This window comes from Pagrus pagrus, assembly GCF_965226575.1.
Source record: "Pagrus pagrus genome assembly, chromosome: 7".
NCBI classification, from domain to species: Eukaryota; Metazoa; Chordata; class Actinopteri; order Spariformes; family Sparidae; genus Pagrus; species Pagrus pagrus.
Window position 1 is genome coordinate 25631677 of NC_140191.1, and position 72089 is coordinate 25703765.

General features: G+C 41.3%; 2 protein-coding genes across 2 annotated transcripts; one reads left to right on the plus strand and one right to left on the minus strand.

The window, feature by feature from the left end:
* Nucleotides 1-14171: 14171 nt before the first annotated feature.
* tmem74 (transmembrane protein 74) lies at nucleotides 14172-17845 on the minus strand. Its single transcript, XM_084356989.1, has 2 exons — nucleotides 17727-17845; nucleotides 14172-17034 (listed from the first exon to the last, which is right to left on the minus strand). The coding sequence occupies exon 2, from the start codon at nucleotides 16965-16967 to the stop codon at nucleotides 16143-16145; it is 825 nt and encodes a 274-aa protein (XP_084213115.1). The 5' UTR covers nucleotides 16968-17034; nucleotides 17727-17845; the 3' UTR covers nucleotides 14172-16142.
* Nucleotides 17846-30457: 12612 nt separating this feature from the next.
* On the plus strand, nucleotides 30458-38475 carry trhra (thyrotropin-releasing hormone receptor a). Its single transcript, XM_084358058.1, has 2 exons — nucleotides 30458-31546; nucleotides 37940-38475. Exons 1-2 carry the CDS (start codon nucleotides 30740-30742, stop codon nucleotides 38381-38383), a joined length of 1251 nt encoding a protein of 416 aa, XP_084214184.1. The 5' UTR covers nucleotides 30458-30739; the 3' UTR covers nucleotides 38384-38475.
* The last annotated feature ends 33614 nt before the right edge of the window (nucleotides 38476-72089 follow it).

Consider the following 72089-nt stretch of genomic DNA (forward strand, 5'->3'; position numbering starts at 1 on the left):
GGTGAAGAGGAGAGAATGATGAGGAGGAAGTTGCCGGAGGAAGGAAAGGAGGAAGAGGAAGGCACTGAGAGGAGAGGGGGGGGGTAAGGGGTAGGCTCATGATAAGGGACACCATCGTCCAGGAGGGAGTGCTCTGCCTTTAAAGCAGCCGATGCTCTAAAAGTTGAGCTGGCATTCATTACCAGAATGACGTAGTCTGTCTGTACACCTTGTCTGTCCCCAGTCTGACCCTGAATTCACACTGGCTATTGCTTCCTCTTGTTGAAGGGGAACCAGAGGAGGAGCAGTCTTGAGCAGGCCTGTACGGTAGAAATTCTTCAACATACATGCGACATTTGGCTCTCCCCAAAAATTCCTCCAGATATCGGGAATGCCCCCCTCGGTGCTTCCAGCTCCCCACACACCAACCGTTCCTGACTCTCCTGTCCCCCCTTCCTCTTTCGCCGTGGAGCCTCGCGGAGGAGGCACTGTGTAATGCAATTTGGTTGATTAAAAGAAAACATTAAAGCACTACCTTATTGAATTTGACGGCACGTACGGATCCGGATCTCACCGGCCACTCTGTTTTATTGGCCGGGATAAAGGGGATCACGTCACTCCCCATCACCCCCCACCTCCGCGCCACCCTTCCCACCCGGCAGCCCCGCCTTCCTTCATCCCTTCCAGCGCGAGACAAACCTTGGCAGGAGGACGTCCTGGCAAGACAGAGATTTGTTTAGACCCCCCCTCTTCCTCTCTTTTTCCGACTCTCCGCCCTTTCTCGTTGCGCCTGTCTAACCTTGGCCACCACAACAGGGAGAGAGGGGGGGACAGAGTGACAGAGCGAGAGACACTACAAGGGGATGAAAAGAGAAAGAGAGAGAGAGAGACCCCTGGCATAAGTAAAGAGGAGTCATTTTGTTTGTGTCAATAAACAGGCTGATAGGTCATTAATCTCATGAGCAGATGGGTTAGAGGTAGTCACCTCACTCACTGTCTCTCCAAGATGACTCATCCGTTGTTCCGAACAGGTTCCAAGTCTCGTAGTCTATAATTTAGACTCAGACATGCCTTTTCAGGGGACTGAGGGACAGATGCGTTGGAGGGGGGAGGTAGCCTTCAGTGAATATCAAACACCTGCCAATCTCCACAGCGGAGGCCAAGTACACTCAGCTCGCCATATCCAGTCCATTTATTAGAGTTATGGTGATGGGGCTGGTCCGCTCGGTCGTGTACGGGCGCAACAAAACAACGTCTGAATGGAAGTCCTGTGTTTAGATGACATCATCTATGGCTGCTTCAATTACGCTGCAAGAAATGAATAACAACACACAAGGGATGACGTAATGTATCGGCACTGTGTTGAGCCACTGAATTTAGACTTTTAATCCATATTGGCCTCAGTGCATTGTTGACTCCGAGGAACTCATGACATCATCTTCAGTCTGTCGGCGGCGCGGTGACAAAAGAGAGAAACTTCTTTGTCCGCAGAAGAAGTGACAGCAGGATTACTGTGCAGAATTTAGAGTTGGAATTCACATTGAATCAAGTACATCCAACAAGTACTTTACCTTTACTCAATACACTGATCACATATTGCTGAGGAAAGGTAAAGTACTTGTTGAATGGCTGAACGGTGTCTGAAACCTCCACATGCACCTTTACAATGCCAGAACCGGAGAGGCAATGTCAGTCCAACAATCTGATGTCTTGTACAAACTAATTTGTTTTGTGCATACCCCAGCCTTGAAGCGTAACATTAATGTTAGGGTGTTTTCAGTAACGAGTAAGAGATGATCATGTGAATTTCAGTAATTACATTACAATTAAGCTCTGTTATGCTCTTTGACTTTGCCATTTTGGGGAGACAGCTTGTTGGCTTTCTTACCAGGTGTTGGATGGGAGGGTTAATATGAGTTTAGTCATAGAATTGGAGGGGGTGCGTCCAACAATTCTCGTTAAACTCGCAGCTGGGGCTTTTCCACACACATGCTTGGTTTGAGTTGGTTTGACTCAACACGTCAACCCAGCGTGGCAGGGATTTGCATTTCAAATACAACAGGACCAACGCTTGAAGGTGCGTCTATAACTGATGACATGATGAGCTTGTCTTGAGCAGTGGTCAATGGAGAAGCTGTAAAAAGTCTTCCTCCCTGCAGCATTATTGAAGAATATCCACAAACAAAGCTATGCTAATTCAGCACTAAACAGGTTTGATTTCCCATTAAATTCATCAAAGTTTTTATATACAGGAATTGTTGGGTTTTCACCAGCAGCAGGCTCAACACAACTCAGCATGGCTAAATGGGCTAAAGTCAAAAATCAACTAAAATTATCAACAGAATGTGAATAAAAAACAGTTTTCACATGATGATGTCTATGAATTGTGTTGCTGAAATTGCTACTGAAGTTAGCATGCGAACCAGCTAGCCCCAGCCGGTCCTGGTCCAATGCTTCCATGCTAGCAGTGTAAACACTATCCCTTCCCTGGTCCATGAGCTCCCAGTCTGAACTGCTAGCTGCACAGCTAACTGAGTTAACTACCTCAAGACAGCTACAATTAACAACAGTTGGCGGTTTTTCTTGATATACTGATTTGTTTTGATTAAGAATTTGACAGGTGGCCAATTCTTGCATAATGCACAGTTAAACAGATAATGGAAAAGCCCCAAAATGTCTTTTTTTTTTTTTACCTCCAAACACAGGATAATGTGTGGGGCTTTGGAGATGTTAGAAGGTACACTTGATGGAGTAACTGAAAGCAATTGCTGCTACTGTTGAGTAATAAGTGATGAAAGGCCATTCCTTTTTTTAAGTATGTAAATATTTTGAATTAGAGGGGCTCTGTGGAACTTCTGTGTTGTGCTGTAAGCCGATCTATAGTTTATGTTAGCGGACTCCACTTCTAAACTAACGTTAGCTACTGCCCTGTAAGCAGAGCAGAGAAAAGCACTGAAATAAGGTCCTCGAGAACATGACACAAATCCACAGTCCAGCAGCATTAAACAACTTAGGGCCGGATCTACTAAAGGTTTGCGTGTATTTAAACGTGTGCAAACTCCTTGCACACGCAAAAAAATGTACAAACTGATTTACTAACAGTGCGCAAAAAGGTTTGCGTTTGTCAAAGGTGCAAAAAAGCGCGTCTGCATCCAGTTAGTAGGTTTGCAGCAATGAATATGCAATATGGGGCGTTTACACGCAATTGTGCGTGTTCTGGGTGGAGAAAATGTAAATATATTAATTTAGCACACGCAAAGTGATTTATCAAACCTGAAAGCAATTTTGCTAATAGAAACTGTGTCTATATTTAACACGTCTCAAAGGGAGGTGCAAACGGTTTGTATGTGTAATTGCGCACACATGGCTGCGGTTATTGTTGCAAGAAGGAGACGCCGAAACAATGGAATCAATCTTCTGATGTCTTGGTATCTCCTTTTCACTTCATCCACTGTTCGCCTGTTTTTTCCAACAGCATTTACTTTTTCACCGATTTTCTCCCACACGGCGTTCCTTTGCGCGACCGTCAGATTTCTTTGCTGCAGCTCATTGAAATGTTCATTCGCTTCCTCTACCAACACTTCTAATTCCAAAGGGTCGAATTTCGCTTTCGCTCTCTCAAACTCGCCATGCTGAAAACCATGAAACACGCTAAACCCTCATTTAAATAGGTGTGTCTCCAACACGTTTGCGCCTGTTGTCATTTACGCATCACTCTTAGTAAATCGCCCGCAAACTGCGGTTCAACCCCACACGCAAATTTCTAGATTGCGCACGCAGATTAGTACAAGCAATTTGGGATCTTAGTAGATCTGGCCCTTAGAGGGGCATTATGAAAGATTTTTGTTGAAAACATTCAAAAATTAAATCAAATTATCGACAGGGTTATGAAGAAATAATAGTTTTGACACCATGACATCTGTGTATTGTGTTCCACAGATATCTACCGAGGTTAGCATGCTAACCAGCTAGCCCTGGCCTGTCTTGGTCCAAAGGTCCTGTGCTAGCGGTATAAATAGTAACACTTCCCCAGTACTTGGGGTCCTGACTGCCTTCACAGCTAACTGAGCTAACTAGCTAACGGCAGCATTTAGCGGTTTCTCTGTTGATATGCTGCCCTTTTATTGTTTTGATTATGAATTTGACAGGTGGCCAATTTTTACATATTGCACATTTAAACAGATTATATAGGCAAGGACGGTGTCATTTTTCAAGTCATGTTAGAGTTCTCTCACCTAGAAAAGTGACTAATACATGCAAATTGTTTTGTAGAGCCCCTTTAATGTTTGAAGTAATGTTCACAGACCTCTTTATGAGAAAGTGAGTCAAGTCATTATGCAAATCATCAATACCACATGAACAACACACAGGATTTACTGTGTTCTTCATAAACTAGGACAGAATTGCATTTCCTCTTATTGCTGCCCTTGTTACGTGAAATGAAGTGTAACAATGGCAGCATTTGAAGTTGAGGCATTCAGCTTTAAAAACAGCATGAAGACGAACAGCTGCGCCTGAGCAAACCCACATGTGCTGCATCGTGGAGGGGAAGGAGGTGAAACAGTATCAATTAGCAGAGAAGGAAAGCTTTATCAAAGCAAAATTCCAGTCACCAGCAGTACAGAGACACCCAGACAATGACACCCCTAGTCGACAAAATGTATTGGCTGCATGAAATCTTTAAGGTCAAGTAAACTGCAGGATTTCAATTCCTCTTCGTCACTTTTCCACCTGATTTTCCTCTGTATCACTGCAAGGTGGAGCATGAGTTAGGTGAATATAGGAAAGGGAAACATGAGAGGGGAGGAAAGTTCCAGAAAGAGGAGGAGGGTGAGTTGGTGGTGGTGGTGGTGGAGGAGGAAGAGGAGTAGAAAAGCAAATTTGAAGGTTCGGATGATGAGAATGCACTGCCTCGCATCGGTGTGCTGTGCCACTGGGAAACTTGAGATGTGAGCAGATACGATTGTGTGCTCGAGTTTCCCGCAAAGAGCCCCCTTCACTGCAGAGCATCGGGGGAGGAGGGGGAAGGAGGTGAGCAGGGTGGAGGTATTATTGCGTTAAGACATCAGATCCAGGGCATCATCATCTGTATATCAGTTGCATAACACTTTCGGTGCCAAGGCAAGGAAAACTTAAAGCGTGGAGGATGGTGGAGGAAGGAGAGAGGTGGACAAAACCGAGGAAGTGCAGTGAAGGGAAGGGTCAGAGTGAGTCAAGGAGAAAGTAGAAGATGTTTGGAGGTAGAGGAGTGTTTTATAAGCTCTCATCAGCTCCAGACTCCTGGTGCTTGGAGAAGGAAAAGGCCCAGATGAATTATTCAGCTTCTGGCTGGTTGATCTCCTCCGGGACTGACGTTCGTTCTCCTCCAACCTTAGAGCACCACTTGACGGTAAATGCTCACTGGGACAAACAAGAGGTCCTTAAAAAAGACCTGTGCACTTAACTCACACTACACCCCCTCCCCTCCAACTCACCCCCTCATCCCTGACCAAGATCAATACGCAGCCGGAGCCAGATGTTGCACAATATCACACTGGGGGGAGGTCTCTAAGAGGAAACCTCCAGAGGAAGTTGTGTGCCTGCATTTATAAATGCACTCATGGGCATGCCAATAGATTGCAGGGGAGTGAATACATTTGACCAGAGAGGGTAGAGTGGCTCGCTTCAAACTTCCACATCATGTTTTTTTAACCATGTACATATTTTACAGAACCACAGTGATTTACAGAGCTCAGCGCCGTAATATGGGGATTTCACACAGCCTATTCCCAGAGCATCAGACGCTCGATGCTGACAGGGCAATAAGTGCGATGCTGTGGGTTCAGACTGCAGGTCGCATTGTGAGGTCTGATGCTGCCATCTTCAGGTTGCCGTCAGCTATTGAAGTGGTACAATACTGTGTAGATGAAAACAAAGTACAGTGATTATTACTGCTGTATATGTAACTGATACGACTCTGAGGAGTCTGAGGCATGCAGATACTGGTACCGATACAAATGAATAAACGTGATCGATCATGAAGGTGAATGTTTTGTGCAATGAGAGAACAATGAGGCTTTCAGTTTAGTTTTTAGGATGTTCACTCTCGCCCTGAGCTTCTTACAGGCTGGAAAAGGTTTTTACTGTTCACAGATCTCTCAACAAAGTCTGTATTTACAGCGAAGTCACTTCTGTTCTTAAGTCCTGGGAGGGCAGAGGTGGCACATATTCACATTCTTTACTCAAGTACGGATACTTTTTCTTTACTACTTCTTTGATACCTGACAGTACAGTGACGAAGTATTAGTATTTTGTTACTTCCCACTCCACTAAACAGGCTTCCAGTAAGTTTAAGAATAATCTTTAAGATTCCTGTATTTGTCAATAAATGGATTTTTGGTGTAGCCTCTGACCACTTAGACAAACACAGACAGTGAAGCTACTTCCTGTAGTTCCAGACCCAAACTGTGGAGGTTTCTGTCTCTGAATCTGAGGACAGCAAAGTTTACTCAGGCTGTGCTCTTGTTACTTGTTATTATGTTTATTTAATTATTTTTGTTTTATTCTACTTTTATTTTTGTTTTATTTTGTAATTGTTTGTTATTTTATAATCATGCCTCCTCTTTTTAAATGTCTTAATATTTTAACAATTTTTTGGTGCAAAAGCATGTGCACCTGCATGTTGTGCATGAACAGTACAATGTATGTTTTCATTGTTTTTCTTCTCCTTATTATTGTTAGTATCATTATTATTGTTCTGTTGTCACCTATGTCAGTTTGTTGGTTGGTTTGTCAGCAGGATTACACAAAAACTACTGAACAGATTTCCATGAAAATTAAAAGGAGGATGCATCCTGGCCCAGGATAGACCCCATTAACTTTTGGTGTGGATCCAGATAAAGGGACAGATCCAGGAATCTTTTTCCTATTTTCTTTAACATCACTAGTATGATGTTTTTCCGACATTTTCATTAGCTTCTCAGGGAATAATGCATGGCTCTGGATGACAATAATCATGCATATTTCCGCGGCTGGTATCTTTGAGTGAGTACAAGTTGATGTGGATCCTAATAAAAATCTATCTTGTAGATTTAAATGTGTTTTATTTGACACCGGATTAGGCTTGATTGAATTAAATGGGACTGTTGGGCCTTGATGGAGGTATGCACTCTACTGAGTTATTATTCCTATCAATTTGCTGTTTTACAGCCCCCTTTGTTTTGAGTTTATTTTATATTTAGTAATATGCTGTTCCTGTTTGTGTGGTATTTTACAGGGGCGGAAAGTTTTTAAGCACTATTTGATTTGATCTATTGCTGAGCACAATTTGGAGGTATTTCTACTTCAGTAAAAATGAGTAAATGCATGTACATGTAGATTGGCTATGGAGTGTCCATAGTTTAACCTCTCTTTTCTGTATTTCTACTACATTTGAATATTTACTTATATGTATTTGTTTGAGTATTATAAATCCAGTAATTAATTAATAAAACATTCTGAAAGTCATCATTCAGCAAAATATACTGTTAGTACTGCATATTAAGTACCTTTATATTGTAATAATATTTCTATGCTCTCACTTACTTTTAGTAAAGTTTAAACTTTTATTTCATGGACTTAATGGTGTAATGTAAACACATTATAGCATTGCTGTTTTAAATAAGTAAATACGTCCGTGAATTTGTCCTCTACCACTGATCCTTTTTGTTTGGTTTGTTTCTTTTTATGCACCGTGTCCCTTCTCAATAACACAGTACACCCACAGCGATCGATCACTGAGTCTTATGGTGAGTAAAGCATACCGCTGAACTCCACTGGAAGGTAACGTGTCAACGCACACACAGTACATGACATGCATGCAATATGCCCATGTGTCCGAGTGTGTGTTTGGGCATGTGTGGGATTGTTTGCGTGTGTTATCATGTCAGCATCCTCCCTCTCCACATCCTGTCGGGCCTCTCCACCAGCCAGTATCATCTCGCAGCAGTCCAGTGTTCGCTGGTAACACAACACTGGAGGCTCTGCAGCGCCTGCTTTTGGTCTCAGCCTCAGACTCAACACCACTGCTCATCCACAGCCTATCCTCTGTTAGGATCTCAGAGCGGAGGGTGCTGGAAACCGCAGGCACGTGCTTACATGCAAATAAAAATGTTGGACAAGCAGTTCAAAATACATATTTGTGACTCATTGGTTGAGTTTAACCCCAGTGGTTGGAGACAAAAAGCTACAGTTTATGTCTAAAGACATGCTGGATAAATGGCAGACTGAAATGCCAAAGAACTCTGGTAGAAATCTAAATTAAATTACATTGGCAGTGGCATTTTTTCTCATTTCTTTATAACCATGGCATTCGTGTCTTGCAAAGGTCAGAATCAGGTGGGCAAGTATGACTCATTTAAACTTAGAAGGTCAGCTTTATGCTGTCTTTAGCCAAGCTGATGGCATTTCTCCAAGGAGTCTGTTGGTCAGTCTGCCCACCACTTTGGTCCACGCTGAAATATATTGGATGGATTGTACTGATATGTTGTAGAAACATTCATGATGCCCAGAGGGTGAGGCAAACAGATTTGGGTAATTCTCTGGCATTTACGCTGTGCCAACCAGACATGTGCATTTAGGGTGAATTGTTTGCACACTCCTGGATGGATTGTCATTTCCGGCAGACATCAGGAGGATCATACTAATCCTAACGACCCCTGACTTTAGACGTAGTGCCACCAGCTGTTTTTTTTTTTTTCTTTCCAGTGAAATATCTAATATATATTTTATACATACATTCATGGTTCAGAGATGCTGAATTCTAATTAATAAATGTAACCATGAGGTCAAAATTTCAATTTGTTTGTTTAATGACAAAAAACTTGTTGGACTAATGATATTCCCTCAGCCTCAGCAGTAAATTAAAATGATTAAGGAATTAATCAAATCATTATAATTATATTGGGCCCTGCTGACTTTATTAAAATGTGTAGACTGCTTGTGCACTCTCATACTAAAAACCAGTCACAGACACTAGATTTGGTGAAAGTTACCAATAAAGTGAAAAGTGAATGCAGCTGATTACAGACATGGTGGCAAATTACTAATGAAAGTGTGGAGCTACAACCAGCCATGGCAGGTGAGTGGGCTGTAAGGTATCTCTGTTGTGTATAGTTAGGAGGCCTGCAGTAGAGGCCTTGAAATGTCATTACACGGCACAGAACATCAGAGAGCGCTGTGAGACACGCAGATCCGCCCAGCTGGGTGATGTGAGGAGCATCGCGGTGAAAACTGTTAATCTCATCTGATTGGGGAGCGTTTCATCATCATGTTGGAAACTGATGCACAACACAGAGCTGTAACCGCTCAAATGTCCGCTGGCAAAGTCGAGGGAGAGTTCTGAAGTAGGTCTGTTCTCTGAGCTCTGAAATTGACAGTCTTTTGAAAGAAAGAAGCCACGACCCCGTTGAACTCTGAGTGGTAAGCAGACCTCAATATTTTAGTTGACATCTGAACACGATGAACAAAATCTTGCAAGGAAAAGATGGGCTTGCGTGCGCAAAACGCATGCACACATGAAACAATGTGTTCTGGAGCCCTTGGAGAGGGAAATCAGTGACGGCAATGCTGCACACTTTCCAAACTGCATCGCTGTGTCTAAGTATAGCTGTCCAAAGCTGTTGAGACTTAGTTTATGTATGTCTTCGGCTCCATTGTGGGTTTAACTCAGCCAACGAGGCTGCTGTCTTTGAAATGTAAAACACACAGACACACATAACATACTTTTGTGTTCTGGTATAAACGTGTCAGAATGCTCAGTGTGCCTCTCCACTGCGCTCTGTTGTTCAGATGTCGTAGGAGGAGACAAACAAGCTGCTTTCTTGGCTTGCTGATGTCTTTCTAAAGACCGCGCTCGATCCCTTATACTATTTACTGCAGCAAACTAGCAAGCGGTCATTATTTACTGTAATTAGAGGCAAATGCATAGGCATAATGGGGGGAAACAACCATACACGGGAGGCCACGCATGACAAATAACTGCATTAGCAATTTGATACAAATTAAATCAATGGAGCCCAGCAAGGCCGTGTGATTTACAACAGAAGGGGCTGAACAGCGAGGGGATCAAGAGGTGAACCGAGCTTGTGATTTGTTTGTGCAGCGAGTCTACATTACCCCAATCTGCTAAGCTGAGGAGGCATTCAGCTCATTGCAAGTATGGCTGTAATGTTATTGTTGAAGCAGCCACTGTGTAACCACAACACTGGCAGGGCCATGGCCTCTGCCATGTAAAACAGCCCATTTTGAAAATCCACTGTGGTGGATGATCGGAGAGGCTGAGACAGACGGACAGAGGAGGATGTAACCTGCATCGCCTTCCTGCAGCGGTTGAGTGGTTTTACTGTAAGATTGATCCAACCGATCACCTCATTTCCTCTCTCATCCACCATAGCAGCCAGAGTGCCGATAGTTTATCCGTCTGAGAAAGTGATTCCAAGGTGCCAAGTACAACACAGGAAATGGCTCTGCAGACGTTCCAGTGTCTGGTTATGGCAGGCCCGATTGCCGGCATTAGTGAGGTTGACCGGCGAGCGAGTGACAAAGCGATTCTGAGGACTGTTTCGCTGTCAGCCGCGCAGAACCGGGCTGACCAGAGACGTAAATCGATTGGACACGCAGCAGTACTTGCGGTCGTTCCTTGTAAGAATAGGGCTTTTTGTTCAATCTCACTAAGCAGAATAGGAAACTGCTGAACCTTGGAGGATTTCAGAACAGTGTGGCACAAGAGAAAGGAAAGGACAGGACAGAACTGATGAGGAGGAGGCATCTAATAATAAACTGAGCTGAAGAAACGCACAGAGGCAGAATAAACTTATGTTTCATGAGCTTTAATGTCAAGTGAAACCGGGGACAGGGCTTCGGATGGAGCCGAGCAAGGACGTTCTTGCAGGCTAAATGTAAAACAGCCCGGCTAAGTGCATCCTTAGCAATGAGCTTTGCCGACTACATTTACAATACAATGAGCTTTCCAAAAATCCAATATGCACATTGACTAAAAATATCCTGTCTGAGTAAAGCAGTGCAGGGAGCAACCAAGAATGAAGTCATATCCCTGAGGAGTTTGGCTTTAGTCTTTCCGTCCAAACGAATCAATCGAAGTGGAAATTACTTCTTTTTTTTTTTTTTTGGCCACACTATCCACAGATAGATGGAGGACAAGCTCGCCACAGATATGAATATATCTAATATGTATGACAAAGGAGAGGCAGTTCTTTCTGCTTTTAGCTGAAAGCCTGAGTGCCACATAGTTGCATGTACGCTGAGCACTATTAAAGGAATAGTTTGACATTTTCTTAGTTGCGGTTTGGTTGGGGCAACGTATAGAAGAAGTCTCCTCCTAAACACATGACTTGGTGTTTTTGTACAGATTAAACAAAGAAGATATAATGTGTTAATAAAGTTAAGGGGGATGCTGATTCCAGAAGGGTTTTTCCCCCCATTCTCCGTTTTCATCTGTTTTTCTTTAAAACAATGTCCTCAGTGTTACTTGGCATAAAAACAGGACTCTCCCAGATGACGCCGCAAATACAGGTTCATGTTAGGACCACCTGTGTAGATCGTTTCAACTTTTTTTCTGAGAAAATCGTGTTTTGTCCATCATTTGGGCACAGAGGAGGGCTCTAAATACCACAATAGTTGCTGTATACATCCAAAGTTGACCCAGAATTTAAAAGTGAATTGATGTATTATCTCATCTCTCAGCACGCTAACATCTTCATCTCAAACACATTCTCGTGTCACGCCTTTGTGTCACGTCCCTCGGCATACAGCGTCTGTGTTTAAAGCCTTTCCAACACGTGGTTAACATGAAACGGACGGGTGAGCTTTAGGTACAAAACTACTTGGTTAGGTTTAGGAAAAGATTATTGACGCCTGGATTCACAAGGGACATTAACCCCCGTCTCTTGACTGAAGGTCCTGTGTGTGGCCCACCACTTAAAGGGCAACTCCACCACTTTTATACATCAAAGTGTTTACAGGGCTTGAGGAGTACTACTGCATATGTGAGTTGCACTGTGGGTAATGTAGGCAACAGGGTTTGAAAAGGAAGAAGACGGCGCCTGAATTATCAGGAAAAACGACTAAATTAACATTAATGCCACCTCAGTCGGAAAAAATGATGGTACACGAGTTGCCGACTAAACATCATATGTTGCTGAAACATGGCGGACAAATGTAAACATTGACTTGATGGAAAGAAACTTTTTCATACCAAATTCATGTTTTGTATAGTCATTGTATTGTCTCCCTTGCTCTCCCTTGTCACTCAAATACTGGAAACATCTGTCAACATGTTTGTTAAAACGCTCCAGGCAATAAAATACAAAACATCTTCTTCCACCTTCCGACACGACGCACATGAACACAATGAAGCCGGAAGAACGACTTCACAACTTGGGAAATGGGACCGTCCCAGGAGCACCTGAATGCAGCATAATAAAGGCGACGTCTCTAGTTCTGCTGTATCGATTTTGATCATTTGTTTTCAAACTGTCCATAATGAGTCCAGAGCACTGCTGGACCAGTGGACTGCTCTTCTAAACTTGGCGCATACATTACCCACAGTGCAAAGTAGTAGTACTCCCCAAGACCTGTAAACACAAAAATGTGTTAAATGTGTAAAAGTTACCCTCTAACTCCAACCTCCATCTGTCTTGGGACTTTCTCGCTCCGTGTACAACATCAGGTGGATGGGTTAAACATTAAGTTAGTTTAAAGCCTGCTGCGTCTCATACAGAAACACTAAAAGGGCCTTCTGCATCTGTAAACTTTGGCTTTCACCCACTGTTAGCGGGACGGTAACAGAATTTTAAGTTCAGTGATTCAATGTCTGTTGAGTCATCCTCTATGAGAACAATGAATGGGACGTTTAGTTCAGGAACCAGGGCCGTCCAAAATAGTTCCTCCTACATGACAACAGTACAGTATGAGTGAGCTTTAGAGGCGTTAGTAGGCGAATTTTGTTATTTTCAAACAAAGCCATGTTAGATATTTCAAGGTAAGGTCAGCTGATGACTAGCTTCACAAATCTAAATGGGACAGATCTTTCTCTTCTAACTTTCAGCAAAAAAGCAAATGTCCCAAAATGTCAAGTTGTTCCTTTTACTTCTGCTCCATTTATAATATCTCAGTGTTATGTATCTCCCTCCTGCTCAGTCTGTCTGCAATCTCCACTGACTTTTCTTCCTCCCTGGGTGGCAAAGCCCGCCTTCTTTCCACACTTAATGTCTCCACAGAAACCGTTTGAATTGAAATGTTAAGGTCAGCAGCTCTTTAACCTAAGGTGAAACCCAACGCTTGCGCAAAGTCATATAAATACACACATCCTCGTGCACACACACACAGAGTATTAGCATTGACATGATGGAGGAGTGTAATAACACCTTTAGGAAATTCGCTGATGGCAGCAGCTCAGCTGCTCCTCGGCCTTACCTGAAGGGATCGTCTTACAGAGGAGCCAACCAAATATCAATAAGGGTGATTTAGCTGTACACTGCTCAAGGATAAAGAGCTTATGCATGAAACCTCTGGAAATACACTTGAGCTTGGCGTGTAAAATGCTGTCGCTTCAAGCAAATCCCTGATTAAATCCCCCAAACACGTTTAGTTGGCTGTATGAGGGGAAGCCTGGTGTCGGCTGCGAGGCACGGTGCCAACCACGGAGGAGGACATAAAGAAGGAAAAGCATAGAGAGGGGGGAGGAATAGTATATGACTGAAAACCTGCGTAGTGCATTACATGCTTGCAGATGAGTCTGTTTGAAGTCTGCAGTGTTAATGGCTTCCCTCCAGCATTTATGATCCTGTGTGTGTTACGAGAGTGACATTCTCACAGATGATGCCACCTCCGACACTGACTGAAAGCCCTGATGTGCTGCATGTGTAATGTACCTGATATGTGAATTAATTACTCAATACTATTGGACAGAATGTGCTGGCATCAGAAGCATTGTTGTTGGCCGCCTTTTAAGTGTTGAACAGATTTAATTTTACATGAATGTTCTGGTGAGAGCGAAAGGAAAGGAGGCGGTAAGAAACGAGTGTCCGGCGCTTGGGAACTTGTTTCGACAGCCAACAACGGCAGGAAGGCTCGCTGAATGACATATTACTCGAACATCTGTAACACCGGCTGTGGATTTACAGCTTCTGTGAAGAGAACAAGACAACATTGCCTCATATGGATCATTAATTTTTATTACCTTTCCTGGAAATCTCTTCATTTGGCATTTTACTGCCATTTCAGGAAGTAATGGCTGTTTTTCAGGGATGCACACACACACACTTGTCAGCTCAGTGGTCACAGAAAAAGAGAAGCTATAGCAACACAAACTTGCATCAGATGATTTCTGAATGAGAAAGCCGCCCGAATGCCTCATTACTAGACTCACGTGATCCAGTTGAAACGCACTCATCCATCGGTCTGTGCACTGACTGGCACTGGGAGTACATGTGTTTGCTGTGACAGTAAACACAGAAGCAATGCAACTTAATGAAAGCGCAGCAAGCGGCGTGTCCTCAAGCTGTTTACCATAGACTAATCAGCCTACGCATCTCATTAATAGAGCCTGACTCATGTCGTTTGGAATGTAAGCCTTGAAACAGGGTCACGCGGCCCAGAAAAAAAATGCAAGGACAAGAAACCAAGGTAACAGTGACACTGCATAAGAATCACCCGGCATGTGTCTCGCAGAATGCAACGGTTTGACTGTGTATATGAGTATATGCAAATATGAATGACTTCTAGTGGTTCATGCATGATTTATGGATGTTACATGGCACATCCCTACATGAAAAATGACTGTTTTTCAGGAGGAGCGCGTGGCATGTTTTATTCTCTTCTGCAGGCCTCTTCACACAGCATTAACAACCATCGGGGTGAAAGAGAGGGCTGAAGGTTGCTTCAACGTGGACTCAGCTGGGGCAGAAACTAGGAATCTTCCTCTACCAAGAGCAGGAAGTTGGTCTCTGACTCGCCTGGACGCCTGGGCATGAACATTTTTAGCAAGTCTGCACATGATAAACCTCTTTTCCCAAGCTTTAAATGTCATCTGCAAAATTTAAGTCTGCAAATCACCGCGATAACATCAAATATAACCTTTTAAAAAGAGCGATACCTCACTTTGGAAATGTAATTAGCTCTTTTGAAGTGGTGAAGGCTTAAGGTTTGGGAAGTAGGGCAACTCTTTCATGTGTGATTAGGGGCTCTTAAGTCCGTCCTCACGAAGAGAGTAAAGACAAAATCAAAGCAGACAGGTAAGGTAGAGGCTCATCAACCTTGAAATGTCACAGGCACTTGGCTGTGGTTGCCCAGGACCCTGTCCGCACGCTTCGAGCGAGAATTTACAGTGCTGAGAAGGAGAATAGCGAGTCTCCTGTGGCAAAGAGAGAGACCTGGAAGGTGAGGGAAGAGGAGCAGAGAGGAGGAAGCGAGAGCAGAGGAGGGTGTACGGTGTCAGCGCTGTCGACTGCAGTCAAATTGCTCACTACAATCAGACCGACGTGGATATTTGGCTCAGATGCATGAAGCCGGGCCTTACTGGCTTACCTCAGCACTGCACCAGAGAGAGACTGTCACTGGATATTACCATGTGGGCCACTGAGCTGATTCTCCCACATCACAGTGGACGGGGACAGCTTTACATCCCTCCGTACACCCACTCTCCTGCCCTGGGGACACACACTCCGCGTACTTCCTGAAATGTGTCTGTGCACAATTTCTCTGTTGGAAACATTCGCATTAAATATGAATAGCCTTAATAATAAATGGAGGCTCTCAGAGATTGCATCCCGGGTGCAAAAAAAAGAAAAATATGATCCAGTGTTTGTGACTCAAAGCTCTTAACATTCTCGGTTGCTCTCATGTTTTGGTGCCATTTTCAATCATTTGGGACCAATTTGATACCACATAATGCTTTTCAGGTCATTGCTCACTTTGCATTTAAGTGCTTTTCTTGTCCTTTCTGTCGCCTTGTGGATATACAATACAGTGTCTGAGCTATTTCTACAGTAGAAGACAAAAATGCTGCGGCAGACTTACACTCTGTGAATGTTTGAATACAGTTTCAGGCTACAATATGTTAGAGAATGTGTGAATGGCATTAATTCCTCAGTCATACACAAAAGGTTCATAAGCAGAGCAGCATCTTAAGTCAAAGTTTCCTCTATTTCCTCCTCCAGGGACAAGTGCGCAGAGGAGTGGCTGGGACTGGATCTAGTTTTCAGGCTGATGGAGCCGTACTGTTTGGCCGAGCGCTTGGAATAAGCGATGACCTTCCTCCTGTACATCTCCCCCTTCCACATGGAGATCATGAGCAGCGTGGAGAGCACCACGCCGCCCAGCGTGAGCAGGCACAGTCCCGCTATGACGCACCGGTCCAGGTGGGCACCTATGCGGGCGCTCTCCATCTCCAGCCTCTCCATCTCCCTCGCCGACACGCTGTCACGGTCCACCACCACATCCCGAGGCACGGCGTAGGAGATGATCACCAAGGAGATCCCGGTCACTAAGAACGTGACTGCACTGATAAAGCCGTAGTCTATAGAGCTCCCGGAGCCCTCCCCGAAGGACAGATCATCCTCGGACATGAAGGAAAGCTCCGGGAAAGTCTCGGAGCAAGGCTCGCCGTTGCGCACGGGTCTGTGAGTACTTTTACAACTATTATCCGGGCTGGCCAGACGCAGGTTAACATTCTCATCAATATACGTGAAAGAAGTCTCTAATTCCTCGTCGCAACAAACCCGGACTTTCTCCTCGCCGAGGGGACCGAGTTTACCCGTCCTTGGTGCTGCTGAATGACACCGGTCGTGGCAGCCGCGGGCCGGGTTACAGCAGCCCTCCCCGGGGAGCGCTCCTCCTGTTGATCCGCCCGACTTGCGGATGTGCAGCGCGCTGGAAACCCGGTCAAGGACGTCGGGATGATCGGGCTGTTTGCCTCCCTCGTCCGCGTGAAGCAGCTCCAGAGAAGCCATTCGTGTTTCACCTCCAGCTGGTTCACTCTGAGCCGTCCTCCCACGATGTTGACACCGCACAGCATCCCTAATAAGAGGGACACACACACACACACACACACACACACACACACACACACACACACACACCAGCTAAGTTAAATGGCGCATCTTAATTAGATTACACTCACAGCAAAGCGTGAAACCTAAGATCCACAATGCGCAAAAAATAAAAACCCCAAAAAACAATTTGCGTGCGTAATTTGGAACGGTGCGCAAAATGCACATGCCTTCTTACAGTATGCAGGCTAGACTGAAATGGACACCACTTTAAAGTTGATCGGATCGTTCAGGAGAAATCCGTGCAGCCCTCTTGAAAGGCGCTTACAGAGGCTGTGATTAGCCAAATGCCTCTGTATCCAATTAGAGAAACAATCCACGTATAAACCGAGATTAAGCGACACTCTGTTTTTTAAAAAAGGGGCACAGCCTACAGAGCAGGAGCTGAAACTAAACCGCGCATAAAATATACATAACCATAGTTGGTCTACTCGCAAGAGCATCTGAATGAAATCGTTCCACGAGACTGTCACTTCTCCGAGCTAAATCCATCCCACACTTCTATCATACGCGTCGGATCACTCCTGCACACTTTATCTGAATTCTGAGACGCTCCTCCGCATTGAGGGTGGACCGGTCGTGCACAATCCGGTTTTATTCCTCTCTAATCCCTCACAAAACCTCCTCAGACTGCACACACAAGCGGAAAAATACACTCACCGCGCTACTTCAGCATCCCTTCCGCCCTCTCCTCTTCATAGACACTAGAGTTCACGCAACGGGGACGGATTAGAGAAAAAAGCCTTATCAGTGTGGATGCTTTGACTGTAGTCCTCTCTGGGCTGCTCGGTGCTGCACTGAGGAGAGCTCTCTGTTAGTCCCTCCCACACACAGAGCCTCAGCTGCCCGCGCCGTGGCGCTGAAAGGAGCGCCGCTATCTGTGAGCCGATTGAGATCACTAGCAGCCAGTCAACACGCACGGGATGAGGATCTGAAGGGGCCGAGGCGAACACCGGGACCCGAGCATCGTATTTTACTGGCAATGCCCTTCCCGTAGGAAGCATTTTAGGAGGATGTGATGCTGCAGAAATCTCAGTGTACAACTATAAAGCTCCTCAAAGGTGAAGGACGGTTAGGAGATAAAGATATCACTATAGAGTTAGTCTCTAAAGGGGAGTTTACAGGAGCTCAGGTGCTATAAAGTGTCATAAGGTTGCAAATCAAGTCAGTACTGAATGCCATACATTTGACATACTGATGCCAGAAGAGTTCCATACTTATAATGTACAGTTAAAGGTGCAATGTGTAAAAATTGGAGACCTGTCAATTCATACTCCCAACAAATAGGGGGCAGCATTTCAACAGAGTAACCTCTAATTTTCGCCAAATGTAGCTGCCATTAGCCAGTTAGCTTGTTTAGCCATCTGCCCAGAGTTGGAGCTTGGAGCACCGCCGAGGTGTTGGCGAATGCTGTGAAAGCCAAAGAGGTGGGGGTGCGTTGGAGATGGGGGGACTATCACCTCTTAAAGGGGCAGTGTGTAGTTTTGGAGAAGAAATTCAAACTCAGAGATTAAATATTTACAATATTGATGACGTAATAATACAATCTCAGAAATATTTAGCTTTTCTGTGACTGAATAAACAAGCTGTTCTCAGAGGAAAATAAGGTCCCCAGAACACTGTTTGAAGCTAGAAAGGTGGCAGGGTCCGCCAAATATAAACAAAGTAAAACAGTATGAAATTGTGTTGTCCTTTAATGTCAGTTTGTTTATTCAGTCATTCAAAAAAAAGTTTGTTTATTTAGTTTGTTTAGACATTTAAAAAAAATAAGTTGATGGAGATCTCTTACCCAAAACTACATAATGCACCTTTAAAAGATGTAATGTAATAACAGGCCACCTGTCAAATTCATTCATTCTCTAAACAAATAGGTGGCAGCTATCAGCAGAGTAACCGCCAAGCTGCCACTAACTGTAGTATCAATTAGCTCAGTTAGCCGTGCAGCTAGCAGTCTGGACTGGGAGGTCGGTGCACCGGGGGAGTGTTGGTGTTTAGATTGCTAGCAAAGTAACATTGTGTGGGGCAGCTGGTTAGCGTGCTAACTCCACTTGCTACTGCTTTTTATAACACACATATAACATATAACACACCCGCCTACAGAAAAGAGACATACTGTTTACACTGTACAGTATATCTATATATAGAGTAGGGCTATTCTAGTGATGTCAGACCAAATAAACAAGAACTATACTCACAACTGAGGATCAGTGATGTGCATATTAACCTGGACTGTATATTGTAAGTTAATGGCCTCATCATATCAGAACAATATCCAGTGGTGCCATGCAAACAACATTGTTAAACTGCGTGTATCATGCACCATCTGTTCCCCTGTGCTCTCAGAAGATTACTGGTCACTATGTCAAAGCCATCCTAATCCATGTTTAATCTAGAGATCTAATAGGTCGTCTTAGCTCCGACCCCGCGTGCGCCTAAATCTGTCGGCTGCATCTTTGAAGATGACTGATAAACAATTAACGCTGCAAATGACTAAGATTTCGTGGAAAGTGACACTTTGTCAATTAAGTGCACTCCTCCATCAATGTTTTAAGTGCTTAATCCCCACTTTCGACTCGATATTTATTCGCTGACTTTTCCACCTTATTTAGCGCAACCAGGCAGGCAGCAGCTATAAATATAGTCGCCGCTTTTCCTGGAGTCCTGGTGGCTGGGGTGAACGGCTTTGGCTCATTTCCCAACAAGACTCCATTTAACAGATGAGTAAAGAGAGAGGGAGAGTGAGGGAGAGAGAGAGAGAGAGAGAGAGAGAATGATGTACTCCACCATTTTTGTTCCAGATATTAGATAGTCTGCAAAAAGGGGAGTCATAATGCTTTATGGTATGTTCTGGTCTGTGGACAACTTCAGCCGGTGTCGTGCAGAGAGACAGAGAGAGGAGAGCTGGAAGCCGACTGTGTGCTCGACTGAGGGGTAACAACAGCCAACTATCAGATGCTATCTGTCTGCAACAGTGCACCACTTTTCCTGCTGGCAAGGACACCAGGCTTGGAAGAGGAGGGGCAGCTGGGGAGTCGGTGCTTCTAATGGCCATAAATCCTCATAGTGCGTCTCCTGCCACGAGATCCCCACACAGAGAGTAAAGATTATGAGACGTGGAAGTAGCTCTGCTTTTCCTTTAGCTAGTAGCAGATGTCAGAAGGTGATGGAGGGGAGAAGTGGTGGTCCCTGCTGATACAGCAGCAGGAGTGTGAAGAAGAGCAGGACAGTACATGTGTGGGTGTGTGAATTATTAATTAGTTAACCCCAATTTAATATTGATGCTTCAACTGTATATGAACTATATAAGCTCACAAGACCATCAGTCAGAAGATGGGCTATTTCTGAATAGGTATTCTTATCTGCACGGGAGCTAACCCTTATCACATTTCATACCATTCCCTTCTTTCGAGGTTAAACACCCTTATTTCCATGATATTCCCTTATCTATCACTTTCCAACGAAGTCATCCTGACCTTAACACACTCCTTCTTTACACAATTATGTCTTGCCATCTTTCAGCAGTAATAAAAAAAAAATACCTGAGTATTTATTGATTATTCATACATCGATCAGGATTACCAATGTATTAATAAATTCAAACAGGTGAAACATTTCCAACAAGATCCAGATTTTTATTACCTATTTTGTCCACTGGGCGCCAGAGTTAACACAAAAGGAAAGTTTCTCGTAGCTGCTTTAAGTTAAGTTTAAGTTTTGCTTGTCATGTAAATGATTAAATACTGTGTGTTACATCCACTAACTTATGGACGTAAGTTAAAACAGGGCAACAGTGACACTAACACTGATATCCAGGGTGAAACCCCAACTCTTGATACTAGGTATTTGGACACATCTGTTTCTCACAGATCTTCATGGGAAGGATTGGCATGTCACCTGCACTCAAAACTGAACTTGGGAGTTTGCACTGCGTGCATTTTCAAAGCAGCTGTGAGGGGAATGCCCCAAGCTGCTCTCAATACTATAATTAGGAGCCAGTCTCCACACCCTGTACAACAAGTGACCTCAATCTACTGCAGAGGCAGTCCAGAGAGATTCTGACATTCAACCACAAAAGATAGCAAGTACATAAAGATACCAAAGCGCTGACAATATGACTGCAAAACCTCAGTCACTGGCAGTGGTGCCCTTCCAATGAAGGAAACGTGATGCAGTGCTGCAGGCTAGAAAAGGGTTTGTAACTGTTTCACCATAAATGCATCAGGACTTTTCTGTGAGCTGGTGCCTCACTTAATGCAGCGGTTGCCACCACATGCACAAATAGCCGATAAAAAAAAAGTGATTAATACATGTAAAATAATATAAATTGGCACAAAGAGCCTCTTTAAAGTTTTGGCTAGTTGGTTGAGTTGATTGCCGTTGATTAGATGGCTCTAATAATTAACACAGACTGTTGGATAGCTGGTGCAACCCAGTCCTGAACTCAAGATAAAAGACTCAAATGAATTAGTAAGACTCAGAATTTGAAAGTGGGACAATCATTTCAGCTTTCATAGTTAATTTAGGAGCTTTATTACATATTGAAAGAGATGAACATGTTGTGGGTCAAAGTAAACAATCTGTACAGGATGTTTCTGCACCACCAGCAGCCAGAAAGCATCCTAAGGTCTCCGACAGGGTAGTGGGTCACGACAGCAGGCTACTGTAGATTATTAATAAGCAGGTGTGTACAGTCCCCTGGGCTTGTTTGGGATGTCTGGCACGCAAACTCCTCCAGTAGCTCCTAAAAAGACTCCCAGAGAGGAGAGTGCATGCAGACAGCAGGATGACTGAGGGTTCAGTGTCGAGCCCCCCCCCCCACCTCTCTTTGACAGGCTGTGTGTGGCGGTGGCGTCAGACACTGTTATGAAATATTTAGCACTTGGACCTCCAAGTTAATTTACAGTGACTCTCCTAATTGAAGTGGTGTGGCTGGCCTCAACACAGACACTGTGGGATAATGGAAGGATAATAATGGCTTCTCAGTGCCTTGTATGTGTGTGTGCCCGTGTGGGTAAAGATTTATGCTTCACACAAAGATAACACTTTACAAAAAGGAAAAAAAAAGAAGCCTTTTGGTGATTAAGCGAGCCGACTCTGATAATTAATTCCACCATTTCATCGGCCCTTCTTCTCTTTATCGTCTCTTTATCATAATTAACGTGATGTTATCCCCTCACGCCACCGCTGCTTTTGCATCACAATGCTCTCAGTGGCTCTTGATGATGACTGTCTCTTCGTTTCTTTTGCCCCTCCGTCTCCATCAGGAGCGCTGATTATCTCTCGCAGCTATTCTGATGTGCACGGTTATAATGGCGCCCTAATTATAACACAACAAACATTTTGCTTTAGCCAGCGGTTCCCATTTGTTTTAACAAATGCACAGTCAAGTTCATTTTAGCTCTATGTATCCTTGTGTGGGCTGAATGGGAATCAAAGTCAGAGCAGCTGCTTAGTATGGCGCAGGCAAACATTTTTAGGCGGGATGGGATGAGTTTCACTCATTAGGTAGATGAGAAAGTCTTGAGTTCAAGCCAAAGACGTTATTTATTTTTCGGTGAAAACAGCGAGCCAAGCACTGAGTAGTTTGCTGGCACTGCTGCCACTGGTGCAGTTGGTGCAGTCTGAATTTCTGTTGGGATGTTTACCTTGAAACTTCAATTAGTAATAAAGGGACGTCTCTTTTAAAAGCTGCCGTGGATGAAAAATTTGCATGCATTATATCAACAAAGTCACTGTTGAGAATTGGTAATGTTAAGATATTCAAGTAAGATTTCTTTATTTTCTCTGGGAGACGTAAACAAAGAGTATTCTCCTCGCAGCTTTAAACGGCTGGCTCTCAGGATCAGAATCAGGTTTATTGCCAAGTGCCGAGGGATTTCACTTGTTTTGATGCATAAACAAAGTAAGTAGAAAAAACATAAAAAAAAGATTAAAAAAAGCAAGCATTGCAAGTTAAATAGAAGATTAATTATAGAATATGAAGGGGGGGGGGGGGTGCTGTACGGTTTTGTGCAAGTGCTTTGTTTCATGTCCTCCTGATCACTCTGCAAAAGAAGAAAATCCCTGGAGGTGAAATATCAGCCCAAAAGAAAGTGTGAAGGAATGCATTTACATAAATGCAAATGAATGTGGAGGCAAAGGGAGGAGAACCTTCATCACAAACCCGGAGCGTCGTGTTAAAGAGTTCAACAGCACAAAAACTAAAGAGGTATAAAATCCAAGATAGTTTGAAGTGGCTTATACTTATTTTTAGAACAAAAGGTTCAAATAAAGCTATCTGCAGCTACTGTGGTAGACGTGTGTTAAAACCTTTATGCATTTCAAATGTAAACACAGTCTCATACAGTAGACCTCAACATCCTACATGTTCAATAGCATCTTTATGAAATGAGCCATAGTCCAAATACTGTATGTACAGTAACTCCCCTCCTGTTTAATGTGTCAGTAGCAGTGTGTGACCATGAGGTGGCAGTGTAGACCTTCTGTCAATGATCACCATTTAGTCTTTATACTTTCATACTGGAATTTCATAATTTTTGTTTTACTCCTCATTTAATTGACAACTGTAGTCATATTTCTCTTACAATACTTTATTTATCTCTATGAGGAAAAGTGTTTTTTTTTGTTTGTTTCCTCATCTTATAAATCACAACACATTATTAAAGGTTAAAGCACCGTCAGTAATTAAAGTAGTCAGAATTTACTCCACCTTAACCAACTACGACAGTAACATGCTGCTACAGATAGGCTACAATAATCAAATGGAACATATTATTTACTCACAGGGCTGTTTAGACAGGTAATGAGTACTTTTATTTGTGATACTTTTAATACATTTTGTTGACAAAACTTTTGTAATTTCACCTAAAGGAATAGTGTTTTGTTTATCAGGCGACAGTTTGTCCTTTTACACAGGGTTTTTTGCCAGACTGATGCTTGGCTGGGAATTGTTTTGTTTACATTTTGTTGTTGCAGGGATTAATCAAATGTGTTAAATGCTTATCTTTAGAAGCACTGACGTATTTTGTTATCTTCAGCTTCTGAACCACGGCAGCTGTTTCTTCCTGATACCAATCTCGGCTAATTTTCTCCTAAAAAACTCTTGGCAGAAAAACAAATGAATGTTAATCCGAGAATGAACCATGCTATAATTAAGGGTGCTTTCACATTACAGGATCCCAGAGCCTCGATCTGAGTATACATCATCCCAAAATCCAGTTCGTTTGATTGGTGTGAACACAAGTGAACCATACTCGGCCACTGTGCAGCTTGAACCTGTACCAAAACGTGCAAGTGTACTGCTATGCGTTGATGATGTAAGTGTTCCCTTCTTCTTCTCTGCATATATTGGCAGATGGCAAACCAACTTGGTGCATACCACTATCTGCTGTATTAGACTGTGTACATACGCAAGTGTACTCGGGTACAGGTTGACATGTAAAAGCTGAGAGGGAAGGGGGGGTCGAACATACTCTGGCATGGTACAAAACAATCCTACATAATGTGAAAACACACCAAGATTTTGAATGCAGGACTTTTACATGTAATGTAGGTTCAGCCTTATGCAATAACTATATAATAATATTTTTTTGGCCACGTGGCAGCACCAGAAACAAGCTGGTCACAATATCTCATCAGCTTTTAAGTTGATAAGAAGAATTCATTAGAACACATTTGCCTTTTTACTCAACCAGCAGTTATGAAGCAACATTAAAATGTATCTGAAGTTGTGTTTCTGCCTAGCTGGTAAATGTAATTGCAATTTTTTCCCAGTTTTTACCTCTGTTTTTGGTTTCTCAGGGAAATATCTGGCTTTTTAGCTGCAACATGCTCCACTGTGTTCACCAGCCAGTCACTTGGAGCTTTTACCTGCCTGAAAAAAGTCACTATGAGAGCGATGAGAGAGAACCAAAGCAGTATGTGACAGTGAGCTGAAACTCACCTGAAAGCAGAGGGGAGCTGCAGATCCAGGGGATAATCCTCTGTAAGTTCCCCACTACAAGCGATCACTTTCACATGGTCATTTAATACATTTATGTTTATGTGTTTATTATATGTTTTTTTAAATATGTTTGTCATTTAAGATTTAAAAATGAAATATCAATTATAGCTGCTTTAAGTAAAGATCTGAATACTTCTTTCAGTGTGATGGAAACCATTCAATTAAATAACATCATTTAGTTTAATAATCTATAAATCAATGTTTTTTCTATTATGATCACAAAGTATAATGAGGCAGTATTCAATATAAGCTACTTCATTTGTAGATTTAGAGGCCTAACCTGTAACAAACATGCATTTCTGTCTCCAGTGTTATTGCATCAGTAATGAAGTAGCCAGCGTAACCATTCAAATGAATAGAATCAATATTCACTTTAAATTACTTGACATGCCTGTTTTTTCTGACACCTCTGGTGGATGCTTTCGACACACAGCAATTACGAAATTTGTTGCCCACCTGCGATTTTTTCACCTCTCGACCCCCCCTGCTGTGAGGAGTGATGATCTGTCATGGTGTCCCACCTGAACCGAACACTTCATTTAGCTCTGATAGTAATAGACACGGCGGGGATCGATGCAGAGGTGACAATGAATTAATACGACGCGGTAAATTACGTGCACACTGACATAAAATCTTTGGAGTGATACTGGGGTTCACAAAGAAAGGTTAGGAGACTCAGGAGCACTCAAAACCTTGAAAATACATTGTTGACTTCCTAAAAACACTGGTATTAACAGTCAGGTAATCATACTGTTGTGTGGATAATCTGCTCACAGTTTAAAAAGCAGCCTGAAGAAAGAGCCGTGCTTCCTTCCAGGCGTTATTTCCTGCGGACTGCTGAGCTCTCCTTGCTAAACCAGCCTCCTGGGAAGGTTGCACACAGTAACATAAACAGCTGCAGCACCTACTGTGCTGAGATCTGAGTAATTTTCATCCAATGCTCTCTCAATTTTTTCACTCGAGCCCATGCAGCTTCCCCGGGAATAACAATCACACTAATCTGGAGGAGTGTTTAGCGACTGTCTGAAACCTCAGCCAGTTTGTTTATCTTTTTGGGTACAGGACCTTAAACACCAGAGTGTGTGCGTGTTCGTGTGGTGGGTGCTATCGCTAAATACTTATTATATCCTGCAGATGGAGATGAGTGCAGACAGTAGAGGACTTCCTCTCCCTCTGCCACTGTGAGGCAGCTCCGTCAGAAGCACGAAATCTCCCTCAGCTCCTACATCTAATGTTACAGGTGTTTGCCCCTGGGGAAGGTAGCTGCTGCGATGCCACCCATGGGTGTTGTTCCCTGAGAACTCACCACTCTTTTTCTACATAGCGATGCTGTAATCTAACTGAACAGTGGGGGCCTTCATTTCCTTTCCTTGCCGATGAGGCGTGAGAAGTCATCTGGATGCAGGCAGACTACTGGAAGAGAGAGAGGTAGAGAGAAAAACAGAAACACTGAGGCAAAGAGACACAAAGGTAGAGGTAGAGAGGCACCCAATTTCCCTGCTACATTGAACACATGGTTCACATGCAAGTCAGCCAATTTAAATAGCAACAATCTGTATTACGGCACTAAATTTCAAACCAAGGGGGTACATAAAAAGTGACACAAAAGTGGCACAAATAGGCTGCAGTCATGTCTCCCATGATGCCGAGTCATGCTGTGAGCAGTATGAGCCACCACATGAAATGACACATCATCACGATATGGTGCTGAAATGTGATATTACAGTGACCTTGGTCCTTCTTATGACATTTGTGTCTCCTTCCATCACTGTAATAGTCCTGTAATAGGGTCACAGCGTGCCTGTAGGACTCAATAAGAGGTTGAGAGTGATTTTATTGTGTTTTATGGGTTTACTTTTTATCTCTTCTTATATCCTCAATATCCTGTGGCACCTGGCAGCTGAGCAACAGGGACCTTAACACTCTCAGTGGCAGCTTTTTGTTATCGCTCAGTTTATAAACAGTAATACTCCTGAAGGTACATGTAGTGTGTGTAATATACTGTATGTTCAAGTGTATTCAGATCATATATTAAAGTAAAGCAGTATGGTATTATCAAGCCAAATGAACTAAAAGTATTACTTCTAAAAGTGTTCAGATGCAGAGAATGTTACTGATGTGTTATAATACTTTATTGTTGTTATGGTTTCATTCATTTTTAAAGGGTAACTCAATGGTAAAGGTGTTTACAGGTCTTGGGGACTACATTACCCACAATGCATATGAGCCACTGAGTGACATCATTTATATCAGATTACATGCAGCTTCCTCTGGAGCCACAAAAGACTTTCAAACTTTTTCCACATACTCAGTAGCACTCCTTAAGACCTGTACGTACGCTTTAATGTGTAAAATTGATGGAGCTACCCTTTAAGGAGTATTTGAATATAGTTAAGATTCAGGCAGTTTAATCCATAACAATACATAATATTTTATATACGCATCATACATTTTGTGAGTTAATCTTATTCTGCAAGGTATGTAGTAACAATGTCTGCTGTCACATATATGTACTGGAGGAAAACATACAATGTTTCCCCTTTCACAATAGAGTGAAGGAGAAGTGTAAGGTAGCATTAAATGGAAATTAATCAAATAATTAATAAGCACCTCAAAATTTTGCTTGGGGAGTACTTGTGAAGATGGAATTAGTCACATTTATGTACATAGTTGTATTTCACCATTGGCGTTGACACATAAATTCTATATGAACCAATACACGAAGTTTAGAATCAGAATCGGAAGGAATAAATGGTATCAGAACATCTTTAACATGAACTGCTTATTATAAATCTTTATCGCCAATATTTGTTCTGTTTGAAAAAATTAAGGTGAAAAAGCCTGATTTATTTTATTTGTCTCATGTTTTTATAGATTAATGCCTTAATCTTTACTTTGTTTAACCTCTACCTCTGCATTTATATCCATCTAATATGTATTTTATTTTGGAGTAAATCATATATAATTATCACCTTTTATGACAATGTTATATCATTAGTGTGAATATGGTACTATATGGTACGATTATCTTGTGGTTCAGTCGAAACAAACTCATTCTGAGCTGCCAAACATTATTCAAATCTCCAGAACTATATTCTGAGCTCCAGCTTCCAAAGATACCAAAAAAATGTCACGCTGTCTTCTGGCAAAATGAATTGTTGCAGACATCAGCAATAACTCCAGCTGATGGAATGGCACAGTCATCAAAAACTTGGGTTTGAATATTTCACTCAGTGTGATATACAATAGCCTCAAGGAACAGTTGGAACTAGCTGATACTTCAACAGTAGATGATCTATTAAGGTTGTGTTGAGTGAGAACGGAATAGAGCGAACGGGATATAAAGAAGGCTTGTATATGACAGTTTCTAGATTAGTATGGGATAAAAAGGATCTACTTTTTATAATGTTGCGTAGTTGCACGACTGAACGACTGATTTCACCTGTTGATTTTTAAGGTTGTTGTCAAAGATAAAGCCAAGATTTCTATATTGGGATATGATGCACTTGGACAAGGAACAAGTATCTAGTATATCATGCGAATTAAAAATTTCTGAATTATTTATCTTGTAAATAAGGACATTTTCAAGTGTACACTATTACTCCTGTCATGAAGCATCATTAACTGATTATAACAAACCATAGTATTAACCATAATGTATAATGAGAGAATGAATACAGGGAATTCTCACAAGTTTTAAACTCACCTGATAATGATCTGTATTTGTGTAAGAAATGATTTAAAGGTATAGTCATTGATTCTGGGGAAAGACTGTTGATTTTTGAATTTGCGGCCAAACAAACACACCCATCCCACCAGAGCTCATTCAGAAACACCGCTCCCCAAATTCATGGACAGCTCTGTGAAACATGGCAACCATGGACCTATAACTACTGAACACAGCCCTCAAGGCAGAGCCCCATTCATTCCCATGAAAACTGCTCAGTGGCGCATGGAGACAAAATGCTCGACTTCCGCCCGGGGCTCTTTCACATAGCTTCGATATTGTGTGACATGGGGAGGGGGTGTTGTGGGAATGCCATAAAGTGAGCAGTTGGACTGGCCGGGAGGTAGTTCTGCCGTGTGTTATGAAGACGGAGAGATGACTGAAAAACAGCCAAAGCGATCAGAAGAACAAAAATTGAAAGAGAAGGAGAGTCGAAAGGGCTGAAGATGGATGTAGAGTTTGTTGTGTTCCCGCTTGACTTACTGATTTTGACAAAAAGTGTATTGGATTAGCATTAATGACTATACCTTTAAAGGTGCAGTATGCCAGAATTTTAGTTGATAATATTAAAAAATGTACAAATCATCAACAGACTGTGAAAATAACTTAATTTTTGATATATTGACCTCTATGACCTCGGGCGGCTGTAGCTCAGGAGGTAGAGCGGGTCGTCTAGTGATTGGAAGGTCACTGGTTCGAATCCCGGCTCCCTCTAGCTACATGTCGAAGTATCCTTGAGCAAGATACTGAACCCCAAATTGCTCGGCATCAATGTATGAATGTGTGTGAATGGGTGAATGTGGCATGTATTGTAAAGCGCTTTGAGCTGTCCGAGAGGACTGGAAAAGCGCTATAGAAATGCAGACCATTTATGTACTGTATTGCAATGATATCTACTGAAGTTAGCATGCTAACCAGCTAGTCCCATGTCCAAATCTCCTCTGCCAACACCAACACTTCCCTGGAGCTCGAGCTCCCAATCCAGACCACTAGTTGCATGGCTAACCGGGCCAACTAGCTAACAGCAGCTATAGTTAACGGTTACTCTGGTGAAATGCTCCCCCCGATGTATTTGAGAGGTGGTCAATTCTTACATATCGCACCTTTAATACAAATGGGTGTGTAATTGTGTCAATATAGCCTTAGAGTAGTATGATATGTATCATATGTATATATGAATAAATGCATATATAAAAATGCATGTAAAACAATAATTGCAGCATCTTTTATTTGTTTCGTAACGAATGTGTTATAAATCTTTTCTTTGTATGTTTATATACTGCTTATAAATGTTAAATTTATTTATTCAGTCATGAAAAAAACAATCAGTCAATGAAGATCCTTCTCTTCTGATTAAGATTCCTTCCCCAAAACTACATAATGCACCTTTAAAAGCGTTTCCTTTTGTACCTGCTCAAAACCCAGCTTGTATTCCTTTAAACATCTTATACAGCACATGAGTGTATAGTATGATGAAAAGATAAAGTTTGTGTGTCTTCATTCTGATGATGATGATGATGTGTGTGTGTGTGTGTGTGTGTGTGTGTGTGTGTGTGTGTGTGTGTGTGTGTGTGTGTGTGTGAGGCTGTGAGCAGCAGAGAGGCTCTGCAGGAAGCTCTCAGTCATGACTGTGTGAGCAGTGAGACAGGAGCAGGGCGCGGAGCTGCCTGCAACACCTCCTCTCTCTTCAAACTTCAACCAGCAGCAGAGGCTCAGTCGACTTTTTCTTAATTGTGTGTACGAGGAAAACATTTTGGAGTTTCATCTGATGGATTTGCATGATCGCAAACTGGATTTGGCGCAGGAGTTTGAGAGAATCTATGTGGATGAGATGAAGTTTTTGGAGGATCTGTGGTCGTTGGGCTGCTGCGATGATTTTGAGTGATTCTGTGCTGTGATTTCCCCTCAAAGCGCGCACAGCTCCAGCCCGCTCCTCCTGCTGTCATGGAGAACCTCACCATGGAGAACATGACTGTGGAGAACGACACGTCGCTGCAGGACAACCAGACCCTGGGTGTTTGGACTGACTACACAGTTGAATACAAGGTGGTCAGCGTGTTTTTGGTGTCCCTCATATGCGGGGTGGGGATCGTGGGGAACGTGATGATCATCCTGGTGGTGCTGACCACCAAACACATGCGGACTCCCACCAACTGTTACCTGGTGAGCCTGGCCGCGGCTGACCTGATGGTCCTGACCGCCGCCGGGCTGCCCAACATCACCGACGCCCTGCACGGACAGTGGGTGTTCGGGTACGCGGGCTGCTTGGGGATCACTTATTTCCAGTACCTGGGGATCAACGCGTCCTCCTGCTCCATCACCGCCTTCACCGTGGAGCGCTACATCGCCATCTGCCACCCCATCAAAGCGCAATTCCTGTGCACTTTATCCAGGGCCAAGAAGATCATCATGCTGGTGTGGGCGCTCACCTCCGTCTACTGCGTAATGTGGCTCTTTCTGTCAGACACCAAGAAGTTGGTGTACGACAACGTGGTGCTGCTCAGCTGCGCCTACAAGGTGTCCAGGAGTCACTACCTGCCCATCTACTTCACGGATTTCGCGGTGTTCTACGTGCTGCCTCTCATGCTGGCCACGGTTCTGTACGGACTGATCGCCCGGATACTTTTCCTCAACCCGCTGCCTTCACATCCGAAGGACAGCACCAAGAAGTGGAGGAAGGAGACGGGTCAGGGAGGGAGGATGATCGGAGCCAACTCCTCCAGCAGCACCACGGCTGCCTCCCGCAGACAGGTGGGGAAAGTGTTCATTCACATTATCACTGTGTAGTGATTGTGTCGGTGTGTGAGCAGAGGAGGAGGGAGGGGGTCCAGCTGCACCACAGGTGTCAGATGGGTAGATTCCCTCCGATCAGGAGAAATTTGAGAGATGCTTTCCAACCCTCTCATGCTCACTTGCTTTAAAAATGGTATGGGAGTCAGAGAGGAGCTCTTTGGACATCATGTCATGAAAAAAGGGGGGGGGAAATATATAGTTACTGAGGAAAGTGGTGTAACTATCAAGTCAGTACCACTGACTTCAAACACTGGGGCAAATTTACTAAAAGCAGAGCTGACCAATATTTTGGGGCTGATGCTGATATCCATGAAGGAAACAGTGGCGGACTCAGCATGTTTGAGGAGCAGGGTTGAGAAACATGAGAAGGGCACCGACTGTATGTGATGGGGCACCAGGTGCAGGAAGTCATCTGTATTTACAGTGAAGAGAGGGCACTGTCTCACGGTTCGTCCACTGGAGGGGCACCCTCAAGGGCACAATCCACAACCTCTGCAAGTCCACCAGTGCTAGGGAATACAATTATCCCAAGCATCTTTTTTTCTGCATTATATTCTCTTAAGGAGAAAAAGTTTTCATATCAATTCATATCAGAAAAGACATACACCAATACTGACACATCTGTTAACTTGTGTTTTACTTTTTTTATTGTTTGGTTCCCACAGAGCCCACTTCTATATCTGACATTTTTAATATTTGCAAAGTTTTTCCCTTTAATTACTCTGTTTTCCTTTTCTGCTTGTTAAACCCAATATATAGACAGGCAACAAAGTTAAAACACATCACTCAGCCAGAAAAAGATAAATGAGCATAAAGCACTCTTGTAACACCAGTTAAGGAAATATTTCATGTTTTATAAGTTATATGGGCTAATAATGAACAGATATATTCATTATTATATATACAGAAATGTACAGATTAAGAAATTAATTTTCTTATGTTATGATTTAGTTAACTCCCTGATAGAACAAACTGTTTTAAAACTACAACAACAGGAATTTTAATAGACTTGTGCTGCTTAAAAACACCACTCACAGATACAGACCATATAAAAACCAACTGCACTTAGCACAGTTGGAGTCTCTCAGCCAAATACTAAAGCCCAACCGATACTCGATTTTCGGGAGTAAATACTTCCAATATTGGACGATATACAGACATTTTTTTGCAATGATCCCTCAAATTTGGTTATCAAACACTTAAACTTTAATGTGTAAAATGACATCAGTGTACTGAAACATAAACTTCACTTGAAATATAATAATTATAAAATAACCCAAGTGTTTTTTTCTGCATTATAATCTACAAAAAACAAGGTTTTCGTATCAGCACATATCAGTATCCACCTGTTCTGAATCTTAACACGTCAAATACAGCAGCCTGGTCAGTGGCCCTCCACTTTTTAAGTTCGACGAATTTGTTTTGAAGTTATGTTACATAAGTGAGTTAACGTATGTGAATTATGTCTCTTGACGCGAGTGGCATATTATATTACGTGACTTGACTTATGTGACTTCGTTACATAAGTTAAGTGACTGAATGTAGTTATTTAAAATCAAAGTATCATCTATTCCTAAACCTAAATTGTAGTTTAGGAATAAAAAAAAGAAGAAGTGATTTTTGTCCCTAAACCTAACCAAACCGAGATTGTTTTGCAGTGTTACTAACAGCCCAAAAGTCATAATATGTTAGTCAGCGAGCTTTATTTTGAAAGTCTAACTGGACGTTGTATATTATGAATTATTGCTGATTGATCACAGAGCCATTAATGTGTTAGACTGATGCTATATGTCGAGCTAGAATGTCATCATTTGAAGCTTGAGGCCACTGATCAAGCTGTTGGGAGTGAGAACGTGATGTTGGATAACTTATATGCCGATACAGATCAATGATGGGTCAGTATCAGCTGATGATATCAGTCAGGCTCTACCAAACATCCAAAGAGAATGAATGTAATGTAATGATGTTCCTTCTGAAATGAGTCCTCAGTCAAAAATCATGTTTATAAGCTGTTTTCATGAAGTAGGGAAAGTAATGAAACAATGTTAACTATTTTTTCTGAGCTGATAAAGAGGACCTTGGGTCTGCAGGAGCTTGACATACATTATTCATATATACAATTTATGAAGAAAAATGCACTTTATATCAAAATTTGTTTGCACTCAGTTTAATATACAGTGCACTGAAGTGCTGCCAGCACTCATTCACTTTCATATTGAGTCTGGTGTGAAGTGAAGTGCAAAAACAGCCAGAACTCAGTCCCCCCCACACTTTTTTATCAGTGGAATAGAGCTGACCAGCCATTTCTCTGAAACATAAATTCACACAGCACCTCATACTGAGCTGACTTCAACTAACAAAAGTGAAAAGACAACAAGGTTTTTCAGGATCAAGCTTTATTTATACGGATGCATGCGCTCTTTTGTGGAGCTCATGTCGCAGCCACATCCATCCACCATCCAAGACTGTGTTTCATCCTCCTCTGACATCGTCTTCATCCCCTTAAAAGCTCATAACACCCTGTAAAGAGTTCCTACTTTGTTAACAAATAAACATAATCTGCTGACGGCACAGACACACAGTGCCAGACACACACAGGTAGATAGCTGAGCTAGACGTTTGTTTATCAGATCAGTGGAAGAAGCCTTCCTGGAATGACAGGGGGTGTGGTACCCTGAGGGGGCTCCACGCTCTATTGGATAGTCTAATCAGCCCCAACTCAAACAGGCTTTTTCTCCATCACTATATACTCGCTTGTGTTCTCTGCACACCCACAAACACACAATCACACGTGTTCCTGGTGGTCAGTTGTGCACACAAGGAACAATTCTTTCCATGAACCGTGTACCTTACTGAATTACCTAAAGGTCAAGAAGTAATGAGGCTCTCAGATTAAGTATTTCGCTCACTGATGACACTGCCAGCGCCCCTATCCAATCCAATTAGACTCACCTGGCTGCAGCTGAGGCGACACAGTATAAATATGGATAAGATTTAATTACATACACGTTTCACGTCAGGATCTGGTAATTATATTAACAAACCCAGACTTTGTTCAAATTGTGCATACAGATTTTATTAGTCCTCCTTCCTTGAAATAATCAACAGCACATGAATAAATAATGAATATTTTATGAGATGTGCAATCAAAAAGGTCTATGATGCTGTATTTGCATTAATCTTCAGGTTGTAATGTTGCTCTCTATGGAAAGAGTGTTTAATTACACAGAAAATGATTTTACTGCTACAGATTATATTCTTAAAGAAAACTATGTGCTAGGTATGTATAATTTGTATGATATTTCCACACAGAAATTCTTGTAATCTGGTATACAGTATATGTTTTCCGTTCTTGGCGTTGGGATTTTGTGTGTTGCGGCTTTGTTGATCTTCTTTTTTTTTAGTGTCAGTCAACCTGCCAGGAACTATGGGAAGTGTCCACAGAACTTCAGCGCTGATAGCATTTGGGCAGTAGCACATCCTATAAGTAGAACCGTCAGTTTTCATGAATTATTTATGAAAGCTCACACCTCACCGCTGACGACGGATAAAAGAGAGTTATTTCTACTCTACTCTCTTTTTTTGTTAGCTAGGTGGCTAAGCCAGCTCAATGTGGAAACAATGTTAAAGACTATGTTTTCGGGCTTTTTGGTGATGGTCTGCGACCGCACTGAAATGCCCCATCAGTGGGAAAAAAGGCTGAACCCTCGTCACTCGTCATCCACCTCATTGCTCGATGAACAGCAACAGGTGTTCAGCAGTACGACAGCTTCAGTTATTAAACCTCTGTTCAATCTTCTCCTGCACTCCATCTTCAACCATAATGCATCACCTCCACTACTCTGAGCAGGTACTGTACATCCAGCCTGGAGAATATGTAGGAGCTCTTACCCCAAGCTCTGGTTTAGGGTGTAGAAACATGCTGGTTTAGTGTGGACATGGTATTTGCTCAAAGCTTAGCTGCTGGCAGAATATACAGTGAATGACATCATATTGTCTGTGGTTTTAGTTGTCTTCTTGGTTTCAGGATTAGGATCTTATTAATTGCCAAGCAGTCAAACAGTTTCCTGTAACTGACATGATTTCACACAATTTTTATTACATTTGATACATTTTGTATTTTTTGGTTAATGTAACAGACTTTTTGTCCTCGTAACTAGGAGGAAAATGATGTCATCACCTCATCTTCCATTGTGTCACCTGCTGGAGATCACCCTAATGTTGTCACAGTCCTTCTGTTTCATCTTCCAGCTCTGACCAATCAATATGTTCAAGAATGCACACTAATAACTGTTTACCTTACCTTGTTAATTAACCTATTGTTAAGAAAAGATTGTGACAGTGGGGGTGTTTTTCTAGTTTTTTATTTAGCTTTTTAATACATTTCTCATTTGTGGTTTTGCTTTACTAGCATACTTGGGCCAATATGATCTGATTTGAACACTTTGTTGATCCTGAATGTATCCCACTGTGAAGGCAGGCAGTGAAACTAACCTCCTGCTGACTGTCGTTACAAGACATGAATGTTCATTACTGCCTTTTTTCCTGCATGTAAATGGCTTTTTGGACGCAAATAATCATCTGATGAAGCAACATGGGACATGCGTAATTCACTCCTTGTTGTTTTCAATGTAATTGTTAATAAAATAGTGTCAAATAGTATCCTGGTGTGTGCTGGATCATAGATTTTTTTGGCTCACCATGGTTTGCCCTGTACAGGCTGCACCCGGATGAGAAGTGAAATCTTCCATTTTTTGGATATTCAAGTTCTGCTTTGAAGTAAAACATCAAACTGAATATTCAGCAAAGGAGGGTTTCCCTCTTCTGAATTTGGTGACCAAAATTCCAGTCACACCATCAATATTTAAGCAGGAGCGTGGCTGCACCGAGTTAATCTCATTAAACACACTCACAAGTTGAGTTTTAGTTGGAGCGGCAGCTGTGTTCACAGACAAGATACAGCGTGTCGTGACGGTACTTTGTGCATCTATCACAGGCCCTAAGGTTATAGTCCGTTACATTTCAGTCCCTCTGATCTGTCGATCATTTCTGTTGCAGTTTGGTTTAATACTACGGGCCCCAGAATTCACTTGTTGAGTATCTACTTTGTCAGAAATGCAACAGAAGAACAACTGCTGAACTGCCATTCACAGTGCGCCAAACAAAAACTGATCCTGTGTTGAAAACAAATGCTTTGTAGAGACATTTTTGGTGAAAGATTGTTCTAAGCACTAGGCTCAGTGATAACTGAATGCAGACAGACCTCCTCCCAAATAAGTATACGTTTCCTGTGATAGCTTCACAATAAAATGTACTCTCCTCTTATGTCATTTGAATGATTTTAATGTGAAGCAACAGCAGTTTACAGCTGATCTCAAAAAATGTGACACCCACTTCACCGATGGTAAAATCTATAAACCAGCACAAAAATCACCAGTATAAGCCAGGATGTTCTGAACAGACATGTTACAACAACATTTGCATTTTGGAACGTAAACAGCAAACTTATCATCTACTCAGCACATTGCATAACGGGAGACCTGGGCCGTGTCTTTGGCTGCAGCACTTGCGGCAGTGTCTGCAGCAGAATACTGTACAGTTGTTTTTAGTCTGTGTTTTAACACTGATAACCATGGTTTTGCAGGGAACACTATGTTTTTACTCTGATATTAACACTGGAAGCCATTGTGTTATAAAGCACTAAAGACTTTGACTTTACATTTACAGCATATTTTTTTAAAAAGTATATTTTTTTATCATGAAAAAGACAAAAAAAGTTATGAATTGTGGGTGAATATCTGTAAAAAAAAAAAAAAAGTCTAGTGCTGGATTGCATATGTGCATCTCTTCCTGTGAATCCCTCGTGCGTGGGTAGATAGTTAGAATTTCAAATGTAAATGTCAGAATCTGCCACCAAGAATGTAAACTACAATATAACGAGGTAGTTACGGAGTGTAAATACTTTGAAAGCCTATTACTAAAAAAATGCTAATCATAAATGGTATAAAAAAAGGAATTTAATTTCATGAAAATCTTCAGGAATGTTAACTTAAAGAAAAGGCCGTATTTATTAAAGACATTTGACGTGTCAGAGTGGAAAAAGTGGAAAATAACAAAATTAGCTGCTTCAGCTTCAGGGTCCTGGTGTTGTGCATGCTGGCTCACTGTCACCCTGTCATGGATTACTGGGACAATTGAAAACAACAAAACCACTGTTAATGTTATTAGTCACAACTGTGTTTTTCCGGCTATGACAAGTAAAAAGGTCTGTGAAGGGGCCTCTAGACTATGTGCCTTGTGCTGTTTTCTGTGATTTTTTTCATTATTTAACACATGGTTGAATTTCATCAGGTGACAAAGATGCTGGCTGTGGTGGTGATCCTCTTCGCCTTACTCTGGATGCCCTACCGGACCTTAGTGGTGGTCAACTCCTTCCTGGACAAGGCCTATCTGGACACCTGGTTCCTGCTCTTCTGCCGCCTCTGCATCTACCTAAACAGCGCCATCAACCCGGTCATCTACAACGCCATGTCTCAGAAGTTCCGCGCTGCCTTCAAGAAGCTGTGTCACTGTGGCCCTCAGCGCATGGAGAAACCAGCGTCTTACAGTGTGGCGCTGACCTACAGCGTCATCAAGGAGACGTCCAATGGGGAGAGTCCCGACCACTTCACTACGGAAATGGATGATGAGCTAAACACACCGTCAGATCAGTACTTACCCACTAGCATCCTGCCAAGTGCCAAGAAAACGCCATTCAAGGAGCCTTCCCTGTCTGGGGGTGATGTCAAAGCCTGACTCAAAACAAACTCTTCACCTAAAAAGGATTCTGACAGCTGCAGTATGGATTCACCCATGGGACATAGTAGTAGTAGTTTTTCATTAAACATATCCAGACACTTCTAATTTCATTTCTCCAAGGTGTTTTCACTCAGAAAAGTTTCTTTTATTTCACAAGACCGTTTGCCAAAAGCTAAATTGGATGCTGTGGAATGAGCTGACCCAAAGGCCTTTTAGCATTTTGTACAAAATAAGTGAAGCGAGATTTAAGGACTCTTTCAAAATACAGTTTATTGATTCATTCATATACAGCAGTGATTATTCAGTTCTGCAGAGAAAGTAGGAAACACTATATTAACACAGAATGTGACTGAACTTATCCTTGTGATGAAATGCAGAGACACCTTAGAAATAAACTTCAGCTTAAACTGTTATAGGAAAAACGTACATGTGAGCAGTTAGTGTCATGTAGTTTATTCTCTGGTGAAGTGACTGGATTCTCTCTCCGCTCTAAAGGAGATGCTTGGAATAAATACTTCAGATTCAACAGTGGAAAGTTTAAGCAGTTGATTCTATAGGGCCGGGGGGTATGGCAAAACATTTCATCACAGTTTAAATTATTCAAGACATACACAGAGTCACTGTTTCTGTTGAGCTAAAGATCCCCTAGTTGGATGCACAATCAGAAAAGTGACCAAGAATTGTGTGTGCTGCAGTCAGAATAACTAATAATTTATACAAAAATAAACAGAAGATCTCTAAACGTTCTCTCAGTGTATCAGAGTGTGAAAATGTTTACAACCATGGAGCTTGCATATATGTTGGGTCAGTTACTTCATCAGTTAATATGTTAGCCTACTTGTTCCTATGGCTGGTTCTAATTACTGGTAAGAGTAAAAGCACTATGCCCTGCCAGCAGCCTGCTTTAACCTTCATTAGCCCATAGCGCCCACTTGGGATTTTGTCATCATCTTTGTGGCCATCAAGGCTTTAGTAGCCAAAAAGGTTTACGTAATAAAAGTGCTGGTCTCTCATCGAACTACCAAACAATACCAAAACAATAGCATGTGATGTGTTAAGCTAAGGCAAAGAACTTTTTTTCAGTAAGAAGTTGTGTTGGAGTTACAGTTTGAAATTCAGTAACTACAATTACATTAATTGGATACACATTTGAATACCGACTCAACCCAAGTAAATCCCTCCAACCTGTAGGCTGGCTGCTTGTTAAACCACAAATCATCAGTAAGAAAGCAAAGTAACATGTTTGGTGACTAATTACTCTCATTACTTTTGCAGTTGAGTAAGTAACGTTATCACTTTTAAAACAAGTCATATGTAATGTGTAAATGATCACAAGTTGTTGTAAAAGATGTTGTTTCTGTTTTGAGGCTGGGTTAATTGTATAATTTATCTACAATGGATCAACGTTTATTATTTTTGTATTAACGAAATGTCCTATCCATCATCCAGCCCTAGGACACCATGGCACACCAGCTCAGCGGTGTCCAGGTTTTACCTGCAGCAAGTCTTTCCTCTTTGTTTGCTTCCCGCCAGAAACCATGTAATTTAAATGAATCCAAATGCACAACACTGTGACATTTCAATCTCGCTACAAGAGAGAAAGCACAGATAGGGCATTACACAATCTTTCAAAAGGCCCATGTAAAGAAAAGGACACACATTACAAACATTCATTATACCTGCTGTGACAATTTTAAGACGCAAATGATTTCTGCAGGGAAAGCAGTCGGAACCTTGTGCTGCATACTGCTGCTTCAGGCAACAGGAAAGGAAGACAAGTGAAGTGACCTTGTGGTCTTTGGGGAACGCAAAATAAACTTTGCCATTCTGCATGCTTGAAAGGAGATAACTTGACAGTAAAAAAATATGTGCACACGTATGAATCTCTAAAGAAGCATATTTGATGGGTCTTTGAGCAAAAGATATTTCTCGTCTTTGCCTCAGGGTCCGTTGTGCAGTTAGGTTCCCTTCAGTGTAGTATTGTGCTCAATGAAGGACTTGTGATGTAAAATGAAGGAGTCGGTCAGTGTTTATTACAACCACATTGTCAGAATAAATGTTGGCAATGTCCTGTCGTCACGTTCAAATGATCCAGTGGTTTCACTCTTACAGATGTTAAAACGCTTTCTGGGACAGTGGTCTGTGGCTTTGCAGCCGAAATGTCAATATGGTGTGGATGACACTTACAAATGAGAATGTATTCCTGGTTTGCAGACACGTAAAATGCCAACATTTTATTTTTGGCGACATATACACTGAAACTCACAGGCATGGACACAGAGACATTCTATGGGCCAACGAATCCTAACTGGACAGTTCGGATCAATACATAGAAGATTATCCTTTGTGTTTTACAGCGCAGTGTTGCCCTAAGGCAACATAACTAATCCTTGGTGACTGGGAAGAATAAGAGTGACAAATCTGACCATTGATACATTATCACAGAGCCCCAAACCTCCAAAAAATAGGAATTTGGTTGCTTTTATGAAACACCATAATGTTTGCAGTAGGGAGTTAACAGTGAGAGCCACAGCTAAGCCTTATATTGCCTCGGGCACTGTGCAGACGACCACAGTGGACTCTGTAAAGGAGCCAGTGAAGGTCATCGGCCAGTATATAAGAACGTGGGAGAAATGTGTAACCCTCTGTCATGTGCAGACAGAGGGGCTGTTCGTCAAAGGGTCAGATAACTGTCGTGGCAGTAATTCACTGATATTGCCTGAGACTGCAGAGTGCAGCGCTTTTTCTGTGATTTATCTGCTCAGCAAAGACCACAGAGCAATCATGGAACGTGTAAATATATCGCAACAAAGTGCCAAACTTGAGCTGGTGCAGTCCACAGGATGTATATACCTCACCCTGCTACTAAAAGAAGAATTTTTCCGCTGTTAGTTTGAGCTGCGTATATGTATATAAAGTGAAGAGCACTCAGAGGGAATGAATACTGAGTGGACTTAATGAAAGGGACCTGCCTCAGACTGAGCAGCGGGCTTTTGTGGTGTCCATACTGTAAAGTTGCTTGAAATTGATTGTGCAGTGCTATGTGAAATTAATTCAGTATCGTGTTTTCAAATGTGTTCCAGCGAGTGCATTTTCAAAATAACAGCTTGTTTCGATCTGTTGTTCCCTCAGTGTGTTTTCTATCATTCCAAAGCAGTGGAAGCTAATACGCTCCAGAGTGGAATAGGTGAGAAAATATTAAAATAGAAAAAAATGTTGAAGCCTGTAGTTTGTAGCGTAAAGTACCTCTCGTCCATGCACTTTTATTAATTTCTGCCTTTGTTCTCAGTTGAACCCCATTTATGTTTTGGGAAAACACCAGACAGTTGTGAGGGAGGTGTTTTCACTTGTTTGCAGCATGAACGCAAGCTTTTGTGATGTGAACACACAGAAATGACAAAATCTGGTACCATCTGAGGCGATGCTTTGTGCACAATCCTGTCTCAAGGTAGCTTTTTTCTGCTGTTTGATGGTTTGTTTTGTATTTTGTATTGTTCTTTGTCTATAATAAACAGAGACAATAATTGCTTTTGCCTCGTGGATGCTGTATGATTACCACATTTTAATGTCTTGTAAGATTACATCTTTTTTTCCCCCTAACTCCCTGCACTTCCATCCCTGCTGATCTATTACCAGCAGCCATTGAAGAAGAAGCTGCCTCATCCAAGACCGCCGTGAATCAAACACAGATAGCTTCTGTATGAGCTACCGCCACGCCAACGACATCAATCAGAGGGGCGATGGCTTCATTTTGGAGTCACTCAGCCTGCTTTGAGACAAATTCATCTCACTGAAGCTATCAGAGGCCAACTGTACTCTGAACACAAACAATATGACACCCCCGCGCAATTTATCTTGAGCTACTGTAGGTAATGTCACTCTAAATATCTGAGTCATCAAAGCGCCTGCAATTTGGTTTAGTGATAATGCCTAACACTAGAATAGCTTACAGTAATTGCCCATGTGATGTTGTGGAGCTGCACTGAGCTTAATGTGCTGGGAGATAATGTCCTTGGATCACAGAGGCACTGATTGGTGACTGCTGTGGCATTTCATCAGCTGTGTGCATGGGGGCCGTAAATTTTAATGCAGCATGCTTTTACACCTTAAACTGCACTCACAACAGTTACTAACGCAGGTAATGTTGAGAGCTGGTGTGTGGCGCATTCAGAAAAGGAAGAAGGTGGTAATCTGGTTCTGCTGCATCAATTTTAATCATTTCCTTTGTAAACTGTCCATAATGAGTCCAACAGTGTTATAGGAGTGCAATGCGAGGCCAGTGGACTGCCTTTCAAAACCTAGTGCCTATATTACCCACAATGCAACTTAGCCACTGAGTGACATCACTGGAGCCAATTTATCAGATTACATGCAGCTTCCCCTGGAGCCACAAAAGGCTTTATACTAGTTTTTTAACATATGCAGCAGCACTACGACCTGTAAACACACTTAAATGTGTAAATTGGTGGAGTTACCCTTTAAACAAACATTGCAAAACCCTCTAGCAATATAAAGCTTTGGCTTTTCAATGTATTTGTCCAATGATTGCTTCAGTAAGTCACCAGTGAGGTTGTTTACAATAATGCAAACATCAAAATGTCAGCAAACATACATGTGCAACCTAATCACCAGAATAAATGTCAGTGATGTCCGTTTCTGCATGGATGTGTTGAAATGTACATTTCTTCATGTTGCAACTTTATGTTTCTTAAGGTCCAGTTTTCAATGTTATGTTGTGACATGCTGTGCCTGTGGTCTGGTTAGGTTTAGGCACAGCAACCACTTGGTTAGGGTTAGGGAAAAACATGTTTGGGCTTAAAATACCTGTTTTGCTTTCCTTAAAAATATCCTCTGGTGTCGAGCTTACCAGAGGTGTAAAAAGTACCAATAAAATCATACAAAGTACAAGTAAAAGTAAATAATACATAGTATATATATTTCATACTGAGCACTTTGGTTGAACCAACCGACCTGAATGATTATCAGATGGGATATTTCTCCGATTATCAGTGATTTATCCATGCTTTATGTATTTAAAAATGTGCTGCTTTGGCTCTGATACAGTATGCAATCTGCAGAGTAACTAGTAAATAAAGTTATCACATAAATCTAGTGGTGTGAAAGTGATATGACACGAATTGTAGAAATTTCAATATTGTATGTATGACACATACAAATGTGAATGTATCAATGGTTTGCAGAAATGTTCACTGCCGAAATTTTATTACTGGGCTGACATGTGGAGGCACCCAGGCCTGAGTTACACCCTATGGGATCTGTATCTTGATTCTTATATTTGATCCACAGACCTTCACTTTTACACCTGACATTAAGAAGAAGAAGAAGAAGAAGAAGAAGAAGAAGAAGAAAAAGAAGAAGAAGATGAAGGGGGAGGAGGAGGAATAACATTCCACATCATTCTCATAATTGGATCTTGATCTGCAAATTAGCTGTTCTGGGCTTAACAGAACTGATTACACACAAAAACTTTATGTTGTTGGTGCCATCAGGTGGAACAGCGGAGGCAATCCCTGAAATTGTCAAAGATGGCCAGCTATGATTGTTTGGGATCTGATGTGTGGTCTGCCATGACTCTTAGCCAAGAGGTGGCAAGAATGTATCACTCTCTGATTGCCTGATTGCTGTGACCATCTCAAGAGACAGAAATAGAAAGTTGTGGAGTGGAGTGGAGAATAGGGTCAGAATCAAACCACAACTGTTCTGTTATTTTCTGTTTCTATATTGATTTGAGTTCTGTTGTGATTAAAATCTCCACTTTGTTGTTGAGTGATGGTGATTCAATAGTAATTGGTGCTATCATTCAGAAAAGTATTTATCCTCAACCTCTTGTGTTTGACCTTTAAATCAAAGATAAATCAGATGTGGTTTGTATTTCACTCTGCACACAGACATGATTGCTCGTTAGAGAAACAGGAGTACAAGACTTTCCAGTGGGTAGAAATATCATGTGCAACATCTGGACTAATTAATTGCAATTACCAGAATAAGTGTTGGTAGCGTACATTTCTGCAAACAACAGATATGTTGAAACCTTTTCTATTTTATGTTGTGACAAAGCTGTGCTTGTGCTCTGGTTAGGTTTAAGCACAAAAAAACACTTGATTAGGGTCAGGTAAAGATCATATACCTGTTTTAGTTGTCACAAACATGGCCGACTATGCCACGACTTCCTCTAAAAAGTACAGGGTTTTTGTTGCCACAAAAACGTCTGGAAATTGTCTCAAGGTCTCATTAAAAATATCCAGTGGTAAAACACTTTCAAATATTGAAACAGCATTCTAGCTTGCATCCCCTCCACCTCCCGATATGACAGTCGGGTCAAAAACATGTAATGTGAATGTGATATGACACATTTTGTAGAAGAAGAGTTAATATTCTGTGTAGGCCTATGACACGTACAAATATGAACATATCAGTGGTTTGCAAATGGTGACTGCCAAACAGTTTATCTTGACGACTGAGCTGTTAACTGTTTATTTAATTCAAGGTTGCTGGAACAGAAGCGTTATACTTCAAAGCCATATCCAGGCACTAATTTCACAGTAGTGTTTAATTTCTAAACAATCCGCCCACAACATTTGGACAAATCTATCCAGTTATCCTGTGAAAACTGTGGTTCAAGTAAAGATTTACCTGCTAGAATGAACCTACTGGTTTGGCAAAGAGTACGAGATCCAAACGGGTAAAAATGAGACACTGAGCACGGCTGAAGGGGCTGAGAGGATGAGACATCAGAATGAAAGCCTCAGCAGAAGCAGCTGCACCAGTGAAATGGCCCTGGCTCGGTGAACCCTGTTTGCCTGCCGCTGCCTTCCAGCCCTATTGTGTTTGGAGGGCTGTACATTCTTATGCCCTTTTTGACGGAGAGGTACAAGAAGGGAAATGGCGCTCCTGCCATCAGCAGAATGCCAAAGTAATTTACATGAGAAAAGAATATCGTTGTGTTGATGAACATTTACAAATTCCAACAATTCTCTCTGACAGTGAATCATGGCGTTCATTTCGTCTCTACAGTTAATTTCCATGCTTGGCAATTTATTCAGCCATTCTCTGTAAAATTGGTCTTGGGTTGAGAGGATATTATGCCAGTTGAATGGGCTTTCACTCTGTGGATCTGTGTTTTACCATCTCTGTGTTGTAGAGAGCAACATAGCTGACAAACTGTAGCCTTTATCTTGAAACGCACTGTAAATCTAGCATTTTGTTTTTCCTTTATAAACCTGTTAACTGTAGCTATGTGTTAAACATATTGGATCGTGATGTGCATAAATATGAGGATAACTGAGAAAAGCTTGCTTCTGACATTTCTGTCAAACTCAGTCTGTCAATATTAATTTGTTTGTTAGCCCAGGAGCATTCATCAACACAACTCAAGCCAATTAAGGTGTAAATGCAGCCTTGAGATTGCTGTTTTAATGTGGCTGCTGAGCCAGCAAGCTCTGCAAGAAACACTCAACAAAAATCCCTTGTTGGGAAAGCATTTACGCTTCACTTCACCAGCACACAATCATTACTTTATGGGATGAGCTATTGAGCCCCTGTATGCAGGTGTAAAAACAAAGGAAACAACCGGAGTGTGATTGATCAGGTTTCTGAGCAGGTTGCGTGCTCATCATCTCACCCTCCGTCCTGCACTCTGTCCCTTAAGGCGTGTATTTGTTATTAGTCATGAGCATAAAATGATTTGGTACAGTCACAAAGAACCAGCCTGGTTAGAGGTTTATCATTGTCCTGAACAGCCTCAACTCAGTGAGACAGCAAGTGTTGAAGTACGACAGATTCAATATTGACAATGCCTGGGCTAAATATGCCAGTCAACCTTCAGCCCACTCATTCTTTTTACCTACAACTTGAGTGCAAATACAATCTGTCAGTACAATCAGCGCACAAAAGCTTCAGTTTAAAACTCAACTTACATCTTAATAACATGGGTGAAAATTATGGAAGCACATTGTGGTGAATAGAAGAGATAATTATGTTCCTATTCTGACATAAACTATTTCAGACATTTGAGCTATTTTCTCAGAAATCAATTCTATAGACAGGGGATGAGAGTCAACAATCTACTATTTCTCCAGAATCGCTCACCCTACCTTCAAAAGCGCAATTATTTCAGACTTCCAACACACACTGGGCATTTTAAAGAGTGAAATTTATTTGCACAAAAAGCAGCAGAAAAAAAGGCAAAACTCAGTAAACAAAATACAATAAGGTTGTGTGGACTGAGTGAGTTTATATTTTTATGCATGCGCATGAATAAGAGTGTGTGCAGGTTGCAGAAGCGGGTGGGATGAGTAGTTAAAATGATAAATGATACTGCAATATATGAGGTGAGGATAGATATAAAGAGTTCTTACATATATAGAACATATAGAAATGCTCGCCAGAACATGAGCTAACATTATGCCAGTTGATTCACTCTGTATGTTTTTAGCGATCTTTAATTAACACCAATTCCCATAAATCCACATCCCTTGAGGTTTATAGTGCATTCGTGGTGTTGGAATAATTACAACTCTGAAACCCTGAGAGCGTGAATATTTTGGTACACGACTGACTTTGGCACCATATATGCAGAAACATGGTGGATAAAATGAATGTTGCTGTCAACACAGAGTTACCTAGATTAGTTTAAAAACAATTTTTTTAGCATTAACCCTGATAACAGCAATAGGCTCAGCAGCAAATCTGGGACAAAATCATTTTGTCATATAAAGCTTCGAACTTCAAACAGCTTTTAACATGCTATGTAAATGCTGTGAGCATTAAAATACAGCACATCTTCTCTGTAGTGCCCATGCTGTTTGCACATCATGACTTCAAAGCTCATGAACACACCGTAATCAGAAGAATGACTTCCCAACACGGGAAAGGAGACCAGCTGAGAAGCATGAATGCACGGCTAAATGTCACCAGCTTGACAGCCAGTTCAGATATGTCTGTAGTAACAGCAGAGAGGTTACAGCTAAATTATATAAGAAGAGATGGATGGATGGCTGGATACTGTAAATATGGAGGAACGTTACAGCAAGAATGCTAACTTTATGTCTAATGAGAGATGGCTTCGACTGAAGATGAACTTTTTCGGCCTTTACTTTCCATTTTGCATAAACATAAACACTATTCTTCATTGTTTGTGTGATGTGATAATATTTGTATATAGATAAAAGCATTACTTTATGGCCTCACAAAAATGCTGATTCATATGAAATGAAACAGTCCATAGAGGTTTAAAGACATTGCTTAGATCTACAACCACTATAACTGACACAGCAGCCACTCACAGGGAGGTCAAACACATCAAGGTTACCGGGCAATTGCTGGTGTTCTCTCCCAAATCACTGAGCGCACCAATGCCAGTTACCATTTAACTGCTGCTGACTGAAAGGAAGAGACCTCATGGGACCTCAGGCTGACCCTGAGTCCTACACCCTGCACTTCACTCCCTTTGAATCTCATTGGAGTATCAGTTTTAGTCTATTACTGCAGAAATGGAATTCCAGAAATTGCTTTTTCTTCTCTTTTCATTTATTTATTTTTACTTTTTCTCACCTATTAGTCTCTTTAATCTACATTAAACATCCAGTTTCGTGAACAAAGTAAAAGACCAGAGCTTTACATTTTGTTTGGGTCGCAAATCAGAAATGCAGAGGATTTAATTACCAGATTTGAATGTAGATTACATGCAGAATGTCATGTATTATACACAGATTATGCATATTATTACCTTAAAACATAGGTTTCATATATGCTTTGTGTCTGTGTGAGTGTTTAAAAGACCTTAACATTTTAATAACCTCCATGAATTACCACGCTGTATGAATGTATTATGAATGAAATTTCTACAAAGCACCTTCAATTAAGTGTACCCTCCTGGATGATTTATGAACAGTTTTATGGACACTTTTTCTTTTCAAGTGCTATTACTAAAAACCCCATGTGTATTTTTTGATGTAAAGCAAGTCTTAAGAGTGCCATTATTCTGCACACCGAAGTGCAGAACAAAAGCTTTTAGTCTAAAGCATAATGCAGCAATAAAATGGGAAAATGTGCAAGGCAGAGCAGCAAGAGACCCGTCTTGTGTTCGGTAACTGAAGTTCCTGTAGAATAAGTTTGTGGATAAAAGGCACAATCACCTTTAGGGATTGTCAGTAAAACAGCTTTTGCAAAACAGCTCTGAGACTAAAAGCTGCAAAACCCTGATGGAGCATATTCAACAACCAAGTGATCCATGAAACATCCTGACTGTGAATAGGGAAAATAAGACCATGCAGCAGGCTAATGTTTCCATCACCTAAGCCTATCAAATTGTGAACAAAAAGACATAGACATCGGCATGAAAGAAGCCATGTAATCACGGCTTGTTTCTAAGGCTCCGCAGGACATCTGTTACAAGAGCAGAGCCTTTATGAAACATGTCAGTGGTCGATACGACCGGAGGGGAGGAGGGCTGAAAACAATTTGTGGCAGATGAGCTAAGGTAGGCTTTGTAGGGAAGGTTATCACAGGAGTGTCATTTATGCAACAATGAACACTAATCTATCACACTGGCACTGCAAGATGAAAATACAGAAAATGTGTATGATGTGACAGACAACAAACTTTTTTTTTAATCACTTTGTGTGAGCTCCATATAGAAAAGTAAACAGTCAATATTTAATGTACACTTTAAGGGAGAATTCCAATGCAATTTAGTGTTTTTCTCATTTAATATATTTTCCCTTTCCTTTTGCCAAAGCTGAGACCTAATTCATTCATATTCAATCCACAGATCACAGAATACAAATGTGAAACTACTTCACTCCATCACTGTGAAAAAGATGGTAACGTGCAAAGTTCCATCCCAAAACTAATATAGAGCTGTACCGCTCAGTCTCAGCGCTGCAGTAAAGAACTTACTTCTCTCACAACTCAATTTTCTCCCCAGAATTAAACTTTAAACCAATATCTTCCTCTGCAGTTGGTTGAGGACCCACTTTGTATCTATTACAATGTCTGCAAACTAGACAAAAACTGGAATCTGATTGTCTTAGATAGAATGTTATGCCTCAGTCTCAAGACAAAACAGGAACAGCTGTTTCTGTCAGACCAGCTTCTCTTTCTACTGCATCTTTTTAAAGCAATACTGTGATGAGAAAGTCTCCTTTATGTAAATGAATGTCTTTTGTGTGAGGAAGGTGAATTTGATTTCAGAAGTTTTTTTTTGTTATTCTGCACAAAAGATGTAGTTTGAAGACATTGTGAAGTAGCGTGAGATCATGGGAGTTGTATTCATCGTTTAACAACCACCATGGAAGAAATAGTGTTTTAAAGTTGTGTTTACATTATGTTAAGTCATGTTCACTGACTTCCTTCCTCACTCTCTGATGTATGATCCGATGTTTTCCTAGACGTTATAGAGACAGGTATTCAGGTTACCTTGAATAAATGTACTGATTTGTCTGGATTAGAGTGCTGCAGGAAGTCCTAAATCCAAAAACCCAGAAATAAGTTAGCATTATTGCATTTCCAGTTGCCTCGTCTCAAAATCAATGGCTTTTTCTGAATGGATTTTCGGTGATAAAGTCTAGAATGTTTACGTTTTGGTCTACGACATAAATTACGTCAGTGTTTACGTGTCTCAAAAAGGCGGTTGCTAACAAGCAGCATTAATCATCATTACATTGAGCACGGAGACTCATCTACTCACTAGTCTAGATCGATCAAATTATAGTAAAGTTTGTATAGTAGAGTGGAGTAGGAAGCTTAGTAGTGGTGAAGTCAAAGTCATGTGACTACATAATTCATTTATAGCCTGACAATAGCTTTTTACTTCTAGCAATTGCATTTACGCTTCAATAATCACAAAAGTGGCGTTAATTTTTAAAGCTTTTCTTGCAAAACATGGAAGTATCATAAACTAGTCTTTGCCACAGAGCTCATTTTCTGCAATAATCCACAATCCAATTGGAAAAATCCCATGGGCTTTCTGTCCAGGGAATCTCGGTGATGCTAACTTCCAGGTTAGCCTACAAAAATATGTGAGAGATGAGATAATGTACACACAACTCAACATTTTTAAACATTTTAATGCAGAGGTGTTACATATTATAACTTTAATAAAACTAACTAATGAGCTAGAAACTCAGTATACTAATGTGGTCAGAATGACAATGATGACTTTCAGGTATTAGTATGCTGTCATTTCATAGTTAGCACTAACCACAGTATACTGAACTACAACTGAGGAGAGTTATCCAAATAAGTGCAGCAGTTAAATCAGTGGTAATAATCCACCACCAAGGTAAATTCAGAGTGCTATAAAAACAATGAGTGTGCTCAAATTAAGACAGTAAGTTAAGTTAAACAACAGATGTGTGTCAGATCTATTGTTTCCTAACAGTGATGTCTTTCTCTTATAGGAGGCTACCTCAGGACAAGGAGGGCTTGTGTGTTTCCTCAGCTGGTGCTCCAGATTCTGTCCGTTACATGTGAAAAGTGTCATATGGATGCGTATTGAGCTTCAGGTCATTTGGCGCCTATCTGCGAGGATGCTCTTCTGTTGTACAGTTCAAACACCATGGACCTGCTTGCTTCTGACCATAATGATTTGTGGGTATTTACTTGTGATTGCAGCTGGCAGTGTGTATTCAGTGTATGTTGAGAGAGTCAGTGATTTGGATGGAAAATTACCGTCCTGTTTTTGGTACGAAGAAGAGAAGATGTTGATTATATAATATGATAATATATAATATAATAATATAATACTAACTTTTTGCACAAGTAATCAATATTACCGTCATTAACAACAGTGCAGGCAATATTATGAATGAGATTGTAGACTAATTACAGAAGTATGAATGCATCACTGAGATGAGATGTGATCAGATCATTCAAATATTTGCTGCTGGATAAAGTATCTTGCTTTCAAGCAAAACATAGATAAGCAACACAAAAACAATACACCTTTAACAAAAGAGAGCAGTGTACATTTTCTATTGACTTGATGGGAGCACTGCCAGGTGTGTGTGTGTGTGTGTGTGTGTGTGTGTGTGTGTGTGTGTGTGCACAGCACATCTCATTTGCAGCTCACATTCCCGTCATATCGCTGACAGGGGAGCAGCTAGGAGCCTTGCTGACCTTGGCCCTGTCTTTCTCCTTTTGACAGATGAAGGAAATGTTGCTGAGCAACAGCAGCTGTCCAATAGCTGTCCCTTCCAACCAGAACGTCTGGTTTCCCACTGTGCATTTCAGGAATTTAAATGACCATTCGTTTAACTTTTTAATTATGCCCGTCAGACGTCATTCATGTGGACAGTATTTTTGAGCTTGGCTCTGAATTTTGAGCTTTTCATGGACGGCGCAGCTTGGTGACGACTTACAATAAGGAGTACATCCAGTCTGAATTCTTTATGAACTGAAAGGTTAATCGACCTCTCAAAGCAGTTTCCTGTATTCAGAAGCTAACATTGAATGACAGATCGAGGTTTACACAGAAGGTTGTGCCAAATATGCATTCCCCATCAAATCTCTGCCGACTTCCCTTTATAGCTCATTCTCTTCTTCCTATTTTTAACACTCAGTGTATACGGTTCTGAACAAACACTGACAACCTTAAGTTTGGGACAGAAATTGTTGTTAAACGAAACTGTTTAAAAATGATTAAGGGGGTGGGGAAGAAAAGAGGGCGTGTTTTCTGATTTTACTCTCTGTTAAAGGGATTTATTTATTTATTCAGTCTTCCCTCATGAGATTTAGTAAAAGTTTATTTAGCAGCTATATTTTTTTCAAATGTGGTGCAGCTAGATTGATCAAATTATTCATTTTGTACCATTGTCTTATGTTTGCTATATATTTAGCCAAATAAATATTGTTAAAGGTAGTGGACTGGGATCGGACGACACAGCCTCCGAGGAAGACCGAGGCCAGTTTGATGACTGGGAATACAGTGCAGCAGTGGTTTACTTGCTGGTTTTGGCTCTTGGCACCCCAACGCTGAGTCAGCAAATAGGGCTACTAGCTGCACAGCTAACCGAGCTAACTAGCAAACAGCAGCTACATTTAGCAGCAGTTAGAGGTTACTCTCGCAACAATATACTGCATGCCCATCCGCAAACTGGCCAGTCGTTCTCAGAGGCTGCGTATGGCCCCGGTCTGGAGATGTTAATTGGTAGGTTGCTGGTTAGCAGGAGTTAGCAGTTACTTTAGCAACAAGTAAAGATATCTGTACAAAGTTGGGCAGAACAGCAGGAAGACATCAGAGGGAAAAACACAAAATACTTTCCTAATAAGATGTATGATTCAGTTTCACTCAAATTATTTTGACCTGAAGTTGTGTTTTTGTCAGCAAATTCTCATACCTAAACAACTGAATGGGTCGATTGCCAGTCACTCCCAAAATGACATATCCCACCGTTCCCAGAACAACATGATGGTTGCAACACACCAGCGACAGGTGTACTGGACCTTCATCGTTTGGTTAGGTTTAGGACAACGTCATAGTTTGGCTTAGATTGAACTACATTATTTGAAAAACTTCAGTTATGCATGTACCTACAGTATATTATGGCAGTTACATAATGTACGCGGTTGCTAACAAGCAGCATTAATCATCATTACATTGAGCACGGAGACTCATCTACTCACTAGTCTAGATCGATCAAATTATAGTAAAGTTTGTATAGTAGAGTGGAGTAGGAAGCTTAGTAGTGGTGAAGTCAAAGTCATGTGACTACATAATTCATTTATAGCCTGACAATAGCTTTTTACTTCTAGCAATTGCATTTACGCTTCAATAATCACAAAAGTGGCGTTAATTTTTAAAGCTTTTCTTGCAAAACATGGAAGTATCATAAACTAGTCTTTGCCACAGAGCTCATTTTCTGCAATAATCCACAATCCAATTGGAAAAATCCCATGGGCTTTCTGTCCAGGGAATCTCGGTGATGCTAACTTCCAGGTTAGCCTACAAAAATATGTGAGAGATGAGATAATGTACACACAACTCAACATTTTTAAACATTTTAATGCAGAGGTGTTACATATTATAACTTTAATAAAACTAACTAATGAGCTAGAAACTCAGTATACTAATGTGGTCAGAATGACAATGATGACTTTCAGGTATTAGTATGCTGTCATTTCATAGTTAGCACTAACCACAGTATACTGAACTACAACTGAGGAGAGTTATCCAAATAAGTGCAGCAGTTAAATCAGTGGTAATAATCCACCACCAAGGTAAATTCAGAGTGCTATAAAAACAATGAGTGTGCTCAAATTAAGACAGTAAGTTAAGTTAAACAACAGATGTGTGTCAGATCTATTGTTTCCTAACAGTGATGTCTTTCTCTTATAGGAGGCTGCAACAACACTTTAACAACACTTTAAGATGTTCGTAAGTTAAAATAATTGGCTGGTTTCACACTGGACACGAACAGCGGTTTTCTGGATGAAAGTCCTGTGCTTTGTTGATCCTATACCATCTGACCCCAACCTCCTCTCTATGTAGATTTGCTCGTTATACTACTTTGCCTGACTTCCTCATTTACTGCCATGATAATTACTAAGTCCACTAGAGGTCGCCTCTGGGTCATAATAAGCTGCTTTCACTGAGTCAATCTATAGGGTTTCTGATCAAGACAGGCTGGTTTTTGTACATCCATGGCAGTGTCATAAAAATCAAGAGAGCGTTTATTGGCTGCAAAATTGGTAAACGCCCCCAAGTGCAGGATGAGTCATGACATATTTAAGAATAATTTTACAGGAAAGTACAAACTCTAAAATATCACATAGAATACCAACAAAACATGTCTTTTTTGCCATTGTTGGGCCTTATACTCACCTTATATTTTAACTTAGTTGGAACTTTAATGCAGGAGAGGGTCTTTCTTTTCGATGAAATTGGATATAAGCTGCGGCCCCCCCTTCCCACCTCAGTAATGTTTGTACAGTCCATGAGGTATCAACTTGTTCATTAAAAATGTTCAAAACAACATGCACTCTTAATGATAACTTTAAAAAGCCTGAATAGAAGTATTGACAGCAGAGCACTGACCATGTGCAGGCTCACCTTAAGTGGACAGCAGGCTTCACACATGAGCACTGAGCTGAGGAAACAAAAAGAATGGAGCAGGTGAGCGCTGGAGAGCCTCTTTCATTTAGTCCACCAATAACAGCTGTATGAACGTTACCTTGGTCAGGCCTCTACACAGTCTCCCTCTATTAGATTCAAGGCCATACCAGGTTCAATAAAACATATTTGTGCATGCTGATATAACATCCCCCCACAGTAACCATGGACTCGGAGAGAAGCTTCATTTGTGATGTACTGACTCACTCATGGATGTTATCAGAGCTCAGCCTAAACTGCCGGGGTTTTTTTTTTGGCAAGTAGGTGGAACAAGAGGACATCTCATGTTCAGGGTTAATTTCAACAATAGTTTTGTTGTTTTTTGTTGTTTCCTTTCGTGGATCCAGCTGGATGAAACCACTCCCGACCTGGCAGCATGTCTATGCTGGCATTCTACTGAATACACTGTTTCGAGTAGGTATTTCATATATGTAAAGTCATCGTACTCTACTTTAGGATTCGGACGCTAGGAACTGTTATTTGAAGCTGTGCATTTTGTTTTCCAGATGAGGAAATTGTTTATGCCTGTTGCTGTCCTTGAGGGCACTGAGTTTGTGTCCTTGGTGTTCCTTTCTGGTAAGTTTAAGATTCTAAAATCTGGTGGGAATTTACATCCGACAGTTACAAATGTACAAACGGTGTTTGGGGTGGGTGCGGAGGAGAGGGAAAGACCGCTGACTGAGATTATTATGAGCAGCTGTCATGGCAGATTTGTGTTTATTTCTCTCTTTACCCCTTATGGCCTTAATAACTCGCAAGATTTGAAACTAGTCATTTGAAAAAAATTAAGTTGTAAGAGGGTCGGAAAAAGTTGCCAAGTCTGATGGGAAAGGTGCCAAATTGGCAACACTGTGTTCATATTAAATATTTTGGCAGTTAAAAAAAAAGACCTATGGCTGTAGCCCAATGGGCAGGCCCTAAACACACCCCTGGCCAGTCCTTTAAAGACTCAGTCTTTCTCCACCAGTTTATTCTTGATAGGGTTAATTAAGAGAAAACAGTTAAATAAATGAATAAAATATAAAAAATACAAATTATTTAGTTGATTGGAGGGGCATGGACTCAAAAAACTCAAAAGAGTAGGACTTAAACACTGGAGAATGGGGCTGGCAAATTATATTACTACCACTGCCATTTAAACTATTTATAATAATATGTATTAACTGGGTTCAGGCACAAAGCAAAGTGAAGTTTTGCCTCGCATCATTTACACATCTTTGACCACTGGAATGTGAGAGCAGTCACTGTGGTATCTGCCCTAAACAACCAATAAAGGTACTGTACATACATTAGCTGTGAGCTAACTAGCATTTAACTAATATTGGCAGTTTGTCTTTGAGTGTGTTTGTGTTCAGCTCGGCCTCAGAATTCACCAAGAATTCTGCTCTTTCTGTTTATTCCTTCGAGTCTGTCTTCTTTGTCTCATCATCTTTGTATGTTGATGAAGCAGGTTCATAAAGCCCCAGGATACTTTCCACCAAGTTGCGCCCCCTGTCTCATCGTATCTTGTCACAGACTTGTATCACTGTGGCTCTAGAATGCACCTGAATTTGGTCTGGACACACAGTAGGAGTCTTTGCTCCCACAGGAAAAATCAATGTTCATTCTAATCTGTGAACGCTTATCGTCAGAATCTGATTCCTATCCTAACACTTAATAGACGACTTCAGTTACCTTTTCAGTACGTGTTTATTGTGACCTTACAGTTCTGATGAGTTGACCTCCATCTGCTATAATAATTTGTTATAGCCTACTACAGTACTTTCACAAGGTTACACCATCATCAAAAACCTTTAAAAGTGTACATGACCACAGCGCTGACACTCATCTGTCAAAATTACTTTCCTCCACACAAAAACAAGACATACCGTCTCCGGAATCTCCACCAGCCTGCAGGTTAGTTATTTCTTTATCAAAAAGGTCAGAGAGTGGAGCCGGGCTCATGTCTGGACACGCTGAATCCCCACCATCACAGACTAAACCAGACAGGATTCCTCAGGACACCTAACCACCATACACTGAACTGATAGATAATTGCATGGATGTGTGCAGGGGCATCTCATCCAAAGTAAAACAAACAGTATTGACAAACTGGTTTGTCTGGCTCACTTCAAATCAAATCTTAAAAGTGTTGCCTCAAGGAACTGCCGTGCAGCCGTCAAAGGCCAGCACTCACTGGTCCTGCAGGGTTTGTCATTGTATGTGAAGTGTATATGATTACACAAGCCTGGTCTGCTTTTGTGTTGTCATAGCCCTCTCTATAGCTCACCTAAGGAGAGATCAAGCAGCAGACAGATTAAAGTCAATATAAAGAAAACACACTGAGCTTTGAATAAGACCGAACTTATTAAACACTAACATTGCATTTAGTTCGACCTTCACAGTAACTAAGGGGAGTTCCAGGCCAGGATAGTTAAGTCAAAATTTTGAACATGACCTCCGGCTGAAAATCTTTAAATAATTTATTGCAGTCTCTTCAGAAAATGCATTTTCAGGCTTTTTGCCATGACTGAGATCGATAACCTTATAAAACGGAAGAGTTGGCACGCTGTTGGCTGTGGAGGGATTCCCTGCCTCTGTGGACAAGATCTCGTCTTTGTCTGCAGTGAAAAATAAAGTAAAATAAAATGGTGGTTGATTTGTGAGCCTTGTTTCAGATGACCCATTTCAGTTGGCCAGCAGCTTTTGTAATTGCCATCCATGGCAATTTCAGCTGAGTGGAGAACTGGCCTGTCTAAGTGGGTTTGCTCATAAATCACTAAAAGTATTTTGTCTCAGTGTGTATACATACTGTTAATGCATACTGTATAATATCTGTCCGTCAACGTTATGAGTCTGGCTTTCAATATTCATTAACTACTTGTGATTTATAAAGATCTGACAGACTTGAATATCTCAAAATGATGGAAAGAGTAAACTAGTGGATCATTGAAGCAGGGTTATGTAAATATTTTATCTTAAAATAACAGCTTCACAATCATTTTAATGCCACAGTGAATTGCAGAAGGTTAAATGGTGTCTTTGTCTCAGGCACTCCACACCCTATTGCTCGTTTATGCACTATGTATCTTCAGTGAGTGGGTAGGATCATGATGTGTTACACTTTACAGCAGTACATCACACACCGCCAACTCGCACTGATTTGGTGAAACTGGAGAACGGAGAAAATGTTCTCTGGTGTTCTCTCTGATGTCTCCCTGCTGCTCTGCCTCAACTCTGTGATTTACGGAGTTTCCTGAAAGCAACCTGTAACTGCTGCTAATTGTACATAATCTTGCTTTAAGTGTAAATTACGAGTCAAAATCTTTTATATATAACAGCAAAAATGATGATAAATAATGTTTAGTTTAACTAAAGTTTAACAACTTCAATGAAACATTTTAGAGTCTTTCAGCTTATTGTTTTGGGTTTATGTTAAGCAACCTTAACTGTTTTGGTTGACTGCTAAATAAATAAGCTCGAGGCAAGATGGTCTCTAGTCGTAATGATGTTGTCATGAGTCACCAGTAATCACCTGAAAATAAAAATTGTTGTATTTTCGTTATCTTAAAATGAGTCTTTTACATCTACAGAGGGAGCTGGTCCTCTTCCACACCATGTACACCATGTTGCACTACTGTACTGTACTGTACTTTTCTACAGTAGCCCAGAATGGACAAACCACCTACTGACTCTAAAGAGGTCCTTTAATGTTTTTAGCGCCCACCCCCCATAGGGGAGCGTCAGATGAGGGGTGTTCAGTTGGTTGTAATCTGCAACCACATCACTAGGTGCCACTAAATCCTGCACACTGGACCTTTAAGTAACTGGAGATATTAAAAGCATGAAGAAATGCAGAGTATATTATTGAAATATCATTATGTGTAGTAAATTGTGACTCACACCAGCCCACTTTTCAAACTAATGTTACGCCCTTGATCTGAGGTGAGTCTTCCTCTGGCTGTCCTGTCAGTACCCAGACTTTCAATTCAGAAAACAGGATGAGATGGGACTTTTTTTTTCTCTATGCAGTGATTAAATTAGATGAATCTTGCATAGGGCAATCTCATCAGTAGTAAGGTCGGTCTGATCATTTGTAAACAGCAGACATAACATCTAGTTATCAGTTGTAATGGGTCTTATAAAATATACTTTACTCATAATGTGCCTAATAATGTGATGCAACATTTCTTCATGACATTGAAATAATTGCAGCCAATTGTTTGAATGGCATTCATGCATTCAGGATGGGCCGAATACAGAATCGTGTTCCACATTGCCTTGTTTAAATGGCAGAATATGGCCCTGCCATTTCATTTTGCGTAAATGACCTCTTTTTCAATTACATCAGAGCTGTAATTATCCAAGGGGGAGCATGAAGAAAGGTCACACAACCGTGAGGCTCCTGACTTGATTTTCCAGATCACAATGCTTCACTGTAGCTGGCGCCAAGCAACTTTTGTGTTGTTTCTTTTCACCATTTTGCTAATTCAGAAGGTAATTTATGTAATGACACTCATTGCCAAGGCAACACCCAAGGAGCAGTTAGCAAACCGGTGTGTTTTTTGTGAAAAACATGAACATGAGTTTCCCACCTCACCTGTAACCAAAACCAAGACAAGACTCTGAAGCACACAAAAGTCAGCAATGACTTCAGCAACCTCACACAGGAGCTGAACAACTGCCCACACATTGACATGCTCGTGATACAAGAAAAAATCAGAGGAATTTTTCTTCTAGGGAATGTGTTCCACATTTCATGGCATTACATTGAACAATTGTTGGACGAGGCTGGAGGACCAACAATGCCATCCCCTGAAGTATGCACCTGATGTGGCTGGAAATATCTTACTACCTACTTCTCATTTACACTGTTGTAAACGAGAACCCTTCCTAGATGATCCTCCGAAGTGAAATAAAGGTTATAGATGATTAAATCAGTTCATGTCCTCGTCCTGTCATCTTCCTCACTTTGATTCAGCATCTGAGATTTTATGTTAATGTCTTCCTGCAAGACACTGACAGCGTTTACAGGAAGGTTCTCTGTTTGATAAATGAAGCTTTCACGCCTTTTTACCAAACTTCATCCAAAATGATTAAGAGCTTTCCAGACTAGCAAAACGCAATCCTTTCAATTTCTGGATTCAGCCACTGCATCGCTGCTTCTCTGCCTGTTCCAGCTTCCCAGAGGAGCAGCCTGTCAGCTGTGCAGCACTGGCTCTTTTTCAGCATCGAGAGGGAGTGCTGGGAAGCAACACCACTTAATTGGCTTTTATGACAAGAAAGTTACTTGGTGCCATAGTAATCAGGGCTTTTAGAACAAATGTGGAAACTACACAGCCAAATTGAGGCTACACTGGTTAAGTCTCGGTCTGCCTTATTATCAACTCCAGTGGAGGACAGCATGTTACAAGCAACAGCCCTATACTGCTTTCCTTATCTGTGTAGTGTTGGGAAGTACCCAACCTTAGTACCTTATCACCTGTGAGACAATACATTTATCACAAGAGGAAAACCATTTCACACATGAGGATTTGGGGACTCGCATGGGAGAATATTTTTACATGAAATATACAAGGTCATTTAATCCTCACTTTACAACAGAGGGTTGCGTAAAAAAATTGAAGTTCATAAACTCTTTCATGCAACACAAATTACAGAAGATCTATACAGTTATTCATATACAAATATACATAAACACGTAATGCATCTTTGAATTTGCATCGTGGTAATTGTAAACAGCAGCAAAATGATCGTGATGATAATGTGGTCTGCATCATCGCATCAAAAGTTCAACATCAGGAGAACACTACTGATCTGCTTTGACTGTGTGTGAGCACCAAGCATCAATGTTATAAACACAGAGTCCACCTCCACTTGTCCCGCTGTAGTCCTGCACTCAGCCTTAAATCCAAGATGGATTAGCATTTGGCTCTTGCTCCAACTCTCTTCCTCCCTGGGGTGGTCAGGCTGGTCAAGATGGTCGAAAGACGCCGCGGACTGTAATGGTCTCGATGTACGATGCTCTTAATCCAAAACACAGGCTTTCTTCTCTAATGCTGCCATAAGCAATGTGTGTTTCAGCAATAAATCCAGTTGAAAACACAAAAATGTAGTATCATTTGAAGGAGCTACCGGCCACATATTCCTGCACTGCTGCTGCAATATGTAAGACACCACATAGAAACCCATCACATACAATTGTGAAGAAAAAAAAACATGTAGTTAACTATATTAACATGTGGTGACCACGAAAGGTAATTTGATTTTTTAATTATGATTGAAATTTACTCAATTAAAAGTAATACATTCTAACATTAACAAGGTATGTAGCAAGTAGTCTTCAATGTCACTTTAAAAGGAGATTGTAGAATTTAATGATGCTGTGCTGCATCAGAGTATGTTTACAAACCTTCCTATATTTGTTCATAGATGGGTTCATAATGAGATTCATTTCAAGTTTTCCCACTGCAACACTCAAGCATGCTCTTGTCATACATTAGTATAATGCAGACTGATGCGAACACAAACAGGACTTACTATTTTTAACTAACTGGGTAATTTAAAAGACAAGGATTGTGAAATTAACATAAATTATGCAAAGCTGTATTGTTTCAGGTTCTGTAGCACCCAGTAAGGACTTATAGTGTCTGTGTACTGTACAGACAGTATGTATCCATTAAACTAAAAAAAGCAATGAGATTGATTCTTGGACATGTCTCTGAAGACAGACGATTTGTGCTTTGACAATAAATCAGAACAAATTTCCAATCAACCTTATGAGTCACTAGAGAGGAAAAATCTGTACTGAAACAAAGCAGAAACAAATGAGATAGAGCCTGAAGCACATTTTAGTTTAATGGATCTGTTCAATTCATTTAGATTAAAATTAATTCTTATTTAATGTTTCCCCACAACATATTAATTAGCTAACGTGACTTGAATGAATGTTTCTCTCCTCCTGCAAATAAATCTGGTCTGAGGAAGACATGCAGTGGTTAGTAGTCAGTGCAGGCAGAGCAGCTGGGCAGCAGGTGGAGATGATTGACAGCTTGGATTCCTTCTTCTTTTTAAATTTTAACTCATCAGGTTCGATTTTCATGTTCTTTTGTTTTTTCGCTGATCAGGCAAGCAATTCAAACTGATACTCCACTCTGAACAGACGGAAGGTCTCCATCTATTTTTTCCGATCTAGTATTATAATTTAAGGGCTGTTAAATAATAATAGACAAGAGTTGTGGCTGCATGGATGGAGGCAGTTCATTGAGAAAACCCATTTCAGGCTTGCACGCCCGCTATTGTCAAACATTTCATCAGCATGAGGGCTAGAAAAGCACTCACTTAACCTTTTTTGAATACCATTCACTTAACAGACACCTGTGGCTTAATACAGATTGCCCTTTTGGATTCAATACTTCCTGTTGTGACTAGAGAAACACTCCTCCCTGGAGAGCTGGGAACACAACTGCACAGTAAGGTCAGCGGATAAGTCCATACTGCATGCTCAGAAAAGCTACAAACGAAATGTTGTGCAATTCGGAGGATTAGCTTGTGAGTAGGTAGCATCACTAACGAGACGTCAGGATTTATAAGCTTGATTCTACGATCTGACCAACTAGTCTTCCGTGACAAACAGAGGAGAAACGTAACTCGGGGGCGATGCCACTCTGTTTTAATACAGAGAGCAACATGTAAAGGTGGAATCTGGCTTGACAGCCAGGATAAGAAAAACCCCCCAAACTCTCAGGCTTACACTGTGCGCTCCACCTGAGTGTTCATGCCCAGAGCAGCTTACACTTACCTCACCCATCCGTTCACCTCAGTGGCTCTAGTGGCGCTCGAGGGGCGAGGTGAGTTATTTTTGGTTCGGGGTGAGACTGTCTGTACACACTGATCCTTTGTGACCTCATCCATTCAATCCTCTATCACTTATTGACTGCAGTCCATACCTAATTATTTTATTGATCGCATTTGACGCATTATAGATTGTCAGTGTAATAACCCTGTCACTTTTGATTAACAAACTGACAACCCCAAGGTTAAGATCATACCATCCCTCTTTGCAGACAGTGTGAGCAGCCAGGCCAGGGCTGCATTTGTGTTTGGAGGTGTGACGCAAATGGACAGCAAAGCTCCATGTCAAAATCTCTGTCCTTTAAGGCTCATTAAACCCTGCTGGTGCATGGCCACCTACAGGCAGCCCTGCAGACCGGAGGGGCAGCAGACAGCCACGCAGGGGAGGCTAGCAGGTGGAAAGACGAGTAAGCACGCAAGCAAGCATGAGCGCGGTGCAGCAGGCTCCTGACAGGGAACATTAACATTACCTTGTTCTGCATGCTGCCTACACGCCCGATTAATGAGGACAGGCCCGCTGGATGGCTGAGTGAGGGGAGCATAAGTAGACACCGAGAGAGGGAATAAAAAGAGACAGATATTAGGGACAGAGGTAGAGACAGTGAGGCAGAGAGAAGACTTTGGAGATAGCAGACAGAAAATCAATTATCGGGCTTAGACACACTGATCCGACTTTCGAAGCTCTTCACTTCAGAAGTTTGAATGCGCTCAGTTCTTTTCTAGACAAAGTTTTCCATCCATGATATCATAGATTCATTAGAGATTCAGCATGACGATTCACATCTGGATAAAGAATGTTCCTTGTGATGCAGCTTTTAGTCCTGCTTTGTATCCATGCCAGCCACAGTGATTAAGTGTCCGCATAATTACATGTCACCTCGTTACATGATTTAATTCTTCACAAAACAATGTCTCATTAAGAGCCTCATTGTTAATGCATCAAGTTAAAAACAACAAATAAGCCTGTTGAGCAAAACAATTTATGTACGCATTATGATATGTTGCCACCAAGGAGTCGAGTAGAGAGGGGTGAGAGATTACATTCATTATTCGTTTCAATTTTCATTGTTGAGGCTCAGCCACACCAGAAACCCAATGGGTAAAGTTTTAACCCATTGTTTGATGTCTGACAATATTTGGTTCAATACTCTTGGTCATGTTGTGTCTAGGTTTAGTGAACTACTGGAGCTGTTGAGCTAACATGTTAGTATGCCAGGGCTTGCGCAACAAAGCTCAATCACCCCTGACATGGTGTTCTCAGCAGTGTATATCATAGATGTCAATAAAGTCAGCAGACACTTTAGATTTAACTAGATTTTAGTCCCAAAGTCATCACTCACCGCTGAGTAAAGACACTGAAGAATAACAAAAAGATCAGAAGTCTCTGGGTGCTGACTTTAGTCAGAGGCTAAACAAAGACACACAATCATTAGCTGTGCCTGCTGGCGCTCGTTGCTGCCTGTTGCAGCTGATGTAAAGTAAAGTATTCTGGCTCTTTAGGGCAAACAACCCTACAAAATTAGCTTTTTTATGTGTGAACACAGAAAGATTGTTAGCCTTAGACAGCTGCTGGCTGGTATCACCCACTTTGAGCTTCATACTGGCTCAGACACCTATTGGTGAGGTCACAGTGGCTCTGCCCAGTATTTTTTTTTCCACAGTCAACGATTATGACCTGTAGCAATGACAGGAACATTGCAAGGGATTGCCGGTTCATGTGGCTTTTTGGTCAGTTTCTCTTGTGTTTAATACTAGAATTAACAAAGAGTAAGAATACTGTATCTAGACGGATGGTGTAAGACAGCTAATAGGCTACAATAGCTTCCTCCATTTTTGATTTCCCATTTCAAGGTCTCTGCTTTCCAGACAGCTCACTATTGGTCAACCTAAGCTGAATAAAACATTTGCATTTATTTTGACCCCATGATCGAGTGAATCCACCGATCATTGTTTTAGCTTACTTCCTGTCCATTTTGCAGTTAGTAATCCCCTCCCTCCTCTGTACGTCACCACGTGAACACGGAATGGTAAACATCAGACATAGAAGTAAGCAGGCGGACAGCCTCTCTATGGATCTATTATCTGTCCTGATTGGATGAAATTGGCTGGGAAAACTAGAACCAGTAGCCAAGTGCAGTGCGTTAAGTTTAAGACAAAGACTTAACATGGCAATCAGCAGGAAATACTTTCACATCCAGAGCAGCTCTTATTCAATCCTTCTTATAGATACAACACAGTGCCAAGCCTGCCAGTGAGGCTCTTCAGCTGTGTACAGTGGTGGTAAGTTTCGATGGGAGGTGGGTTGTCTGCTAAGCCTCAGTTTAGGCCAAACTGAATGGTGTGACAGGAGAAATGTCAGCCACTGCTAAACCCCAGTGAGCTTGGTATCTTGCTGGTAGGACGCAGCAAAATATAGATTTCTACTTGCTGCCATGAGGACAGCAAACAATGGTCAAGTGTTCACACCCCCAAAGCTTGGAATAAATGGAAAGAGTCTGATCAATACGTGACCATCCACAGAGAAAAGACTTTTTGTAGAAATTTCAAAATAATAGCTTCAAACAGCATCTGCAGGGCACTCTAAAGCACAGCCAAGTATATAGATGGAATCTCAAGGGCCTTTCACTGCTGTATGCTATTACTGTATAAAGCACCCATTACGTAGCAAGCATCCACATCTTCAGTGAGGGTTTTCAAAGGAAATTTGACATCTACATTTTAGATGACAGGTAGCACATACGCAGCTACACACAGTTCAGCTGTTTGCTATCTCCGTTTCACTAATGCAAACACGTTAACAGGCATTTGCCATTTTTGCTGTAAATGAGCTGTCAGCCTCTTTCACCCGAGCTTGAGAAGACGTGGGCTTATCACAATAGTGCATGACAGAATAAAATGTTAATGGAGGGCAGGCCATGCACAGGGAGGCTGTGATCAGCCTCTTGACGCTCCCTCATCAGCCGGAGCTGTCACGGTTTAGGCGACGGTGTCGACAGAAATGTGCCCGGCTGACCTATTGTTTTTCTGATGGCTTTCTATTTCTGAAGGATTATGAAGCTCACTGATAACAGCAACAACAACTTTGTTTGTGTACTAATGGATACACCTCAGGGAGCAGTAGTTGAATTGTAGTATGTTGTTGTTAATAAGCAGGTAATTTCTAATAGAATATTGCTTATTCAGAAGATATAAGTATTATAATTTTTTTTTAAATGAACTTGTTCATTCTCTTGCCTAGAGCAGATACTCAAATGTGTTTTTTAATCAAGATACTCCTTCATAGTGATTTTTTAATTGGCTTCCCTTCATGCCCAATCATACAACATTCATATGGAACAGCAACCGGTATGACTGCAGTTCCTCACTTGGGTCTCTTGAGCCTTGAGTCAATTCCAGTAAGACCCCACATATATAGCTAATTTCCCCACTCATAACTATACAGGGACTGAATATTTATATACATTACTTGGTTAAATTAAATTAAGTGCAAGCTGTCTACTAGGCTTGACTTGACTTCTCTGCCATGTTCGTGGTGTTCATACCTTTTGGAGAAATCTGTAATGGAAATATCGGACTAATAATATGGCTTGTTGTACGGGTAATTGTACTAAATGACCTAAGGCCTGTATTTATGGATTGTTTTGGCAAGCTCTGTAGGATACAGCCTTTGGCAGAACTTGGAGCCTTTGGAGGAAATGTCCTTTATTTCACGAACATAAAGAGACGAGACGGGAAAAGGAAAAGACACTAGAGGATAACAGAAAGAACTGGAGTCTCTGGTGAGTTGAACACAAACACACAAACACCTTCTTGTTGTTCGGGGTGAATAAAGCTGGCTTACATCGCCTGCCATGACTGCGAACACCTAGAAGACTAACCTGCCTGCAGCGACAGCCATGAGCCGTCATGTCAGAGATCTTCCCTGCAGCATACCTTCATATTTAACAGATTATAATTTCAGTGTTTCTCATTTCTTCCATCTTCATTTTTTAAATATAGCATAAATTATAGTTATGTAACTGGTGCCCTTTTTAATGATGTGGGATTTTTTTTTAAATGTACAATGAAACATGAATATCAACCTTGGTTTGTCTTTAAGGCATTCTATTGAGGAACCGCTGGCCTCAAGTTTGAGGAGATTAGCACCACTTTCTGTTCAATATGAAAATACTGCCAGCAGCCAGTTTATTTAGTTTACCTTATTTATTTATCATAAGGTCTGTAAACCAGCTCTGTATATCATAAATTATACCTACCTACATCAACAGCCTCAATACATTGCATCTTTTTGGTTTAATCCTTAAAATAACAGAAAAAAAGGTCTTTTTTTCCCATTAGCTAGCCGTGTTGTTTCCAGTCTTCATGTGAAATGAAGCAAACAGGCTGCTGCGTCATGTTTAAGCAAGCAACTGAATTCCCAAATAGTTTTTTAAGCAAGTGAAGTACACATAATGTTTTGAAGTAATGAATTTCAGTCAAAATGGAGAGAAAGCAATAATAACAGAACCGAATATCTTCCAGCCATCTCAAAATGCAGTCCAGCCACTGAAGATAAGGGCCTGGCAAGTGAACACAAGCAGATGTATCAAGGATTAATCTGACAGCGCGCCGCTTCTCAAATTTGATACAGGCTGGCGACTGCACTCCTGTACAGCAAGTATGGCATTGTGATTGCGATGACAAGAGTCAAGAGCAGTTCAAGAACGGGTAGAGACGCCTGCTGAAAGGCCCTCGAACATACACATGAGCTCAATTCAGCATCAGTGACAGTATGGCCACTGACATTGATTCTCAGACAATGAGCTTTTTTTTTTCTTTACTCCAAAATCAAGCCTGGAAAAGGCTGCGAATGCAGCAAGGAGAGCAGCTGAGGAGGATCAAGAGAGTTTGTTATCAGCAGCAGAGGGAAATGAGTAACAAGAGAGGCAAACGGGGGTGGATCTGCTCAAGTGGTGCAAAGCAGCTGGCCGTGTCGGGCCCCATCCTCTTCTCAGAGTAAACAAGCCGGTTACGTCCCAATCTGTGTGACACATGCAAGGACCCACAAATCCCACCGGGCGGCTTTTGAAAATGTGAGTGAAGTCGTGGTGCACATGTCTCTAAACCATGTGGGAAGAGGACTGCTCTCTCAGACCGCGTGCTGAGTGGCACACAAGGCTGCCGACGCTTGTGTACGTGTCATACTGGCATAAGGTCCACATCACTGTTAAAGTATTTTTGAGGATATAATCTTGGTTTAAGCATGTCATATTGTAGAATTAACAAAGATTGTACATTAATTCCCTTCTCACAAAAGGCGTCAGACATTGTCAGACAAACTGAAAACCTGAGCCTCTTATCACAGCAGCTTCAACTTCTGGAGTTTAACAGTGGCACTGATAAATGTCACACATTAGAGTGCCAAAACACTGTACACCTTTCCCATCTAAACGCAGAATTGCTTTTCACCGAAAGAAGACTTTAAGGTTAGATAAGAAAGTGTGTGAGGAGTGAGATCATTGCGCGGGAGTTTATCTTTATGACAGCCATAGGTGCCATTTCATCAAGTGTGTCCCATTATCTCCTTTTGCATTATTCATTAGTAAATCAACTCAATAATACCCCATGATGTGCAGTGAGGATTGCATGAATGAAATGTCACCATCAATATGCTCACTGACACAACATTAGATGGCACTATCAGGTGAAGGAATCATGTTTTTAATGTGCAGGTTGCTGGCTGCTCAGATTCACTTAGCATCATAAATTGATCTGCTGCAGCTCTGTTGACAGTTTTTCGAATGAATTTGCAAGAAGCAGAGATCGATATGAGATCTTGAGGTGCACGCAGCCAGTCAGAGCTCTCAGTGGAGGCATAGATGCATTAAATTACATCATAATGGGGAATGGGAATTATTTTGCAGCGCCAACTGGGCTTGTTTCTTGCATGCATACAAACCCACATGTACACACTCTGATGGAAACCCCTCCATGAGACCCCCTGATTAACTCAGTCCACGGTATATTCAGATCACGGCTTTCTGAAGCATCGTCCGTCTTCGCACAACACAGATGAGCCTCGGGCCACATCACAGACTGATCTCTTAAACAATTTACCTGATTTACAGCCCCTTATAGCAGCTGGGATCCAGTCTGAATAAACAAGGAGCAGATGGGCTCTTGGAGGCACAAGTGTCAGTCCGCTGGGGTGGAGGCGACAAGAGACACAGAGGCTCAAGACGCCTGTCTGAGAACACGCTAATGTACACATGCACATACATGTACACAGACATATTATCAGGTCTGTATTAGCATTCTGACTATAATTGAAAATTAGCTATGAAGTTAAATTTGATACCTACCTTTCTTTTTGCTTTCATAGCACAGTATCATCCCCCTTTTTATTTAAACTCAAAGGGTGCTTCTTACACAGAACGCAAGCGATGTTTGTGTGCACGTCCTTTTTTTAAAACCATTATCCTCAAATACCAGCTTAAAGAAGCCCTGTGGAGTTCCCTGTAAACAAACCAAACCACATTGTGTGTATCCTTGAAGTCTGACAGTTTAATGCATTTCCTTCCTCATAACACATTTGCCAATTTTTTTTTATCATTTTAAATCCTGAATTGTTTACATCCATTGTTCTCACTTGCTGCCTTTCTTCTTCATTGGCCAGAACTTTCCAGAAATGTGTTGTATGCTGCCTACTAGATGGGCCATGTGTTCTTCTCATTGACATTTAAAGCAACATTATGCAACTTTTTTTTCAGCTTCAAAATCATTTTGGTGGCACTGAATGAATATTTCTGAGTTTGTATTTTTACCTCATTAATATTGTACATTTTTAAATTCTGTGTTTGAATATATATATAGATATATATAGAGAGAGATTCTACATTTATATAGATTGAGGTCTTGACATTCAAAGGCTGTTTTAATAAATTTTCTACCAAGACTATCCAAGTCTAAACATTGTAGTGGATGTAATTAGTTGTGTAGTTGGTGCCATTGATTTGACTGATTTCCTGTACAGCTTACCTTTACTATGGTCACTTCCACCTGCGAATAACAGCAGATTTGTCCCTTACACACATTGGAATAGCTAACAGGCAAGGCTATACCCAAATGAATTTGAAAAGGCCACACAGCTGCCTGAATTATTCAAGGAAAGCAATCCATACAGCTATCCATACATTATTGAGAAGCACTAGTACTTGTTTAACAGCATCTATTTATTTTTTTATTTATAGTTTATGTGTTTACAGTTTCTTTCCTGCCTAAATCTTGTATAACAAATATATGGATTAAATAACCATGTAGGATGACAGTGACAAACACAGAGAGAATAATCACCTGACTTCCCTTAAGTCTTCTGAACATGGAAGCATCTTTTAACTCATTATTTAATATAACACATATTTATACGATTTGAAACCATTTGTGGCATCCGCCAATTTCCTCGTACAGGCCGCTGAGACAAGTTGTGCAAGTCGTGAACAGTCTGTCTTTATCCACAAGAGGAAAACGACTTAAGAATCATAATGCCTTATGCTCTGACTACATTAAACACATGGCATACATGACATACACAGATTTTTCACAGCGCTGGTTGGCAGTGGAATATTTTTTTTACGTACGACCGAGGCAAAACAAGGTGTCTTCAGTTTTGGGAAACGGCAAAGTGCAATGAAACTTCAACTTTTCATCGAGTTTGTGTCGTTGTGAATTTATTATGACCAATTCTGCGTATAAAAGAAAAATAGAAGACTGGCTTATTTTTACACTTGTAGAGTGGATCTCCACTCGTTAGCACCACTGATGTCAGGTGTAGCCAGTTAAAATGATTACAGGGGAAACAGTGTTGCAGCAACCTCTTGTGAACGGTCTGCATGAGTGTTGTGTTCAGTGTATCCAGCCAGTTCATCCGAACAAAAGTTTTTTTAGTTTTTTTTTATTGCCACACTTTCGAACAGTAATTTCTACATTATAGTAATGTTGAACTTAAGCCCTGTTCATGAGATGTTAGATAAGAGAGTGTATCATCTCTATTGCAACGGCTCTACTTCTGTTTTAACTGCCGTCTTTTGAGGCGTTTTGTAGCTGGATGTTATTTGTAATATGAATGCGCACAGTGATGGCGAGTTACGAGCTGCAGTTGCATTTCCAGTAATGATGAAATGACGTAAAGAAAAGGTGTGTGCGTTGCGAAGCGAGTGTGTGGGAGAGAAAGAGAAAGCGGTGGAGAGGTGTGGATGAGTGAGTGAGCGGTGCAGAGTGGCTGTGAATGTGAGTGGAGGAGAGGAAAGACAGTGATGTTGCCAATTAAGCAGTGGGTGCTGATTGCATTGATTATGTACATTACATTTTAAAAACCAGCCGCCGGCGACATCAGTCGAGCTGCGACTCAGCTGCGACTCAGGTTGGCTGAGGGTTCAGTTCACACTGCTGCAACTTTTCCCTGTAACGTCCTCGTTTCATACAAAACATCCTGACCTGGAGCTCACTGAACCACTTGACTGTCAGTATTCTGAAAAGTTAAAGGTACATTTTAATGCTTACCTCTTTTAACCAACATGATCATTTGTGATATTTACTCCAAGCTCATTTGTTCTCTCTAATATTGGGAAGACATCACTCAGAATCGTGGATGAGATGTTTGAAATCCTGAGCACTGTCATTGAGGAGCCAATCCTTAGAGATATCAGTGCCTCTGTGGCAATTGGCCTGCAGCTTGATGTTCATGTTAGGTGTACATTAATCCAGAGAGTTACATCAGTGAAGACTTAAAATCATTTTGTTCATTGTGTATTTATTATATGTAGGAAGTTTTTTTTCTCATCAGAACTTGTCTCTTTGGTGATGTTTACTGTCATTCACAAACATTTCAGAGACACAAAAAAAGGACATCCCACCTTGAAGATTTACAACCTGGGCACAGGTGGAGCAGCTGTCATGACTGGTATGAACTGCCAACAACAACAAGATTGATGTTTACTGCTTTAAAACTAAATCATGATACACAACATTTTTTGACATGTAACAGGGAGAGTGAATGGGTCAGCCAACTTCAGGATGCCTTTCATGGTTGGTGTCAGTTGTGTGTGCAGCACAATGCTTCACCCTGTGCTCTGAGGAAACTTCAGGTATGACGTAGACCCCTTCAGGGACCTTTTACAACAGCTACACCTGTACAGTGCTGATTGCACAACTGTACCCCAGGCTGAGGCAGAGTGCTTGGGCCTGGATAACCTAAAAGTGAAAGTAAAATAAAAATATATCTTCCTTATTTGGAGGTGCCTGCTATGATATGAATTAATATAAATGTCATAATAGTTCAGTGTAAGTGTAGGACACACTTTGGCGGTCGACACCATGGCCATTTCCAACCAGCAGCAGAACCTGAGCACGGTCCTGGCAGCCATGGCTGAGAAGACAGAGCTCACGAAATGCCAAACAGCCAAGGGGCTGAACAGCTGCCTTCCACCTTGTGACATAGCTGTACAGGCAAGCGGATGTGCTGTCACATCTCAGCAGGCTGTCAAAGGTGTCCCAGAGGTAAAATGTGAAATTCCTGTCTCTGAAAGTTCTGGTTCCTTCTTTTATTTTGTTTTTGAGACCATTGACCGTACACCACTCGTGCTCACCAGATACCTGCTGGTCTGTCTCTTTATTGTCAGGCCCCCATGACAATGGCCTGCATCTGAGTACTTGAGGATGCAGGGGACATGAGCCAATTGAGTCTTTCCTCTCAAAGCTCCA

Excerpts from the sequence above, each read along its gene's own strand:
- tmem74 (XM_084356989.1), bottom strand. The coding sequence starts at position 16,967 with ATGGCTTCTCTGGAGCTGCTTCACGCGGACGAGGGAGGCAAACAGCCC.
- trhra (XM_084358058.1), top strand. The coding sequence starts at position 30,740 with ATGGAGAACCTCACCATGGAGAACATGACTGTGGAGAACGACACGTCG. Across the intron at positions 31,547-37,939 it reads CGGCTGCCTCCCGCAGACAG|GTGACAAAGATGCTGGCTGT; the intron begins GTGGGGAAAGTG and ends GAATTTCATCAG.